The sequence below is a fragment of the Cucurbita pepo genome, chromosome 3 (assembly GCF_057944985.1).
Source record: "Cucurbita pepo subsp. pepo isolate OVF chromosome 3, ASM5794498v1, whole genome shotgun sequence".
Taxonomy (NCBI): domain Eukaryota; kingdom Viridiplantae; phylum Streptophyta; class Magnoliopsida; order Cucurbitales; family Cucurbitaceae; genus Cucurbita; species Cucurbita pepo.
The window spans coordinates 8,005,275-8,077,363 of record NC_141800.1 but is presented as its reverse complement, the minus strand read 5'-3'; the positions used below and the strand labels follow the sequence as shown (position 1 = coordinate 8,077,363).

The 72,089-nt window shown below is 33.6% G+C and overlaps 3 non-coding genes across 3 annotated transcripts; all 3 read left to right on the top strand.

The window, feature by feature from the left end:
• The first annotated feature begins 35,660 nt into the window (after positions 1-35,660).
• TRNAL-UAG (transfer RNA leucine (anticodon UAG)) lies at positions 35,661-35,732 on the top strand. Its single transcript has one exon. It is a non-coding gene; the product is annotated as a tRNA-Leu (tRNA).
• A 783-nt stretch (positions 35,733-36,515) lies between these two features.
• Positions 36,516-36,587, top strand: TRNAP-CGG (transfer RNA proline (anticodon CGG)). The gene has a single exon. It is a non-coding gene; the product is annotated as a tRNA-Pro (tRNA).
• Positions 36,588-49,813: 13,226 nt separating this feature from the next.
• Positions 49,814-49,885, top strand: TRNAP-UGG (transfer RNA proline (anticodon UGG)). Its single transcript has one exon. It is a non-coding gene; the product is annotated as a tRNA-Pro (tRNA).
• The last annotated feature ends 22,204 nt before the right edge of the window (positions 49,886-72,089 follow it).

The window sequence follows — 72,089 nt, the reverse complement described above, 5'->3', positions numbered from 1 at the left end:
TATAACATATACATAACATATAGGAAGCATATCGATCCACAGACAATTCACACATATCAATATATATGACACGTGCAGAACCAAAGGGCACGTGTCAACATCAAATATAACCATGTCAACATCAAATCGATTCCGTCCTTTGAAATCCAAGACAACCTATGTGAGCCCATGACATCAGTTTCAAGTTTGAATTCTATAAAATTATCTCTCTAATCTATGTTGTTAAAATTTTGATAGTTTGTGTTAGACAAAATTTGATGGAGTTACATGCTCTCTCATATTTCTGGTTTTATTTTTAAATTCTGTTCAACAAGACTTCCCTCACTCTTCCCTCCTCCCCTTTGTAATTATTTTCAATTCTGTGTAAACATTTTCAATTATTACTCTAACTCTATATTTATTTTCATAAACTGATATTATTGGCCAATTTTAATCCATTGTTGGGCTACTATTAATAGATTTATGGATCTCCGTATGGCAACTGTAGAGGGGTGAATAGGGTTTTAACCATAAAAATGTTTAAACCGAATTAATTTTTCTAATGATGAAACTCTTTACAAATAAGTAGAAGATGATCACACAGGAACAAAATAATTCAAGTCAAAACAACAATCAAGTAGAACATACAATAAATCACAATAATAATTTTGAAATTAAATAGGAAAGAGTTAGAAAAGATGACACCATAGTTTTATAGTGGTTCGGTCAAACTCGACCTATTCCACTCCCCAAACGCCTCTTGGGAATTTGAATAAACAACTTTCTCGACTCTTTCCGTGGATCAGAGCCAAACCGCTACACCGCTCTTTTTACGAGTTCAAGAGCAAACTCAATCCTTTCCACGACACAGGATCAAACCGGTACAAGTATGTGAATTTGATAGTAACACACCGCAACTCTTTCAAAGAGTAGATTTACAATTTGGAGCACTCACAACTATCTTCTCACGTTACAATAAAAAAATCTCTCTCAAGAATAAAATGAATAAAAATAAAATTGGAAGCTTGGAGAGAGCAACAAACAATGGAGACTTTGAACAAATGAGGATTGGAGAATGTATGGAAGTTGTGTATATGAAATGTGGGGAAGTTGATGAGTTTATATAGAGAAGAAAAGTGGCAAAATGTAGGAATTAATATCGACCACTGGATTGTGTTACGAAGAATGGAAGGTGGAGATTAAAAGTAAATAAATAAGAAAATTTTCTAAATTCATTTATTTAAAATTTTTAATGTAATAATAATAAAAAGTTATGTGAGTAACGTTCAAATGAAAATTCAAAATTTATTATAAATATAATAATATAATAATAATAAAACTATGTGAGTAACTACCAAAATTTTAAAATATAACAATATAATATAGTAATAATAAAAATCGATGTGAGTAATGATTAGATTCAAATTTATATTTTGTAAAAATAATTTTATTTAGAAATATAATAATAGGAAAAACTCTGCCCTTTGTTACTCTTCCAAAATTATAAATGTCATACTTTGATATATTTTGATTTGTTCATCATTTTGATTTTGTTGCCACATCATCACGTCGGGTATGTTGTCTCGACTGTAAGTTCTTCGTTTTAGCTCTGATTTGAGTAATTGAAAAGTCGTTGAAATGTTATTCCCAACCTTATACTGTGGACAGTTCAAAACACTGAAAATAGTTAATCATTAAGAGTAGGTTTGTTATCATCAAAATATCAATCAATTAATTGATTGAAATTAATTAAAGTGAGATCAAGGGCCTGCCAATATCTATAACTTCCAATGCTAACAAAAAAATATAATTAATTGAATATGAGATCTGATTATACTAGTAAAATATGAAAGAAATTTGATCCTAAATTAATTTCTTATAACCATAACTATAGAAAAAGAAAATCTGATATAGGATTTTACCTAATAACAGACCAAAATCTTCCTAGATAAATAAATGTGCATCATATTCTTCTGTTGAAACACCATTTTACTTTTTCTCAAATCTGACCTTTTTTTCTGTTTATTTTTTTTTGGATGAACTGTGATGTTTATTTTTGGATGAACTGTGATATGGGGTTGAGAAAGAGGATGCAGATGAGAGGTCAGTGGGTAAATTTTATTTTTAATTTTAAGTAATGGTTTTTAGTTATTTATTTATGAATTATTATTATTATTATTATTTTGACGTATATATTTTTTTATAATTATTTTTATTTGTTTATTTATTTTTATTATATATATCCAAGAGGGGATGACCCTTATCAAGTCCTTGAAATAATTAATAACAATGCATATAAAATGATCTTCCTATAGAATTTTCAGCACATTCTACTTTCAATGTTGTTGACTCGAGTCCTTTTGATGTAGGTGATGATTTTTCTTATTCGAGGATGAATTCTTTTGAAGAGGGGGAAGATGATAAGGATCACGGTGTTCCAAATGTTCCAACTGGACTAGTCAAGAAGATTGAACAAGCATTCACTCTTCATCTATAAAGTTGGATAGACTTGGTTCAACTCTCATTTCATGTGTTACAAGCTTATTTGATTGAGGAAGGACCATTTGGAGCTTTAGAAGTGAATATTTACACCATTCAAGTAGAGGATGAAGTTGCAAGCATCATTAGATGAGTTGTTAGAAAACTTTATTTATTTTTAATTCATAAAGTATGTAATGGTCAAATTGTCAAATTGACCTCATTTTTTGTTGAGATTCAAGGGGATTGAGATTAAATCCAGACCACTAACTTCTTGTGTGGACGACTATAAATATCCACAAATTATTATGTAAAAATCAGATTTAAGAGGAATGAAATTGATCTCTGAAGTTGAGAAGTTTCCCTTAAAAATTCTAGCATCATCTCTGCACTTTCTAAGTTTGAAGCAATTGTTGGGGTAGAATTGCATCTGAGCCATTCAGTCTTTCAAGTTCGATTGTGTGGTTGAGTGAAATTCTCAACTTCTACTTATTTCCGGTGTTTCTTCTCTTCCTATTCGTGATAATTTATCCTAATACAAACAAGTTTGTTTTTTAGGGAATGTATTAAGCACATGGGTTTAGTAATTACCAAAGACTTTTGTATAAAATGAAGTAAATACAAATGGAGTAAGTATATATAACAATAAAAGAGGAATTATGTTTACTAGCATTTTTTTTTTTTTTTTTTTTTTTAACATGAGATAGAAGTAAACATAGTAATCAAAACAAAAACTTAAAAGAAGTTAATCCTATTGTTAAATGGTAGCGAAGAAGTAGTTTTAACCTATCAATCTAGGTTTTGAAAACTAAAATTAAAAAATTAAAAAATTAAGAATAAATATAAAATAAAAGTTGTTTTCAAAAACTTAATTTGGGGTGAAATTTTACTTAAAATTAAAACCTATTGTTTCAATATTTATCCTAAAGGAATGCATATACTTGAGTGGCAATGCAGCTTCAACCAAACAAATTTGAGCTGGATCATTCATAATCTCAAACCTACAGGGTAGGAATTATAGGATATGAACTTTATTTATGTCAATATTTCTTAATAATATTAATTTGAAATACAAAGAACTTTATTTATGTCAATATTTTTTAATAATATTAATTGAAGTACGTCCAATTGATTTGAAGAACAAGTTCTACTATGTGATGGACAATGTGAAATTAACGTGACAATAATAGTAGGTTATAAAGCACAAAAAAAAAAATGTGGATAAATTTCAAATCATGAGGTACACAAAACACATGGACTAGCAACTAAAAATGATTGATCCACTACCCGGGCATTTGGTCTAGTGGCTAAATTTAAAATCTTGAGTTCGATTCACGAAATGCCCCCACAATTATATCAAATTAAATAGTTTGTTGTTTCCTACAAAAATTAAGGCGAACAACCTAGTGCTTTAATAAATACTCTTGCTTATGATTACATATTAATGGTGTTGTTAGGTTGAATGGGAGTAAATCAATAGATTATCTAATCTGGACGATGTACTACTAAGTTCAGATTACGCCTAATACTCCTTCACGAATGAAATAATAATCAACCTCAATCGATGAAAGATTGGATTGGCGGACAGATAGGTGGCACCAATGTTGTCACACCACAGGCTAGACACTCGTGCTTGCGACATCCCGAGCTCACGCAAGCTGACTATTTATAGTAAAAAATGTGATAGAGATAATATACTAAATATTTATATATAGTAGGCCTAGACAAACTAAGCATTACGCCTAATACTCCTTCACGAACGAAATAATAATCAACCTCAATCGATGAAAGATTGGATTGGCGGACAGATAGGTGGCACCAATGTTGTCACACCACAGGCTAGACACTCGTGCTTGCGACATCCCGAGCTCACGCAAGCTGACTATTTATAGTAAAGAATGTGATAGAGATAATATATTAAATATTTATATATAGTTGTGATAGAGATAATATACTAAATATTTATATATAGTAGGCCTAGACAAACTAAGTATGAAGGTTGACTATTTATAGTAAAAATCTAATCGGAGAAATATTTACATCGAGGTTGACTTAAATATTTATATATAAATAGTTAAATATTTATATATAATAGGCTGTGGAAAAACTAAGAGGCTATTAAATTACATACAGGTATTCAATATTTACATCGAGGTTGACTATTTATAGTAAAAATCTAATCTAGAAATATTTACATACCCGTATTCAATATTTATAAATAGTAGCCTGGATATGGAGATGGAGGTGGACTATTTATAGTAAAAATCTAATGGAGAAATATTTAAAGGTATTCAATATTTATATATAGTAGGCATTAAAAAATTAAGAGGCTATTAAATATTTATATATAATAGGCTGTGCAAAAACTAAGAGGATATTAAATATTTATATATAATAGTTAAATATTTATATATAATAGGCTATGGAAAAACTAAGAGGCTATTAAATTACAGGGATTCAATATTAAAATATAGTAGGCTGGATATGGAGGTTGACTATTTATAGTAAAAATCTAATCGAGAAATATTTACATACAGGTATTCAATATTTATATATAGTAGGCGTGGAAAAATTAAGAGGCTATTAAATATTTATATATAATAGGTTGTGGAAAAACTAAAAGGCTATTAAATATTTATATATAATAGTGAAATATTTATATATAATATGGGCTAGAAGCTGACTATTTATATAAAAATCGGTGGATATGGAGGCAGACTAGTTAGAGTAAAAATCTAATAGAGATATATATAATGTAACGACCCAAATCCACCGCCAGCCGATATTGTTCTCTTTGGGCTTTTCCTTTCGGGCTTCCCCTCAGGCTAGGGTTTTTGAGCTTTCCCTTTCGGACTTCCCCTCAAGGCTTTAAAACGCGTCTGCTAGTGAAGGTTTCCACACCCAAATGGTGATTTGTTCTCCTCCCAACCAATGTGGGACATCACATACTAAATATGGGCTAGAAGCTGACTATTTATAGTAAAAATCTTGGGACATCACATACTAAATATGGGCTAGAAGCTGACTATTTATAGTAAAAATTTGATACCTAACTATTTATAGTAAAAATATGATAGAGATATATATACTAAATATTTATATATATTTGGCGGTTATATCGGTTAAAGTTGTATATATATATATATAATAAACTGAAATCATATATATACCCATTAGTCAGTGCTATATTTCTAATACTTCACCTCCTCTCTTTGCATACCTTGAAGTCATTAATACAAAACTTTTAGTCAATATTTCTCCTTCCATTTTCTCTATCAAGCTCTTTGTGTTCATTTAGATCGAGTGTGTGCATTGTTGTGTGATCCTAGTAACTGGTATAGAGCGAAGTGAGATTCATCACGGTATGTGAAGATGGAAAGTTCAAAGACAAGAATTGAAAAGTTTGATGGATTCGATATTAATTTCTAGAAGATGCAGATTGAAGATTATATGACCAAAAAGATCTTCAGAAACCCCTTTTGGGGTGAAGTAGAATATCATGACCACGGAGGACTGGAAGCTCAAGGATCGTCACGCCTTAGGCTTAATCTGGTTGACGCTGTCCAGAAATATGACGTTCAACATCATTAAAGAGAAGACGACAAGGCCTATTGAAGGTGTTGTCAAATATGTACGAAAATCCATCGGCTATGGACAAGGTGTATTTGATGCAAAGGTTGTTCAATTTATAAATTTCTGAATGTAGGTTTGTTGCAGATCATATAAATTAGTTGAACGTGATTGTGAGCCAATTGAGCTTAGTGGAAATTATGTTCAAATATGAAATTAAAGCATTGATTTCGATGTCATCTTTACCCGAGTCGTGGTATACTGTTGTTGCTGCAATCAACATTTCACGAGAATCTAATAAACTAAAGTTTGATGAAATTCGAGATGTCAGTGAAAGTATTCCCAAACGAGAAGTAAATTAAAGAGACCAAACAAACATGAGCGATCAAAATCAAGAAATCGAGAAAAATCTCCAAATAAACCGAACGTAAAGTGTTGAAATTGTGGAGAAAAACGACACTTTCGGACAGATTGTACAAAATTGAAGAAAAGAAAAATCACAAATTTGAAAATGACATTGATTCTATATATTCAGCAGAAGATACGGAGGATGCTCTAATTCGTAGCATGAATAGCCCAACTGAATTCTAGATTTTAGATTCAGTTGCATCGTTTCATTTGTCTTCAAGTAAGGAATTGTTTCAACATTTCAAATAAGGAAATTTTGGGAAGGTGTATCTTGCCGACAACAAAACGTTGGAGATTGAAGGGAAGAGAGATGTCTGCATACAAACTCTAGCAGGAAATGGGTGGACGTTATAGGATGTCAGATATATTCCTGATCTCAAGAAGAATCTGATCTCTATTGGTCAATTGGACAGCACAGGTTATGCAGCCGAGTTTGGAAAGAGTTTGGGGAAGATTGTGAAGGGTGTCATGGTGGTAGCATGACACAAAATCTGGAACCGTATACACCCATTGTAGGGTGTATAAACATGGTTGCTATTGCTAAGAGTTCTTTCAATTAAAGTCTACTTGAATTGGAAGCACTCTGAGCAACAACAATCATGTTTATACACCTTACAGTAGTGTCAATAGACTTGCACATATGAGATTATAAAAAATGAGATGATGGCTGTGAATGGAGTTTTAGAAGGCCTAAATTCTATTGATATAAGTGTTTGTGCGAGCTGCGTTATGGAAAAATATAAACGAGTTAGCTTCACAAAAGCTGCCAGAGAACCATAGAAAGTGCGATTGGAAATGGTTCATACAGACGTTTAGGAACCATCTCCAGTTTCATCATTTCTAGTACCAAAATTTCATTGGTTAGATGTCTCGCACTCTGTAGTAACAACTCTCTATTGTCCTAAGGCTATTTAGATATCTTACTACCACTCTTTTCCTCCTCACCATATCTAAACACTATAACTTTGATCCAGTATTGTCTTATATGGTTAACATTCACTCTTTAATGTCCAAGAACATTTTATAACTACCACGAAACTCAAAACATACAATAAATTCATTCAAGTTTTAAAACATATCATATACTTCGAAATAGGGTTAGACTGTTTACTTGATCGTGGCGAGACGTGTCATCCAACTAAGTCATTAGAGATATACGACTCTTTATTCTAAGAAATATCTATATAATCTAAAATTCGACTGGTCTAATATTAATCTATCACAACCCAAATTTGGAGGGTTCATGTAATAGCCCAAAAATAAATAAAGAAATAAACAAATAAAAATAATTATAAAAATAGTTAAAATAATAATAATAATAAATTAATTAATTAAAATTAAAATTAAAAAAAAAAAAAAAAAAATTCTCCACTTCTCTCCACTAACCTCTCATCCCTTCCCACAATTATCTCTCCTCAACCCATCCTTACCCTAACTGGAAAAAAAAAAAAAAAATACAGAAAAACAACACTCGTCAGATTTTAGCAGAAGTAAAATGGGCTTTCAACACATTGCAGATTTAGAGATTTTTGTCTGTTATTACGGTAAAATCCTATCTCAGATTTCCTTTTCTTTTATAGTTATGGTTATAAGAAATTAATTTAGGATCAAATCTTCTTTCATATTTTAACAGGTCCTGTAATACCAATTCCTTGTGGTTGAGCTATCTTCTAGTTTGAAAACTAATGGCCTTTCCTCGTCGAAGTTTTTATGAAAAAAAGTTTGCACTCCTTCGATTATCAAACCCAAATATGGGATTTTAGGAAATTGACTGCTCATAATTATTTTTGCCTTACTTATTCATATTCATTTTGTGAGAAAATCAACTACCATGAGCGGTCTTTGTGCTTTCCTTTGAAAGAGCTTTGGGCATAGCTAAACTTTCTCAAATGCGGGATGGATCAGGATTTCCTCTTGATGCGGTAGAAGAGGTCTAGTCTAGGTCATTTGCTATAGAATATGTTGGCAATGATCCTTTCTTTTATGGGAATCCGATATCCCATTGATTAGGTTTTGTTAGACTTTTAAGTTATAAAAAATAAGGTTATAAGGTTAGATTCAATAAAATTTTAGTTGGCAGATCTATAAACTAGAAGATCGTAACCAAACAATCAACTTACAATTGGCCAGTAATATCTGTTTACACAATTGAAAAACCTATTTACAAATGAAAACAATTAGAGGGAGGGAGGGAGATTGAGGAAAGATTTGTTGCACACGATTTAACCATAAAACAGGTAATATCAGAAGGCAGTGAGCTCCTTTAAATTTTGTCTTAACACGAAATATCAGAATTTTACGATGACCAATGTAAATTAGTGAAATAATTTTGTAGAGTTCAAACTTGAAACTGATGTCATGAGCTCATATAGGTTGACTCGGATTTCAAATGACGGAATTAAACTTTCATTAAAGATATATTTGTGACAACGACTTAAGCTAGCCAAGTAAGTGACCTTACTATCGGCATTGTTATATTTGATGTTGACACGTGCCCTGTGGTTCTGCACGTATCATATATATTGATATGTGTGAATTGTCTGTGGATTGATATGCTTCCTATATGTTATGTTATGTTATAATATGTGGTTAAGAATTATGGTACGATGTGCTCAAGGATATGTTTGAGATAGGATACGAGAAGGATGCACAAAACGAAATGTAACGATAGGAGTAAGATACGTTCATGAAACGTTAAGGTTAGGTTACATACCGGAGTGCTATGAATAGGAGAGATTGATGAAAGAATACGGTTAGGTTATGGGTAGAAAGGGATAGGTTTGTGATAGATTGATAGAACGATAGCGTTAGGGTACGTTCTTATGACGATATGACTAAGGTAATGTTACGTAATGATATGTCTGTGATAGGTATAAGAACGTTAAGGCTATGGTAAGTTAGAGAACGATATGACTATGAAGTGTTTACGTTATGACTTGTTTATGATATGATACATTGTATGCTAGATTATTGTGCTTAAGTACGTAGTTATGTGAACTTAAATGTATGCTATATATGCTTTTAGTCTGATGTGATGTGTAATGCATGTAACGATATGAGGTCCTTGAATGATTATGGCATGTTTGTATGGAATATGTGAATGTGAACAGCATGAATTGTATGACATGAAACATGGTAAATTGTCTGGAACCATAACCCGGATAGAAATGTGTATGAAATGTGAAATGAAAATGAGAATGACATGAAGCCTAGAACGTAACAGGGGGGTTATGGTCATTAAAGATAAATGTATAAATAGGAGGACCTCATGCATTATGTGTGTTCATGCATCTAGGGGGCATCCCATCACGAGGGTACGGACGCGTACATCCAATTGCAGGACAACGATCATTATGCATTGCATAGCGCTGCCGTGACGGTTCTAGTTTTAACGGGTCCCGGCATAAGGGGCTCCCAGAGTATGCCCACCGGATAAGAACAGTGGCCCAGCGGTGTGCAAACTAGCTGGTGAGCCCATACTCGCACGTATGGGCTGTGTGTAGAGTATATGGTACACGTCCACGATTACCCGTTAGGATAGCACCGTAGGAAAAACGAAATGAAACGAAAGATAGGTCCCATCATTTCATTGCATGTGATTGTTGCATTTAACCCCAATAGTGGGGTCACTTACCGAGTATTTCTTTAAATACTCAAGCCATGTGCTACTACATTTTTTAGGTTAAGGCAAGACATTTCGGTACGGCTGACGACGGCATCGCAACTCGAGATCATGGCACATGCATAGGATAGTGGTATTTATTTTCTTAGACTTAGGATAGAATAAGATGTTTTAAACTTAAATGCTTATTTATTTTATTCCGGGTCTTTTGTTGTGTCGTTTTAAAGATGTTTTTGAAACACGTAAGTTCATGGCTGTGTTTTAAGTTAAAGGTTATGTTTTATGGAATTTAAATGAAGTCTTCCGCATTCAATATTTATGGTACGTATACAGTAACGACCTTAAATTAAGTAGAAACTTTTGAGTCGCTAGAGTTCAAAACTCAAATAGAAACTAAAATTGAAAGTGAAAACAAATAAAAATAAAAGTAAATTAATATAAAATAAGAAAATACTATAAAATTAAAATATTTAGAGTTTAATCTATCTCTACAAATATATTTTTCTCTTTATTTATAATTAGTCATAAAAAGAAATAATGGACAGTTCCTGATTCAAATCCAATTTCTTCAAAAAAACTGTACAAAATTTCTCTCTAACTCTCTTTCAAAACAATTCCCCTTTATTTTCTTCTTCTTCATTTTTTTTCCTTTCTTTCTTTTTTCTCCTTATTGAACTCTAATTAGGGATCTTACTGACCTCTAGTTAGGAAAGATGGGTCAAAATGAAAAAATTGAGAAATTAATCCTCATTTGAATTCGCATTACAGCATAACATAACATAATCCATGTCAAACACTCACAAAGTGACACGTGGAGGGGCTACGGAGCACGTGTTCTTAATACCTCATACAATTCATCCAACCAAGCTAATAGTAACACCATTCACCTGGTTGGCCGAAAGCGAAGTCACTAAATTTCCTGTATAGATGTTCATTAGATCACACTCATCGATGTCTAGTTCCAAAGCTAAATCCATACCGACTTCCTTCACTCTCTTTCCTTTTCTCCTTCTTTATTCATATCCACATTAGTTAGGGATAAAGAAAGGATGAGTTGGAGATTGAGAAATGGGAAGAGAAATAAAGAATGTGATGGAGGAAGAGGAGGAAATGGGAGGAAGTGGAGAACATGGATAAAATGAGCACGCACGCAACTCTTAAGCCAATTTGAACTCCTAGTAGCTTAAATAAAGTTGGTCCCCTCTAATCAAACAGGAATTTCTCTATGATCATTAAATTCTTATAGATTCCCAGCTTAATATCATTAATACAATTATGCTTTATCCTTAAGACGCCAAACATGAAACTCAAGTGCGTTCAGTTTAACTCCATTTTATTGCCAATATTGAATGATGTGTAGGGTATATTCTTGATTTACCTTAATGTTCTTGTGGCATGATAGTTCATATTAGTTAAGCTTTTTGCAAAATCCCAGTTAAAAGACAACAACGATGAACCTAGGTTTATTAGTCATTTCAAAGACAATTTCTTTGTCCATCTCATCGGTAATAATAGTTCAACTAAATCCATATTATGCAAAGAAACAAGTTTATGACCCATAATAACAACTACCTAAATTATGACCTAAAAATTTGAAAACATAAATTGTAATTGATAATTACACAAAAATTTCTCTAAATCCATGAACTCGTGTCCAATTAATCAATCATAAAGATTGTAACTAGCATAGAGTAATTGAAGCCCCACATGAAGTAATTTAAAGTTCCTGATACTTAACTAAAGTTTATCTCATTTTTAAAGAAGCATGAGTTGCACTTAAGTTCATGAAATGCTTATAGACTCCAACTCTTAGTACTATTAATGTCAGTATGTTTCATATGAGTTTGTCATTAATGCATTCAATACAACTTTATTTTCTTGGTATACGAGGCAAAATAGAAGAATTAAATCAAACAAATTGATGAACTAAACTGAATAAATCCAACCAAAATTGATTAGTTTGTTTCCTTTGTTGGGTTGTTGGTTTATTTGATAACCTTGGTATATTATAACAATTCAACTTTTCATTTTATAGCCGTCCAACCACTCAGAGAAAAATATATTTGATTAGAAGCTAAAAATATTTTGTTTGGTGGTATGATTCTCACTTAGGGTGCAAGAGGTTTTGAGTTCAATTCTTGTAATGCCCCTATGTCTAAATCCTTTCTTATCCAAGGACTTCATATTAATATAAACTTTTTGTTCCTATTATCAAACATACCTCTTAACTTCTGTACACCAATTGTTGGGCAACAAAGACTAAAAAGTCTTTGTTTACATCCCAAGACTTTATACTTACCATCTTAGGAAACAAAGAAAAAAAAAAAAAAAAAAGAAGTTCTTATTATGTTCTTGTTTTGTTCTCCACGACATATTCTCATCGAGGACTTCATGTGTTTCCTGCAATACAACAAAATACGACCTTAATATCTAGGCTCAAGGCTTCATACATACGTTTCAAATGGCATAACAAGGTCATTTGGTCTAGTGGTATGATTCTTGCATTGGGTGCGAGAGGTCTTGAGTTCAATCCTCAAAATGTGCCCCTTCAAGAAATTGTAGAATTGAAGATATTTATTAAGTAAATAAACACACATTAAAATGACAAATGTTAAATACATACATTCCCATGATATTGTGAATATGCCAAAGGTAACACATAATAAGAACTTTTAGCCCCTCAACTCCCAACAAATATAGATTTCAAACTTGAGAAAAAAAATCATATCGAGTGAGAGCTAAAAATGATAGATGTTCAAGAAGGGAAATTTGGTCTAGTGGTATTATTCTTACTTAGGGTGTGAGAGGTCCTGAGTTCACATCTTAGAATGCCCTTGTCCTTAATTCTCTTATTACTTCGGTTATCAATTTACTCGCACGTTTTTTCTAGCATGAGATAGCAATCCCGTTATAAATATTGTTAAATGGTATGGTAGCAAGGGACGAAGTACGGTGAAATAGTAGCAACGGTATGGTAGCAAGGGACGAAGTACGGTTAAATAGTAGCAACGGTATGGTAGCAAGGGACGAAGTACGGTTAAATAGTAGCAACGGTATGGTAGCAAGGGACGAAGTACGGTTAAATAGTAGCAACGGTATGGTAGCAAGGGACGAAGTACGGTTAAATAGTAGCAACGGTATGGTAGCAAGGGACGAAGTACGGTTAAATAGTAGCAACGAATGCTCAACGTATTATAAATATTGTTGCTCAACGTATTATAAATATTGTTGCTCAACGTATTATAAATATTGTTAAATGGTATGGTAGCAAGAGACTAGTAAAATTGTGAAAGGGACGAAGTAAATATTATAAATATTGTTAAATGGTATGGTAGCAAGGGACTAGTAAAATTGTGAAAGGGACAAAGTAAATCCGAAAGGAATGCACATATGCTAGTGGCAATGTAGCTTCAACCATAATAGTTTTGAGCTGGGTCATTCATAATCTTAAAGGCACAAGTAGGTTCTAAAGCACAAAAACATGTGGATAAATTTTAAATATAGAGGCGCATAAAATATATGGACTAGCAACTAAAAATTATAGATTCACTACAAGGGCATTTGGTCTAGTGGTATGATTCTTGCTTCGGGTGTGAAAGGCATTACACCCTCGACCCACACAAATTGTTCTATGATATTTTTTTCTAGGAACTCTTTGTTATGTTAAGGGGCACAGATTCTCTATTGCACTGATCTCCCAATAGTAGTTTTACTTAGGTCATCTGTCGTCACAATCCTTTTAAGGAAGATGCGCCCAAATAACCAGTGAACAATAACATTTAAAGAAGTTTCAGAGAGCGAGAAGAGGCGTAATAGAGAATAGGAATGAGAAGGGTACCAAAATTTTCAGTGAGTCGTATAAGGATCACGTAAATAGTCAAAAGATCCACTACAAGGGCATTTGGTCTAGTGGTATGATTCTTGCTTCGGGTGCGAGAGGGATCGAGTTTGATTCTTGGAAATGCCCCAACAATTATATCAAATTGAATAAAGAAATAATTTAAATGGATGTTTGGTAAAAAAAAAAAAAAAAAAAAAAAAAAAAAAAAAAAAAAATACAAAGGGAAGCATTCTTCAACCTACATGCATGCTCCAAGCCCAACTCACGTAAATAGTCAGAAGATCCAGCCCACAACCGAACATAAATAGTCAGAAGATCCAGCCCACAACCGAAGGGAACCATTCTTGAATAGCATTTGAAATGCCCCAGTCTCTCGTTGAGGAGTCTCTTCCAATCTACTAGATGCTATTGAAAATCACTTCTCGGTTTGACTCTTCATTTCTTCTCTGTTGGTGTCTTTCCTACTTTCTTCACATGAAATTTTTTCTTCTTTGCATGACGTCATACCACCTGCTTCTGCTTGATGTCTTCTTGGTCCGAATAATAACGTTTCAAGTTACTGACGTGGACAACAAGATTAGTCCGCATCCATAAGAGCAATTGGATCCTATATGATGTCTTGATAATCTTGTGGATAACTTCGACTAGTCCATAGTATTTTTGCACCCGTCTTTGGTTCTTGTTGCTTTGAACTCGAAGTTGATCTAACGTTAACTTATATGAACTCTCTATTTTTCTTGAAATTATTGTTGTCGACGCTTCTGACTGACCATTCTCTTCATCCGTCTGGTATTTCTATGTGAATATGTGTTGCTTCAGTGGCTTGTTTTTGTCTTCCTTCTCCAATATTGGTGTTGGCTTGGTGTCTTTGCCTAGCATTTGAGTGATCACTGACAAGAGCCTTTGGGGGTCTAATGAACTCGACAGTTAACAAGTCATTTAGCTTTTCATAGAATTTAGCTAGCTCAAGCTCAGCCACATGATATTTGTTTGTGGCAGGCGATCTCGATTGCAACATAAAACTAATCTTGTGATTTATCTCTCCTGTTTGGGATAAATCCATTATCTGACCTTCTTGTTTTGCATCGTGGTGTTCATGTAGTGGCAACAAGGTTTCTATTGAGGTTGACTCACTCGAGCTCCCCTTTTCAATTACAACAATAGTAGCAAGCGTAGATTCATCATGGCTAAGATTCTTTCTCAACTGTAGTATCGACATCATTTTCACCCCTCTTGGTTGATGGATGTTTTTCTGAATGATCGTCGGATTAGACTCCGTTACTACTAGGAATTTTGCTAGGGACATGTAAATGACTTTGTGTTCCAGTAGGACGTTCATCCCTAACACGACGTCAAAGTCATCCATTTCAACTATCACAAAATGATTTGCCTAGTCCAAGGCTCCAGCTTGATTAGAGTTCTCATTGTGACTCTTAAGACTGATAAAGCTTCCAATTTGACGGTGTTCATCTTTCCTGTATCTCGATGCCAAAGGATGCTAAAATATTTTGCATTGGTCTCGATCATTAGTTGTGGGTGGTTCTAGAGTTGACAATGGTGTTCCTTGCTACTTTGTGCTTTATCCAGACCTCAACATACATAATATAATATATATATATATATATATATATATATATATGCTTTTAACTATAACACATATAGTCCATGAAAGAATTGTAACTCTTATGCTCATTAATATTATAATGGTTACTACCTAAATTATAACCTAAAGGTAGAGAATTGATGTCCAATTAGCCAACCCTAAATTTGTAATCTTGGTAGAGTGATTGAAATTAATGGAAGTAGTTTAAACTCCTAGTACCTTAAATGAAGTTGATCTCTTCTAATAAAACATGAATCTCTTTAATATCATTAATACAATTATGCTTCATCTTTGAACCTTTCAAACAGGAAACTAAAAGTGCGTTTAATTGAACTTCATTTTATTGTCATCTTGAATGATGTGCAGGATATATTCTTGATTTACCTTGATATTTCATATTAGTTAAGCTTTTTGCAAAATCACAAGTAAACGACAACAACAACGATGAGCTTGGGTCTGTTTATTATTTTAAAGAAATTTTTTTCTCCATTTATCCGTAATAACTCTCCGACTTCCTTCACTCTCTTTCTTTTTCTCCTTCTTTATTCAAATCGGCATTGGTTAGGGATGAAGAAAGAATGAGTTGGAGATTGAGAAATGGGAAGAGAAATAAAGAATGTGATGGAGGAAGAGGAGGAAATGGGAGGAAGTGGAGAACATGGATAAAATGAGCACCCACGCAACTCTTAAGCCATGTCGAATTCCTAGTACCTTAAATAAATTTGGTCTCCTCTAATAAAACTGGAATTTCTCTTATGATCATTAAATTCTTATAGACCCCAAGCTCAATATCATAAATACAATTATGCTTTATCTTGAACACACCAAACACGAAACTAAAGTGGGTTCAATTTAACTCCATTTTATTGCCATCTTGAATGATGTGTAGGGTATATTCTTGATTTAACTTAAAGATCTTGTCGGATAATAGTTTATATTAGTTAAGCTTTTTGCAAAATCACAGTTAGAAGACAACAACGATGAACCTAGGTCTATTAGTCATTTCAAAGACAATTTCTTTGTCCATCTCATCGGAATGACAGTTCAACTACCATATTATGTAAAAAACAAGTTTACGACTCATAACACCAACTACCTAAATTATGACCTAAAAATTTGGAAACATAAGTTGTAGTTGATAATTGCACAAAAATTTCCCTAAATCCATGAACTTGTGTCCAATTAGTCAATCCTAAAGATTGTAACTAGCATAGAGTAATTGAAGCTCCACATGAAGTAATTTAAAGTTCCCATTACTTAACTAAAGTTCATCTCATCTTTAAAGAAGCATGGTTTGCACTTAAGTTCATGAAATGCTTATAGATTCCAACTCTTAGTACTACTAATGCCAGTATGTTTCGTATGAGTTTGTCATAAATGAAACTAAGGTCCATTCAATACAACTTTATTTTGTTGTCATAGAGGCAAAATAGAAGAATTAAATCAAACAAACTGATAAACTAAACTGAATCAATCCAACCCAAATTGATTAGTTTGTTTCCTTTGTTGGGCTGTTGGTTTATTTGATAATCCTCGTATATTATAACAATTCAATATAAAATGCCTTACTTACAAGTAAAATATTAGACCATCAACTTTTCATTTTATAGCCGTCCAACCACATAGAGAAAAATATATTTGAGTAGAAGCAAAAAAAAATATTGGGTATTTAAGAAAAGGCATTTGGTTTAGTGGTACGACCCTCACTTACGGTGCAACCTCAAATTCCCCTATATCTAAATCTTTTCTTATCAAAGAACTTCATATTTATTCATATTTATATAAACTTGTTGTTCCTATTATTTACTTTTCAAACATACCTCTTAACTTCTCTACATCAATTGTTGGGCAACAAAGTCGACATAAAGGAATTAGAAAAGAGATATCAAAACTTAAACATGTTCGCCTTAATTTTTTTTTTTTTTCTTTATTACATAAGATTGCAAGTATAAAGCATTGGGATGTAAAGAAAGACTTTAGGTTGCTACTCTTGAAGGGGCATTCCGAGAATCGAACTTGAGACCTCTCGCACCCAAAGCGAGAATCATACCACTAGACCAAATGCCCTTATTATGCCACTTAAAATGTATGTATGAATCCTTGGGCCTAGGTATTAAGGTCGTATTTTGTCATATTGCATGAAACACATGAAGTCCTCGATGCGCTTGAACTGAAGCCTTGGATGTAGAATGTGTCTTAATAACATAATAAGAACAAAGAGCTCTCTACAAGACCTGCTTCAGATTTGGATAGGCATACTCACCAAAATGAAGTAAATAAGTACAATAAAATGACACACGTTAAATACATACATTCCCATGAAATTGTGAATGTGAATGATAATCCAAATAATAATATCAATGCATTCTATGTCGAAGTGATTCATAAATTATACCTAATTTTCTACCATTTTGGACCTATTATTGATGACGAGACATTTAGGATTTTGTGACATGAGAATTGTTGGGATGTAGCTTTGATGGTAGAGTGTTTGCTTTGCATGTGAGAGGTATGTGGATCGATACCCTTCTTCTCCAAAATAATTTATTATTAAATATGTAATTTCTTTTCAATTTTTCCTTAGTCATGACATGTTGAGTAGCGATATTACTAGGGTTTTGTGGTGCAAGTATTGTGGGAATGTAGCTCAGATGGTAGAGCGCACACCCGCATCTCCAAAAGAAACTATTTGGTTTTTATTATTAATATTTTATTTCTGTTCAATCTTTCCTTATTTATGACATAATAAGCGGAGATATTTTTTTCATTTTCACAATTATTGATGACGGGTCATTTAGGGGTTTATAATGTAAGAATCGTGGGGATGTAGCTCAGATGGTAGAGCTTCCCATGTTGGAAGTACGGGATTGATACCTTCCTTCTCCAAATGAATCGATTATTAAATATATTATTTCTTTTCAAAATTTTCATATTTACTACATGATGAGCAGAGATAGTTTTTCATTTTCACTATTATTAAGGACGAGATGTTTAGGGTTTTGTAACATAAGAATTGTGGGTACGTAGCTCAGATGGTAAAGTGTTTGCTTTGTATGCGAGAGGTATAGGGATTGATACCTTACATCTCTAAAATAAAACTATCTATTATTAAATATATTTTTTACTTTCAATTTTCCCTCATTCATGTCATGACAAGTTGAGTAGCAATATTTCTTCATTTTCATTATTATTGAAATTAAATCCAGGCCACTAACTTCTTTGGTGGGGAGACTATAAATATCCTAATGTCCTCAAATTATTATTATGTAAAAATTAGATTCCAGAGGAATGAAATTGATCTCTCAAGTTTAGAAGTTCCCCTTAAAAATTCGAGCATTATCTCTACCATTTCTAAGTTTCACTATTATTGAGATTAAATCGAGGTCACTAACTTCTTTTGTGGGGAGACTATAAATATCCTCCTGTCCTCAAGTTATTATGTAAAAATTAGATTTAAGAGGAATGAAATTGATCTCTCAAGTTTAGAAGTTCCCCTCCCTACCATTACTAAGTTTCAAGCAATTATTATGTGAAAATTAGATTTTAGAGGAATAAAATTAATCTCTCGAGTTTAGAAGTTCCCCTTAAAAATTCGAGCATTATCTCTACCATTTCTAAGTTTCACTATTATTGAGATTAAATCGAGGTCACTAACTTCTTTTGTGGGGAGACTATAAATATCCTCCTGTCCTCAAGTTATTATGTAAAAATTAGATTTAAGAGGAATGAAATTGATCTCTCAAGTTTAGAAGTTCCCCTCCCTACCATTTCTAAGTTTCAAGCAATTATTATGTGAAAATTAGATTTTAGAGGAATAAAATTGATCTCTCGAGTTTAGAAGTTTCCCTTAAAAATTCGAGCATTATCTCTACCATTTCTAAGTTTCAACCAATTGTTGGGGGTAGAATTGCACATGAGTCTATCAAGTTAGATTGTGTGGTTGAGTGAAATTCTCAACCTTCTACTTATTTTTGGGATTTATTCTCTTCCTATTCATTGTAATTTATTCTAATACAAACAAGTTTGTCTTCTAGGGAATGTATTAAACACATGGGTTTATTAATTATTGTGAACTTTTATTTAAAATGAAGTAAATACAAATAGAGTAAGTATATATACCAATAAAAGAGGAAATATGTTTACTAGAACATTTTTTTTAATATGAGATAGAAGTAAACATACCCGTAAAAAGAAACTACATAAACTTAAAGAAGTTGATCCCATTTTACAATATAAATATTGTTAAAGGATAGCAAAGAAGTAGTTTTGACATATCAATGTAGGTTTTGAAAACTAAAATTAAAAAATTAAAAAATTAAAAAATTAAAAAAATTAAAAAATATATATAAAATAAAAGTCGTTTTCAAAAACTTAGTTTGTTGTGAAATTTTGCTTAAAATTCAAATGTATTGTTTCAATATCTATCCCAAAGGAATGCTTATGCTTTAGTGGCAATGCAGCTTCAACCAAAATAATTTGAGCTTGGTCATTCACAATCTTACAGGTACAAGGTAGGAATTATAGGATATGAACTTTATTTATGTCAATATTTTTTACATTCAATTTTCCATTATTCCTGACATGTAGAGTAGCGATATTTCTTCATTTTCACTATTATTGATGAAGGAAAATTTAGAGTTTTGTGATTTAAAAGTTGTGGGTATTTAGCCAGATGGTAGAGCGCCTGCGTAGCATGCGAAAGGTACGGGGATCTATACCCTGCATCTTCAAAAGAAACTATTTGTTATTCATATTTTATTTCTATTCAATCTTTCCTTATTTATGACATAATGAGACGAGATATTTTTTTATTTACACAATTATTGATGACCGGACGTTTATTATTTTCCAATGTAAGAGTTGTGCGGATGTAGATCAAATGGTAGAGCACTTGCTTCTCATGTGGGTAGTACGGGGATCAATACCTTGCATCTCCAAATGAACGAATTATTAAATATATTATTTCTTTTCAAAATTTTCATATTTACGACATAATGAGCAGTATAGTTTTTCATTTTTACTATTATTGATGACGAGACGTTTAGGGTTTTGTGATATAAGAATCGTGGGGATGTAGCTCAGATGGTAGAGCGCTTGCTTTGCATGCGAGAAGTATGGGGATTGATACCCTACATCTCTAAAACAAAACTATTTATTATTAAAAATGTTATTTCTTTTAAGTTTTCCTTATTCATGACATGTTAAGTAGCGATATTTCTTCATTTTCACTATTATTGATGATGGAAAATTTATTTGTGATGCAAGAATTCCGGGGATGTAGCACAGATGGTGGAGAGCTCGCTTAGCAGGCGAGAGGTACGGGGATGGATACCCCGCATCTCCAAAAGAAACTCTATTCAATCTTTCCTTATTTATGACATCATGAGCCGAGTTATTTTTTCATTTTCACTATTATTGATGATGGGACGTTTAGGATACCCCGCATCTCCAAAAGAAACTCTATTCAATCTTTCCTTATTTATGACATCATGAGCCGAGTTATTTTTTCATTTTCACTATTATTGATGATGGGACGTTTAGGATTTTCTAATGTAAGAATCAGAATCATCAGAATGTAGATTAGATTAAGAAACTCTATTCAATCTTTCCTTATTTATGACATCATGAGCGGAGATATTTTTTCATTTTCACTATTATTGATGACGGGACGTTTAGGGTTTTCTGATGTAAGAATCAGAATCATCAGAATGTAGATTAGATTTTAGATCGCTTTCTTAGCATGTGAGAAGTATGGGGATCCTGAGAATGTAGATTAGATTTTAGATCGCTTTCTTAGCATGTGAGAAGTATGGGGGATCCATACTCGCATCTCTAAAGGATTAATGAGTAGCGATATTTTTTCATTTTCACTATTATTGATGATAAGACGTTTAGGATTTTATGTCATAAGAATCTTGGGGATGTAGCTCAGGTGGTAGAGCGCTCGCTTTGCATGCAAGAAGTATAGGGATCGATACCCCGCATCTCCAAAATAAAACTATCTATTATTAAATATGTTATTTCTTTTCAATTTTTCCTTAGTCATAACATGTTGAGTAAAATTTAGGATTTTGTGGTGCATGGTGCAAGTAATGTGGGGATGTAGCTCAGATGGTACAGCATGTGAGAGGTATGGGGATTGATACCAAAATTTAGGATTTTGTGGTGCAAGTAATGTGGGGATGTAGCTCAGATGGTACAACGCGAGCATGTGAGAGGTATGGGGATTGATACCTCATTTGAATCATGGAGATGTAGCTTAGATGGTAGAGCACTTGCTTTGCAAGAGGTATGGGGACTGGGACTGGTAGATAACTATCAATTATTAAATATATTAATTATTTTCAATTTATTTTTATTTATGACATAATGTGCAGAGATAGTTTTTTATTTTCACTCTTATTGATGACAAGACATTTAGGATTTTATGATGTAAGAATCGTGTGAATGTAGCTCAGATGGTAGAGTGCTCGCTTAGCATGCGAGAGGTATGGCGATCAATACCTCTTATCTCCGAAAGAATCTATTCGTTAAATATTTCTTCATTTTCACTATTATTGATGAGAGAAAATTTAGAGTTTTGTGATATAAGAGTTGTGGGGATGTAGCTTAGATGGTAGAGCGTTCGCTTAGCATGCAAGAGGTATAGTTTTGTGATATAAGAGTTGTGGGGATGTAGCGATGGTAGAGCATTCGCTTAGCATGCAAGAGGTATAGTTTTGTGATATAAGAGTTGTGGGGATGTAGCTTAGATGGTAGAGCGTTCGCTTAGCATGCAAGAGGTATAGCTTGCATATTTGCATCTCTAGAAGAAAATATATTTCCTTATTTATGACATAATGAGCAGAGATATTTTTTTCGTGGGATGTAGCTCAAATGGTTTTATTTCTATTCAATCTTTTCTTATTTTGATATATTGAGCATAGATATTTTTTTATTTTCACTATTATTGGTGATGGTAGGTTTAGGATTTGATGACGTAAGAATTTTGGGGATGTAGGTCAGATGGTAGAGCGCTAGCTTCGCATGTGAGAAGTACGGTGCGATACCCTGCATCTCCAAAGGAATCCTACTACCAAATATTCTGTTTCTATTTCAATTTTTCTTATTTATGATATAATGAGAAGGGATAGTTTTCATTTTCAATATTTTATTCTATTCAATTTTTCCTTATTTTTTACTTAATGAGCAGAAATATTTTTTCATTTTCACTATTATTCATGACCTGCAGTTTTGGGTTTTGTTAGGTAAGAATTATGGGGATGTAGCTGGTAGAATGCATCTCCTAAAGAAACTATTAGTTATTAATATTTTATTTCTATTAAATTTTTCCTTATTTTTAACATAACGATCAGAAATATTTTTTCATTTTCACGACGCACAGTTTTGGGTTTTGTTATGCAAGAATTGTGGAAATGTAGCTAAGATGGTAGAGTGCTCTGTTTGCATGCGATGGTACGGGGATCGATACCTTGAACACCCCGCTCTGTATTCCTAAATGCTCTATAATATGGTGGTGCCTCAATGGGATAGATATTTTATATGGGCTGTATACACCTTTAAATGTGGTTTGCTACTCGCAAAAAAGATAGGGATAGTTAAATTTTTAAGTCACTTTTGAGAAGTATGGTGTGGGATAAATTGGATTATTGCCTATTATTTCTAAGAATATATTAAGTCTTGGGACTAATGTTTGTCATTTGTAGAGATGACATATAACCGAGGAATTCATAGTACCGTTCTCCTTTAAAGAAATTCATAGTACCACTCATTTGTTCTCCTTCTGAAAATGTTTATGGATTTAATCTGCCTATTATTTCTAAGGATATTAAGTCTTGGGACGAATGTTTGCCATTTGTGAGATGGCATATAATAGAGCAATTCATAGGATCGTTCTCCTTTAGAGCAATTCATAGTACAACTCATTGTTCTCCTTTTGAAGATGTTTATGGATTTAATCCACTTACTCCTCTTGATTTGCTTCCTATTCCTTCTAATATTTTTGTGAGTAAAGCAACCACAAGTAAGGCAGATCTGATCAAAACATTGCATAAACAGGTGAAAGGAGACAATTGAGAAACAAAAAGTTATTTTAAGAATTAAATATTTTTGTGAGTAAAGCAACCATAATTAAGGTCTGATCAAAATATTCCATAAAGAGGTGAACGAGACAATTGAGAAACAAAATTTCAAAGTTGCTTAAAGAATTAACAAAGGATGGAAGGAAATGATTTTTCAACCCGATAACTGGGTTTGGATACATTTTCGCAAGGAGCGATTTCCATCTTAAAGGAAGACAAAGTTACATCCAAGAGGGGATAACCCTTATCAAGTCAAGTAATTAATAACAATGCATATAAAATGATCTTCCTGGAGAATTTTCAACACATTCTACTTTCAATTTTTAATGTTGTTGACTTGAGTCCTTTTGATGTAGGTGATGATTCTTTTGATTCGAGGACGAATCCTTTTGAAGAGGGCGAAGATGATAAGGATCACAGTGATCCGAATGTTCCAAAGAGACCAGCTAAGAAGATTCAACAAGCATTTATTCTTCATCTATAAAATTGGATAGGCTTTGTTCAACTCTCATTTCATGTGTTACAAGCTTATTCGATTGAGAAAGAACCATTTGGAGCTTTAGAAGTGAATATTTACGAAGTGAAGATGAAGTTGCAAGCATCATTAGATGAGTTGTTATAAAACTTTATTTATTTTTAATTCATAAAGTATGTAATGGTCAAATTGACCTGGAGATTCAAGTGGATTGAGATTAAATCCAGGCCACTAACTTCTTTTGTGGGGAGACTATATATATCCTCAAATTATTATCTACAAATCAGATTTTAGAGGAATGAAATCAGATGTTCCCCTTAAAAATCAGCATTATCTCTCTCATTTCTTAGTTTCAAGCTGGGGGTAGAATTGAGTTGCCGGTAGAATTGCACATGAGTCTATCAAGTTTGATTGCGTGGTTGAGTGAAATTCTCAACCTTCTACTTATTTTCGGGATTTCTTCTCTTCCTATTCATTGATAATACAAACAAATTTATTTTTTCGGGGAATGTATTAAGCACAAAGGTTTATTAATTACTGTAAACTTTTATTTAAAATGAAGTAAATACAAATGGAGTAAGTATTTAAAATGTATTAAGCACCTGGGTTTATTAATTATGTTTACTAGCACATTTTTTTTAAACATGAAATAGAAGTAAACTTAGTAATAAAAAGAAACTAAATAAACTTAAAAGCATATAAATATTGTTAAAGGGTAGCAAAGAAGTAGTTTTGACATATCTAGGTTTTGACAACTAAAATTAAAAACTAAAAAAATTAATAAATTAAAAATTAAAAAATAAATATAAAATAAAAGTCGTTTTCAAAAACTTAGTTTGTGGTGAAATTTTACTTAAAATTCAAATGTGTTGTTTCAATATCTATCCCAAAGGAATGCATATGCTCTAGTGGCAATGCAACGGAATGCATATGCTCTAGTGGCAATGCAACTTCAACCAAAATAATTTGAGTTGGGTCATTCATAATCGCAAAGGTACACGGTAGGAATTATAGGATATGAACTTTCTTTATGTCAATATTTCTTAATAATATTAATTGAACTACATCCAATTGATTTGAAGAACAAATTCTATTATGTGATGGACAATGTGAAATTAACGTGGCAATAATAGTAGGTTCTAAAGCGCAAAAAAAAAAAAAAAAATACATGGATAAATTTCAAATCTTGAGGCACACAAAATACATGGACTAGCAACTAAAAATGATTGATCCACGTCAAAGGCATTTGGTTTAGTGGTATGATTCTTATTTCGGGTGCGAGAGGTCTTGAGTTCACAATTATATCAAATTAAATAGTTTGTTGGTTTCTTTGTTGGGTTGTTGGTTTATTTGATAACTCCTTGAATATTAGAATAATTCAATATTAACATGTCTTACTTACCATCTTAGGAAACAAAAATTAAGGCGAGCAACCTAGTGCTTTAATAAATACTCTTCCTTATGATTACATATTAATGGTTAGATTATCTAATCTGGACAATGAATTTCATTGGATTGGGGGACAGATAGGTGGCACAGAATATTAAAATAATTCAATATTAACATGTCTTACTTACCATCTTAGGAAACAAAAATTAAGGCGAGCAACCTAGTGCTTTAATAAATACTCTTCCTTATGATTACATATTAATGGTTAGATTATCTAATCTGGACAATGAATTTCATTGGATTGGGGGACAGATAGGTGGCACAGAATATTAAAATAATTCAATATTAACATGTCTTACTTACCATCTTAGGAAACAAAAATTAAGGCGAGCAACCTAGTGCTTTAATAAATACTCTTCCTTATGATTACATATTAATGGTTAGATTATCTAATCTGGACAATGAATTTCATTGGATTGGGGGACAGATAGGTGGCACTAATGTTGTCACGCCACAGGCTAGGCGATCGTGCTTGCGAAATCCCGAGCTCACGCAAGAGGACTTGGATCCAGGTTAATTTGGCAGTGGCATAAGCAACCGCCTTGCGAGAAACAATCGATTATTTCCTTGAACTCCTGGAGATAAGATTGCCACCAAAGAAGAGCGGGACAATAAATCTTGAATGTATTTATGTTGTGTTAGAACAAGTCCATTGGAAGTATGGTAGATCTCAATCCCAAGAAAATAACTCAAAATGCCAAGATCCTTGACGGCATAATCATCCTGAAGCTCTGTAAGAAGTTTCTTAGTAGCCGTAGAAGATAAGCTGATGATAATCTTTTTCAACTGTGTTCATTAACTTAGTAGCCGTAGCAGATAAGCTGATGATAATCTTTTTCAACTGTGTTTATTAACTTACCCTACAGCTAATTGTGTAAGACCCATTAAACGTAACATACCTTATAGCTAATTGTATAAGACCCATTAAACGTATGTATCAAATAAACATACCTTAACATACCTTAGTAGCCGTACCATATAAGCTGATGATAATCTTTTTCAACTGTGTTTATTAACTTACCCTACAGCTAATTGTGTAAGACCCATTAAACGTAACATACCTTATAGCAAATTGTATAAGACCCATTAAACGAATCAATCTCTAGATGAAGAATTTTGTACTCAAAGTTCTAAATTTGAAACTTAAAATGTTTACAGAAAGTAAACAGATGGGTTCCAATGTTCTGAGCCTCCATTTGCTTATTTTTCTTTAAACTCTCCTAGAAAAACTAACTATTTGGGCTCTTAATGAATCAATCTCTAGATGAAGAATTTTGGACGCAAAGTTCTAAATTTGAAACTTAAAACGTTTACATAAAGTAAACAGATGGGTTCCAACGTTCCGAGCCTCCATTTGCTTATTTTTCTTTAAACTCTCTTAGAAAACTAACTATTTGGCCTCTCGAATGTTGGATATGGAGGCTGACTATTTGCAGTAAAAATATGATAGAGTAGGCAATCCATTTGCCTAATATATATAAATATATATACTAAATATTTATATATAGTAGGCGGTTATATCTGTTAAATCTATATATATAATAAATTGAAATCATATATATACCCATTAGTCGATGCTTTCAAAATGTACATTTCTCATTCTTCATACCCTCTCTTTGCATACTTCATTAATACAAAACTTTTAGTCAATATATCTCCTTACATTTTCTCTATCATGTTTTTTGTGTTCATTTACATCGAGTGTGTGTGTTGTTGTGTGATCCTAATAATGGGCATTAGAGCGAAGCGAGATTCACCGCAATCTATGAGGATGGAAAGTTCAAAGACAATAATTGAAAAGTTTGATGGATTCGATATCAGTTTCTAGAAGATGTAGATTGAAGATTATATGTACCATAAAAATCTTTAGAAACCCATTTTGGGGGTGAAGCCGGATACCATAACCGCGGAGGAGTGGAAACTCAAGGATCGTCACACCTTACGGTTGATCTGGTTGATGCTGTCCAGGAACACGACGTTCAACATTATCAAAGAGAAGATGACATCGGGCCTATTGAAGGTGTTGTCGAATATGTACGAAAATTCGTCGGCTATGAAGAAGATGTTGTCAAATATATACAAATGTCTGAAGGTAGATTTGTTGCAGATCATATAAATTAGTTCAATGTGATTGTCAGTCAATTGAGCTCATTGGAAATTATGTTTAAAAAATGAAATTAAAGCTTTAATTTTGATGTCATCTTTACCCGAGACGTGGTATACTGTTGTTGCTGCAATCAACAGTTCACGAGAATCTAATAAACTTAAGTTTGATGAAATTTGAGATGTCGGTAAAAGTATTCCCAAATGGGAAATTAGAGATTCATCTGGCAATACTCTCAGTGTTGATCGAAGGGAAAGAAGTAAATCAAAGAGCCGAAGGGAAAGAAGTAAATCAAAGAGCCCAAACAAACATGGGCGATCAAAATAAAGGGATCGAGAAAATTCTCCAAACAAACCAAACATAAAGTGTTAAAAATGTGGAGAAAAATGACACTTTCGGACAAATTGTACAAAATTGAAGAAAAGAAAAATCAAAATATATTATTTCTTTTCAATTTTTTCTTATTTACGACATAATGAGCCCGGATAATTGTGTGGATGTACCCCAGATGGTAGAGCAATTATTTTGCATGCGAGAGGTGCAGGGATCGTTACCATGCATCTCCAAAGAATACTATCAATTGTTAAATATATTATTCTTTTCAATTTTTTCTTATTTATGACATAATGAGGAGAGATAGTTTTTCATTTTCACTATTATTGATGACGGGACCTATGAGTTTTGTGATGTAACAATTGTGAGGATGTAGCTAAGATGGTAGTGCTCTCTTTGCATGCGAGAGGTACGGGGATCGGTTGCCCACATCTTCATTAGTCTTCTTTTACCCGCATCTCCATTAGTCTTCTTTTATTAATGATCAATCAGTAGAATTGATTGTATTTGTTGGGTTTTATGTCCTAAAACTCATAGTTTGAATTTATTGAATAAAGTGAATGTTACGATGATTAATCTAAATCCAATAAACTAAGAACACTCGAGCTATAGTATGATTACTTGAACTATATGTAGATACACCAGAGTGGATGAAGTTCAAGTATATAGTCAAATCCAATAAACTAAGAACACTCTGGCTATTGTATGATTACTTGAACTATATGTAGATACATCAGAGTGGATCAAGTTCAAGTATATAGTCAAAATGATCTATAGTACAGGGATAAGGTTGAGTACCTTATTCTAGGGACACTATGGATGCGGCCCACTTTTGTATATGATATAAACAATGTGATCACTAAATTGTACATGTGGAGACATGTGAGTGGGGGCGTCCTATGCAATGAGTATTGCATAAGATCGGACCATGAAGAAAACCACTCACAACTTTATAATGTCGTTTATTGTTGAGACTAATTTTTTCATTCGATGACCTAGGTAACTCGATCTTAATCCTAAGCTAACTATGAACTCCTGTTTATTCGGAATTATCCTTAGATTTGCATGGGTGAGAGTGGCCCGAGTTCGCCGACTCAATAAGCCTCCCATTTCAGGGGTAAGACTGGTGAATAGTTGGGGACATAGAGTGTAAGATGAAATTCACTCCTACCCGCTTTTAGGGATAATAGAGAGGTTGTTCACTCAAGTACTGACTCCAAGTCTTGAATAAGGGGCCCCACCCTCTCACTGGCCCGAGAGGGGTTTGGTTTGGTAATTAGACCACAAACCAATTGTTCATTAGATGATCAGTGGGACTCAAGGAACAAGAAGTAACTTTAGGGGTAAAACAGTAAATTGACCCAACTCTAGTTACGAACAACCTGTGAAGGATCGACTTACTAATCATGGAAATATCAATTGGACAGAAATATATATAGTGAGGGGAGTGCAACTACTAGGCTATAGTGGAGTGTCCTAGTAGTTAACGAATGTTGGTTAACAAGGTTAATGAGTTTAGCCAGTTAATCTCGGATCGTTAGAGCCCATGATCTGTAGGTCCATTAGGTCCCCCTGCTAGCTCATATCGGACTGAACCTTAGAACAGTGTGACGAGTGAGTTCGAAGTGTTTGAATTCAAATTAGGGAATATACGCTAAATATATACGATATATTTAACCGCATTTTGTTTTATTTATGAATTAAACAAAAAGAGAGAATTAGAGATTTTTAAATAAGATTTAAATATTTTAATTATGAATAGGGATTCATAATCAATATAATGAATATGTGCTGGAATTGATTGGGATTGACATTTTATTTAATGTAAATTTTAATTAAATTGTTTAATTAATCATTTATTATTATTTTTATTTGAAATTAATTATTTAAATTAATTGTTGAATTAAAATAAAGAAAGTCAAAATGTTGACTTCGCCCAATGGTAAAATCCATGTTTGAGTTAGTGGAATATCTAGTGTCAATATATGGTTTAACTAAACTTGCATGTGCCACATAATCCCACAAATTTGAGTGGAATTTTTTGTGTCAAAATTTGGTTAAATCAAACTTGCATGCTTTCGGTAATCCCACAAATTTTGAGTGTCAAATTTAGTAATCTCAAATTTGCATGAACATGCAAATATGACTCTATAAATTGATTAAGGTACATGGAAAGTTTGCTTGAAAAACTTTGAGAAAATCGCTCAAAACTCTCTCTTTACATATACTAAATTCCTATCAAGTTTAGTCACTCACCGGATTGCACAATCTCGTTCTAAGGCCGAAGAATAGTAGGGAAGACATTAGTGGTGGTTCGAAACCGGTTCGTGAGGAAAAAGAAATTTGAACTACAAAAGGTTAGTATTCAAACTCATTGAGTTTTAATGCTTTTGAACATGCTAGCTAATTTACTATAATTGTTGTACTTAGAGTGCCTAAGATCCAAATTTCTTCCGCACGTGTTATAGCAACACCATCAATTGGTATCAGAGCAAGTTTTAGGCACTTCATTTACATTAATTTGAACATGGTGGGTACCATTTCATGAATGAAATTTTGTGGTTGCTAAAGTGGATGTTTATGGTTTTTTTTTTTTTTTTTTTTTTTTTTTTTTTTTTTTTTTTTTTTGCTTCCATTGTATTCAATTATAGTAATTGGCCTAATGTATATGGGTTAATGAGTGAAGAAAGGTCTGTAATTTTTATGGAGTCATTAGAATCCATTTTAGTTGATCGAAAATGGAAGAGATAGCAAGCTGAACTGAAGAAGATGGAAGAGGTGGTTCGGGTGTTTTTTTCTGCCAGTTAGGGTCCGGTTCAACGTTTGTAAGGGTTGGTTTGGCCTGTTCCTGATCCTTGGGAGCGGTTCAAGTTATTATTAATTATTAATGTAATAATTTAGTTAATTGCTTGCTTTAAAATGCCAAAACCAATCCACTTTAGTGTGTTTAATTAATTATGCATTATGAATGTATGTTTTAATTAATAGAAAATGTATGTGCATAAAGTATGTCATATAGATTTAATATCCCACCATAGGCTAAGCATGTTTCATGCATTCCAAGTATGTTGTAAGTGTTATAATGTATAGTATGCATGTTTAGGGTTCCATGAGATAGATATAAATTGTTATATTATTGCATGGAATGGATGATTATATAATTGTTATATAAAGCATGTTGGAAGAATGTTATAGGTTATTTTCAACGTCATAAAACGAGATAGACGTTAAAATCTATAACAAAGATAAATGCATACTAACTTAAGGTTAACAACCAAGCATGATGAATTTTAATAGTTAAAATAGGTCGATATCTTGTAAAACTGTGGGTACAAGAAAGCTCACCTGACATGATCTTGTCTAAGGCTGGAGGTACTTAAGTTGACGGTTTACGGAACACCTGCTACCTGGAGATCGGGTCAATACTTGAGCTTAGTTAGTCCAGTTTTAATAGCATGCGTGAGTGATGTAAGGATTTAAAAAAAAAAATGAAAAATTACCTAGACATCATAGGTAAAAATCGAGTATAAATGTTATATTTGGAAAAATCACCTAGACTTAAGTTATATTTAATTAGCCGGAATATACCTAAGTAATAAGTATACCCAACCGTCTAAAATACTTAGTGGGAGGAAAAAGGTATATGAGATATATCTTTTCTTTTTATGCTCTCTGGATAATTCACACCGTGAGATTCATGCTCGGCCTCGTGTCGCCCGAGGAGCGTCTCCATTCCGAAGGTATTTGCATGAGTCAATAACAAGGTGAATAGAGAAAGTATTTATAGTAAGTGGGAGAAGGAAGTATATCAACACATCCTATGGTCTCCACCACTAGGTTGCATCGTGAAATTCCCATGTTCCGCCTGCATGTTGCCCTAGAGCAACTACCCATTCAGAGGGTCGTAACATGGGAGTCGGAACAACGCAAACTCTAGAAATTGATAGGATTTCTTAGGTCCATTCCTAACTTTGGCTTTTTAATTTGATAGCATTGTTGGGGCCGATCTCTGAGGTCTGAAAATGGTGGGTCACACTTACGAAGAATTACTAAGAGTTAGTATATTCTTAACCAAAGTAGCGATAACTAAAATACTATAGGAATAAGAGTTATTCAGGGATTAGTGTTTAAGTCAAGAATGTCTTGGTTTAGTGAAGGAGTGATTGAGTGCCCCTCGATAGCAATTGCTCTAACTCACTAAAGTATCGTTGTAAATTAATAGTTTTTGGGTATATTATTACATTTGTTAAACCTGATTGGATTAAAAAGGATTAAGTCAATTCGCTAATAGAATTTGTTTTAAATCTCAGCATGTCAAGCTCAATAGTACAATTACTCGCTTCTGAGAAATTAAAAACAATTACGCAACAAGGAAATCAAACCTAAACACAATACTTGCAAATGATGATTTTGATGGTATTAATATAACACATGCGGAAGCAATTTGGATCTTAGGCACTTTTAGAACATCAATTATAGTAAATAACTAGCATGTTCATAAGTATTAAAACTTAATGAGTTTAGATACTAACCTTTTGTAGTTCAAACTCTTTTTTCCTCACGAACCGGTTTCGAACCACCACTAGTGTCTTCTCCATTATCCTCCGGCCTTAGAACGGGATTGTGGAATCCGGTGAGTGACTAAACTTGGGAGGGATTTTGTATATGTGAGAAGTTTTTCTCAAGGTTTTTCACCAGGAAGAAGAAGACCTTCCATGTACCATGATCACTCTATTTAAAGAGTCATGTTTGCATGTTCATGCAAATTTGAGATCACCAAATTTTGACACTTAAAATTCCACTCAAATGTTTGGAATTATGTGGCAAGCATGCATGTTTGAGTTAATCAAATTTTGACACTTAAAATTCCACTCAAACTTGTGGGATTTATTTGGCAAGCATGCAAGTTTGGTTAAACCAAATTTTGACACCTCAAAATTCCATGTTTCATTAAATGGAGTCAACATTTTGACTTTCTTCATTTTAATTCAACCATTAATTTGAATAATGAATTTCAAATTAAAGTAACATATTAATTGAACTATTTAATTAATATTTAATATTAATTCAAATGCCAATCCCAATCAATTTGAACACATAATTGATTAAGATATTTAAATCTTATTTACATATCTCAGCTTCTCTCTTTTTGTTTAATTCGTAAATAAAACAAAAATGCGGTTAAATATATCGTCTATGTAGCGCATATTTCCTAATTTGAATTTGAACACTTCGAACTCACTCGTCACACTGTTCTATGGTTTAGTCCGATATGAGCTAGCAGAGGGACCTAATGGACCTATAGATCTTGGGCTCCAACGATCCAAGATTAACCGGTTAAACTCATTAACCTTGTTAACCAACATTCGTTAACTACTAGGACACTCCACTATAACCTAGTAGTTGCACTCCCCTCACTATAGATATATTTCTATCCATTTGATATAACCATGATTAGTAAGTCGATCCTTCACAGGTTGTTCGTAACTAGAGCTGGGTCAATTTACCGTTTTACCCCTAAAGTTACTTCTTCTTTCTTATGTCTCACTGATCCTCTAATGAACAATTGGTTTGTGGTCCAACCAGTAAACCGAATCCCTCTCAGGCTAATGAGAGGGTGGGGCCCCTTGTTCAAGACTTGGAGTCAGTGCTTAAGGGAACTACCTCTCTTCTATCCCTAAAAGTGGGTAGGAGTGAATTCCATCTTGCACCCCACGTCTCAGCCATTCACCCTGTCTTACCCCTGAAATGGGAGGCCTATTGAGTCGGCGAACTAGAGCCACTCTCACCCATGCAAATCTAAGGATAATTCCGAATAAACAGGAGTTCATGGTTAGCTCAGGATTAAAACCGAGTTACCTAGGTTATCAAATGAAAAGAAAATCTGTCTCAACAGTAAACGACATTATAAAGTGAGAGTGGTTTTCTTCATGGTCCGATCTTATGCAATACTCATTGCATAAGATGCCCCCACTCACATGTCTCCACATATACAATTTAGTGATCACATTGTTTATATCATATACAAAAGTGGGCCGCATCCATAGTGTCCCTAGAATAAGGTACTCAGCCTTATCCTTATACTATAGATCATTTTGACTATATATACTTGAACTTGATCCACTCTTATGTCTCTATATATAGTTCAAGTAATCATACTATAGCTAGAGTGTTCCTAGTTTATTGGATTTAGATTAATCTTCGTAAAGTTCACTTTATTCAATAACAATCTTTACTGAATAAACAACAATAATAACTTTATTGAAAATAGAATATGTTTTTGTTTACAAACTATGAGTTTTAGGACATAAAACCCAACAGATTTGAGGTTTGTTTTAACTACGGAATGTCCCCTAGACCCCTGCTGAAATGCAAACCGAATAGTTTGGGTTGCATTTGACAAAAAGGGTAAGGGGAAAGATAAGATTCCTACTGACCACAAACTTAAGGTTCAAAATGCAGATAATGGAAAATGTTTCCATTGCAATAAAAACGGGCACAAGAAAAGTCACTGCCCAAATTACCTTGCAGAGAATAAAGCCGAAAAGGCACAACAAGGTAAATATGATTTACTAGTTGTAGAAATACGTTTAGTAGAGTATGATCACTTAACTTGGATACTGGATTCAGGGGCCACTAATCATATTTGTGCTGTTTTTTCAAGAAACTAGTTCCTAGAGAGTGTTTGCAGAAGGCGAGATAACACTCAGGGTTGGAATAGAAGAAGTTGTCTCAGCAAGATCAGTAGGAAATTTAAATTTTTTTTCGGAGATAGATTCATTATATTAGATAATATACTTTGAAAACTACCTAAATTATGTCCTAAAAATTTGAAAACATAAGTTGTAATTGATAATTACACAAAAATTTCCCTAAATCCATGAACTCGTGTCCAAGTAGTCAATCCTAAAGATTGTAACTAGCATAGAGTAATTGAAGCTCAACATGAAGTAATTTAAAGTTCCCGTTACTTAACTAAAGTATATTCAGCTTTAAAGAAGCATGAGTTGCACTTAAGTTCATGAAATGCTTATAGACTCTAACTCTTAGTACTATTATTGCCAGTACGTTTCATATGAGTCTTTCATAAATGAAACTAAGGTGCATTCAATACAACTTTATTTTCTTGTCATACGAGGCAACATGGAAGAATTAAATCAAACAAACTGATGTACTGAACCGAATCAATCCAACCCAAATTGATTAGTTTGTTTCCTTTGTTGGGTTGTTGATTTATTTGATAACCCTGGTATATTATAACAATTCAACTTTTCATTTTATAGCCGTCCAACCACTCGGAGAAAAATATATTTGAATAGAAGCTAATAATATTTGTTTTGGTAGTATGATTCTCACTTAGAGTGCAAGAGGTTTTGAGTTCAATTCTTGTAATGCCCTATGTCTAAATTTTTTACTTATCAAAGGACTTCATATTAATATAAACCTTTTGTTCCTATTATCAAACATACCTCTTTAACTTTTGTACACCAATAGTGAAAAGTCTTTATTTACATCCCAAGACTTTATACTTACCATTTTAGGAAACAAAGAAAAAAAAAAAGAAGAAGAAGAAAGCTCTCTGTTCTTATTATGTTCTTGTTTTGTTCTAAACGACATGTTCTCATCGAGGACTTCATGTGTTTCCTACAATACAACAAAATACGACCTTAATACCTAGGCTCAAGAATTCATACATACGTTTCAAAGTGCATAACAAGGGCATTTGGTCTAGTGGTATGATTCTCGCTTTAGGTGCGAGAGGTCTCGAGTTCAATTCTCAGAATGCCCCTTTAAGAGATTGTAGAATTAAAGATATTTACGAAGTAAATAAATACACATTAAAATAACATAAGTTAAATACAGAGGTACGGCCCCTTTAAGAGATTGTAGAATTAAAGATATTTACAAAGTAAATAAATACACATTAAAATAACATAAGTTAAATACAGAGGTACGGCCCCTTTAAGAGATTGTAGAATTAAAGATATTTACAAAGTAAATAAATACACATTAAAATAACATAAGTTAAATACAGAGGTACACATTAAAATAACATAAGTTAAATACAGAGGTACGGGGATCGTTACCATGCATCTCCACTTCAAAAATGTAGTCTTACTTCAAAAATGATTAATGATCTTTACCATGCATCTCCATTAGTCTTACTTCAAAATGATTAATGATCAACAAGTACAATTCATATCATTATGATTCTAATTTGAGATTACATTTACTCGCGTTTTTTCTAGCATGAGATAGCAATCCCATGATAAATATTGTTAAATGGTAGCATTTTTCTAACATGAGATAGCAATCTCATTATAACTATTGTTAAATGGTCGCAAAGAATGCTCAACGTAGTAAAATTGTGAAAGGGACGAAGTAAATCCCAAAGGAATGCACATATGTTTTAGTGGCAATGCAGCTTCAACCAAAATAATTTGAGCGGAGTCATTCATAATCTCAAACGTACAAGGTAGGTTCTAATGCACAAAAACATGTGGATAAATTTTAAATATAGAGGCGCATAAAACATATGGACTAGCAACTAAAAATGAAAGATTCATTACAAGGGCATTTGGTCTAGTGGTATGATTCTCGCTTCGGGTGTGAGAGGTCTCGAGTTCGATTCTCGAAATGCCCCTTCAATTATATCAAGTTGTACAAAGAAATAAAGATGTTTGAAAAAAAAAAGGAAGAAGAAGAAGCTATATTTAATCTTTTTAATTATAATTTATAAGTGTTTTTATAACATATTAATTGAAGAATATTATTTTCTATTCAAATTATTCCAGGAGGGTTTGAGAAAGTCTTGCAAAAGAAGATGATGGTAGTACTATTTATTTTCTATTGCAGAATTTTGATAGAGCATCGACCCTAACTTCAAAGGCATTACACCCTTGACCCTAACTACAAGGGCATTTGGTCTAGTGGTATGATTCTCACTTTGGGTGCGAGAGGTTTCGAGTTCGATTTTTGAAATGCTCCCAACAATTATATCAAATTGAATAAAGAAATAATTCACATGGATGTTTGAAAAAAAAATAAATAAATAAAGAAGAAGAATAGAAGACTTGAGATTCTCTTCCAATCATTTCATGAGGACTTGAGATTCTTTCAGCAGTGAGACAATGATTATGCGCCTCGACGAACAAGTCAACTGTGCATGGACAATCACGTTTGGAAGAAACTAGTCACATTCTCCTATAATACATTTTGGGAAATTTTAGTCCGGGAGGGTGTAGATTGAAATGAGCATGCCACCTTCGACAACAAATTATTTACAAAAATTGCTGAGACATGCAGCCATAGACAACACGCCATGGGCAATCATGACCGTGACATCTGTCCCCACACAATTTATTGATAACCAACTCATATACTCAGCATTGTAGGACGAGGCTGATTTTAGGTCTCTCGATGCGCTTCCAGCTGATCTCAGAATGAGGAGTCTTTTCCAATCTACTAGGAGCTATTGAAAATCACTTCTCGGTTCGTTGACTCTTCATGTCTTCTCTATTGGTGTCTTCCCTACTTTCTTCGCATGAAAATCTTTCTTCTTTGCATGACGTCATACCAACTGCTTCTACTTGATGTCTTCTTGGTCAGAATAATAACGTTTCAAGTTACTGACGTGGACAACAAGGTTAGTCCGCATCCATAAGAGCAATTGGATCCTATATGAGGTCTTCATAATCTTATGGATAACTTTGACTAGTCCATAGTATTTTTGCACTAGTCTTTGGTTCTTGTTGCTTTGAACTCAAATTTGATATGACGTTAACTTATATAAACTCTCTATTTTTCTTGAAATTGTTATTGTTGACGCTTCCGACTGACCCTTCTCTTCATCCATCTGGTATTTATGTGTGAACATGTGTTGCTTCAGTGACTTATTTTTTTTTTCTTCCTTCTCCAATAAAGGCGTTGGCTTGGTGTCTTTGCCCAGCATTTGAGTGATCATTGACAAGAGCCTCTGCGGGTCTAATAAACTTGACTGTTAACAAGTCATTTAGCTTTTCATAGAACTTAGCTAGCTCAGGCTCAACCGCATGACATTTGTTTGTGGCAGGCGATCTTGACTGCAACATAAAACTAATCTTGTGATTTATCTCTCCTGGTGGGGATAAATCCATTATCTGACCTTCTTGTTTTGCGTTGTGGTGTTCATGTAGTGGCAACAAGGTTGCTATTGAGGTTTGCTCACTCGAGCTCCCCTTTCAATTACAACAATAGCAGCAAACGTAGATTCATCGTGGCTAAGATTCTTTCTCAACTGTAGTATCGACATCGTTTTCACCCCTCTTGGTTGATGGATGTTTTTCTGAATTATCGTCGAATTAGACTCCATTACAACTAGGCATTTTGCTAGGAACATGTAAATGACTTTGTGTTCCAGTAGGACGTTCATCCCTAACACGACGTCGAAGTCATCCATTTCAACTATCACAAAATGATTTGCCTAGTCCAAGGTTCCAGCTTGATTAGAGTTCTCATTGTGACTCTTAAAACAGGTAAAGCTTCCAATTTGACGGCGTTCATCTTTCCTGTATCTCGATGCCGAAGGATGTTAAAATATTTTGCATTGGTCTCGATAATGAGTTGTGGGTGGTTCTAGAGTCGACAATGGTGTTCCTTGCTACTTTGTGCTTTATCCAGACCTTGACATACATAATATATATATATATATATATATATATATATATATATATATTCTTTTAACTATAGCACATATGGTCCATGAAAGAATTGTAACTCTTATGCTCATTAATATTATAATGGTTACCACCTAAATTATAACGTAAAGTTAGAGAATTGATGTCCAATTAGCCAACCCTAAATTTGTAATCTTGGTAGAGTGATTGAAATTACAATGGAAATGGAAGTAGTTTAAACTCCTAGTACCTTAAATGAAGTTGATCTCTTCTAATAAAACATGAATTTCTCTTTAATATCGTTAATACAATTATGCTTCATCTTGAACCTTTCAAACAGGAAACTAAAAGTAAGTTCAATTGAACTCCATTTTATTGTCATCTTGAATGATGTGTAGATATATTCTTGATTTACCTTGATATTTCATATTAGTTAAGCTTTTTGCAAAATCACAAGTAGACCACAACAACAACGAGCTTGGGTCTGTTTATTATTTTAAAGAAATTTTTATTCTCCATTCATCTGTAATAACTCTCCAACTAAATTCATATTATGCAACGAAACAAATTTTTTACTCCTAAGAAATAAAATATGCACTTTAACTAAAATTTCAACAATCTTATTGCGATACAACATAGATGACAACTATAGCCTTCAAATAAATACAACATAGATAGAAACTCTAGTGTTGATCCATAATATAACACCCACTACCTAAATTATGACCTAAAAATTTGAAAACATAAGTTGTAGTTGAAAATTACACAAAACAATCCCCTAAATCTAAGAATTCCTGTCCAATTAGTCAATCCTAAAGATTGTAACTAGCATAGAGCAATTAAAGCTCCACATGAAGTAATTTAAAGTTCCAGTTACTTAACTAAAGTTTATCAACTCTTTAATGAAGCATGAGTTGTACTTAAGTTCATGAAATTCTTATAGACTCCAACTCTTAGTGCTATTGATGCAATTATATTTTATATGAGTTTATCATAAATGAAACTCAGGTGCCTTCAATACAACTTTATTTTCTTGCCATACGAGGCAAAATAGAAGAACTAAATCAAACAAACTAATGAACTGAACCGAAAATCTAACCAAACTGATTAGTTTGTTTCCTTTGTTGGTTGGTTGGTTTATTTGATACCCCTTATAAATTAGAATAATTCAATATTACATGCCTCCTTACAAACGAGTAAAATACTAGACCATCAACTTTTTGTTTTATAGTCAACAACCCCCAAGAAAATAGATTTCAAACTTGAGAGAAAAAAACATATTGAGTAGGAGCTAAAAATGTTGTGTTTTCTAGTAAGGGCATTTGGTCTAGTGATATGATTCTCGCTTAGGGTATGAGAGGTCCCAAGTTCAATTCTCAAAATGCCCTTATTTCTTTATCTTTTTTAGTATGAGAATTTATACTTACCATTTTACCATCTTAATAAACCATGAAAAAAAGAGGAAAAACAAAAGTTAAGGCAATTAAAACTATTATGATAATGCTCTTAATATCGCAATCCTGTAAATAATTTCGTAATTAATCAAACCCTAGATCTAGAAGATATCGTAACAAAAGAAAATAAATGAAACCCTAGATCTAAAAGATATCATAACAAAAGAAAATAAATGAAACCCTAGATCTAAAAGATATAATAAGATATCATAACAAAAGAAAATAAATGAAACCCTAGATCAAAAAGATATCATAACAAAAGAAAATAAATGAAACCCTAGATCTAAAAGATATCATAACAAAAGAAAATAAATGAAACCGAGTAAATAATTTCTAATAACAAAAGAAAATAAATTAAATAACGATGATACATTCAATAAACAACTTAATATAAAGTCCATAATAAGGGCATTTGATTTAGTGGTATGATTCTTGCTTTTGGTGCAAGAGGTCTCGAGTTTGATAACCAAGAGTGACCCAATTCACTCCTCTCGGAAGAGAATGTTTGCTCTTAACATCATTTTGTGTTTCTCACTTTCAATTGACATACCTATCTAGATTTAAAACTAATCTTGTGATTTATCTCTCCGGGTGAGAATAAACCCATTATCTAACCTTCTTGTTTTGCATCATGGTATTCATGGAGTGGGTTGGTTCACTCGAGCTCCCCTTTTCAAATACAACAATGGCAGCAAGCATAGATTCATCATGGCTAAGATTCTTTCTCAATTGTACTATCGTCATCATTTTCACCCCTCTTGGTTGGTGGATGTTTGTCTGAATGATCGTCATGTTAGACTCCGTTATTACTAGGCATGTAACTTACCAAGAAAATTAATTCTAAGAAAATTTACCAAGTCGGGTTAGACTCCATTACTACTAGGCATGTAACTTACCAAGTCTCTAGCTTGATAATGAACTTACCAAGAAAATTAATTCCAAGATGCTTGTAGTTTGAACGATTGAGAGCTCATCTCCTCTTGATTTCTTCTTCAATTGTGTTCCTTAACTTACCCTACAGCTAATTGTATAAGGCTCATTAAATGAATCAATCTCTAGACGAAGAATTTTGGACTCAAATTTCTAAATTTCAAACTTAAAACGTTTACCGAAAGTAAACTGATGGGTTCCAACGCTCCAATATCTTTTAGGCTTTGATTTCTTAACGAAAGTGTTTCCTCTCATAGCCATAAAGTTGTACAAATTGGTTTAAAAGGATGATATTCATTATCGATGAGTAATTTCGCGATTTTTAAGAATTCTTGGCTAAAAGTTGCATAAAGAAATTGAAAGCCTCCATTGGCTTATTTTTCTTCCCACCCTCCTTACAAACTTACTATTTGTGCAAGTTAGATATGGAGCTGATTATTTATAGTAAAAATATATACTAAATATTTATATATAGTAAGTGGTTATATGTATTAAAGCTATATATATAATAAACTAAAATAATATATTTACCCATCAGTCAATTCTTTCAAAATGTATATTTCTCATTCTTCATATCCTTTATTTGCATACCTGAAGTCATTAATACAAAACTTTTAGTCAATATTTCTCCTTACATTTTCTCTATCATGTTTTTCTTGTTCATTTCGATCGAGTGTGTGATCCTAATAACTGGTGTCAGAGCGAGGCAAGATTCACCATGATCTGTGAATATGGAAAGTTCAAAGACTGGAATTGAAAAGTTTGATGGATTCGATATAAGTTTCTAGAAGATGCAAATTGAAGATTCACCATGATCTGTACCAGAAAGATCTTCAGAAACTTCTTTTGGGGGTGAAGCCGGATACCATGATCACAGAGGGTTGATTTGGTTGACGTTGTCCAGAAACATGACGTTCAACATCATCAAAGAGAAGACAACATTAGGCCTATTGAAGGTGTTGTAAAATATGTACGAAAATCTGTCGGCTATGAACAAGATGTATGTAAGGACCGTGCTGACACGATGACTCAAAAAGGCGGGTAAAATTTTCCTTCTTGATAAAACCATTAAAATTTAAAACATAATTTTCATTATACCAAAGTAGTGTGCGCACATTACTAATTTAAAATACGACGTAATGATTAAAACACAAAATAAGAAACAGACACAAAACATTTTAAAACAAAGGGTTGAAGACGACGAGTGAGGTTTGTCTATGGCACCTCCTCCAGACTCCGCTTCCGTTCTTGACCAGCTCCTTATCACCTGGAAAAAAAATGGAGAATAAGGAATGAGTACAAGACTCAGTAACTAGCCTACTTGTAGGCTCTTAATCGTGTCCTTGATATGCTAGGGTACCACATTCTTTGTTCTTGCTTGTTCTTGATCTTTTTCTTGTTGTAAGTACTTAGGCCCTCTAATTTTTGTTCTTGACTTGGGGTTCTTATCTTGATCTTTCTTGAGGACCTTGGTCCTTGAATCCTAAAACCATGGTTTTCCTTTAAGGGCCTTAGTACTATGGTTTTTGGTTCTTGGTCCTTTGTTCCTGATTCTTGTCCTTAGAACTAGGATCTTGATCCTTGTTCTATTCCTTGATCTTTCTCTTGTTCTTGGTACTTCTTGGTTCTTGTTTTGTTCTTGATTCATTCTCCAAGACACTCCCCCTAGGATTTATGGCATTAGACATGCACCTGAAAATCCTGTGTCCAAGGCTTCATGCGTTTCAAGTGACACAGCCTTAACCTACGTCCAAGACTTCATGCATTCCAGGTGACGTAGTCTTACCGAATCTTAGGGCTTGCCCTTCGATACGATCTGCTTAATCCTATGCCCAAGGCTTCAAGTGTTCCAAGCGGCATAGTCTGAAAACCTACATCCAAGGCTTCTTACGTTCCAAGCGATGTAGTCTTAATACTGCATCAAGGGCTTGCCCTATAATATAGTCTGTTTAACCTACGCTCAAGGCTTCATGCGTTCCAAGCAACATAGTCTAAGTCATGAGCATGATGTACCGTGGGAGGTCTTAGGAGGTTCTTGATGCGTGGCTAAGGTAACGTACTCTCTTCTTGTTCCTCTGTGACTTTAGAGTACTCCCCTTAATAGACCGTAAAGGTCACTTGCTCGGTGCATACTTAAACATGGTATCCTACAAGTCTGCAGGGCATCTCTTCTAGGTGAGGGAAACTTGAGGCATGACATCCTGCAAAGGAAACATGGTGCAGGGCATCCCACCTAGAAGAAGAATTCTTGGGCATTGCTTGGTGGGAGGTCATGGGTCACTTTGGACATGATTAGAGTATTACCTAGCATTTTTAAGTTTCTGTTTCTGAGTTTGGGGACCTTAGTCCCTCGTCCTTGAGTGGTACCTAACATTCTTCTTACTTGGGCATTGCTTGGTGGGAGGTCATGGGTCACTTTGGACATGATTAGAGTATTTCCTAGCATTCTTAAGTTTCTGTTTCTGAGTTTGGGGACCTTAGTCCCTCGTCCTTGAGTGGTACCTAGCATTCTTCTTACTTGGGTAGTTGTAAAGCTTGTATGTTGTTGTTCTTGGTTCTTAATCTTTTAACTTTCTAAGGTCCTTAATTTCTTGAGGCATAAGTTGTAACTTGTATTTGTAACCATATGAACCCATCTTAGTGTAAGTTTTTCTAGAAGGCCATAGATTCCTAGGGAGTTCTTTAGAGGGTTCTAGAAGAGTCTAAAGTCTTGTGGTGTTTCCTTTAGGTGTTTCTTGGATCCTAACTTGGTTTAGGTTCCAAACTTACTCCAATCAACTTGAAACCTTAAAATTATCTTCATGTCCTTCATAATCGACCTTATAAGAAGTAGCAAATCATTTGAAGCACGTATAGACCTTGAAATCTCTTAAGTAGTCCTAGGGGCATTTTGGTCATTTTACACCCAATTCTTGGTTTTGCTACTTAACGTGTTCCAATGGCTTTTCAAACTTCACCAAGTCATCAAACATCATAAAATAAGATCTACTTCAGGGTTTCATAGCATTTGGATGTCATCTAGGTCATGAACCGTAGGTAGATGTCCTTAGGGGCATTATGGTCATTTTGCACCATTTCTTGGTTTACCTACTTATCCTTATCCAATGACTACCAAACTTCGTATATAACCTCAACATGCTATAGTATCCTCAGCCTTAAAATTTTATAGGTAGCAGAGTTCATCTAGTGGGTTATTTTAACATTACGTAAATCCCGAGCAATTTGTTCGGTTCAAGGTCTTAACTTACGGTTCCTAGGGTTTTTCTTTCATAGATCCTAATTTCATACTTGGTTTAGGGTTTCATATTAAAATTCAAGCGATCCCTACAAGTATTTCTTAACAAAAAGTCCAAGGTGGCTACTTCCCTCATTGTCGACATTCGGGACCTTCGTTCTTGAGCTTCCGGTACCCAAATTACCTCAAATTTTCTTTCATAGACTCCTTATTGTGTCTACTTTCTGGAACCATAAGGTTTTTCATGAGAGCCAGTCTGGAAGGGGGATAAAATTGAGAAAATCCGAGGGAAGGTCGAGTTTTGGGTTGACATGGTCGGTTCAACTGAACCGGCCACGTCATCGTCTTCTTCCTCCAAACGGGAAGAAGACGCGCGCGACCGTTCACGCCGCCGTCTGAAACTCGCCCTCCCCAGCTCCTATCATGTCGTTTCTCCCCTCGATTCCTTCATAAAACTTAATGACGGTATTACAAGGAAGATCTAGAGATTGATTTCATACCTTTTCATGGATCGTAGCCTAAGATATTTGCTTCCAAAGTTCATCAAAAATATGATTTCTCGTCCGAGTAAAAAACAGAGAATTTCTTATTGGGTAGCTGATTCTAGGGGTTTTCGAGGCTTGATTTCTTCACGAAACCTCTTCCTTATTATTCCCTCAAGATAAAGGAATTGGTTTGGAGGAACGACTTTGAGTGTGGGATATTAATTTTGAGAAACCACTCTCGGTCTGCAAGTTACCCGACACCTCCGATTTTCAATCTCTTGGGTATCTTGTTCTACGACGTTTCAGCTCTCCATTCCTTCAGAAAAGTTACTCGAATTCTTCCTATGAAGCTAGAGGAATCCTTACCCCCAATTTGAAGGAAAAGAGGTTGTAGATAGGAATTCGACACTTACCCCCAATTTGAACCTGGAACGGATTTTCTTCAATTGGGAACGTTCCTGAGGTTATTTCTCTTCGTGGTCTTCTACTGAAACATTCTCTGGAGGTGCAGAAACCTATTGGGGTTGTCCTTTCTTGAAGAATACTTGTACATCCTTGGATTGGAATTTTGGGTTTTCCTTGAAGCTCTTTAATGGCAGATTGGATTGGGGGAATTGTTTCTAGGCACTTTCAGGACTCTATTCCTTCATAAAACTTGTGGGTAATCTTGTTTAGAAGCTATAGGAACAAGTTTGAAGAAACTCGAGAGTAGGAGACCGAAAATCTAAACACTTATTGCCAATGACTGGGAGCTCGAACTTGCTCGATTCTTGTTCCAAACGATTGCCCCAACTTCATAATTTATAGGGAAAACATAAACAGACATTGGGAGCTCCAGAATCGTCGTGAATTATCAGTTGGATTTTCTGGAAAATTCGTCGAAAATTTCTACTTCGATCAGAGACTCACCGACTTTCGTTTTGAATCCTAGCCGTTGGATGTGATGATCCGTGAGTGTTCTAGAATGTATCAAGGTTTGGAGGAGATCCAATGGCTGAGAGTCAAGATTCGAAGAATTTTGTGCAGAAGATACTGTGAAGGTTCTAATTTTTTAGCAGAATGACAAATCCATAATTATCCTTAACTTCAAGGGTATTTTGTAATTTGCCACTTTCAGAATATTTTATTATTATTTTCTCGAATAATCCATAATTTTTCCTAAAAATTCTTCATCCCTCGTTCGTCATTTTTCCCTTCTTGACCATCTTGAAATTCCTTCTAGATAAGGAATTAAAAATCTACAAAGATCCTTGATAATTGGAAAAATGACCTTTCCGTCTTTTTCGCTTACGATTTCATTCTCAATCCTTCTCCAAAGGTCTTAAGTCCTTAAGATTACTTCCTAAGGTCTAGAAATGACTTACTAAGACCCCTTTCCTTGCTTAATCAAAAACAATTTCTTTCTTTGGATCCTTTGGGTCTTGCATAGGTGCCTTTCCTTCATTTTTGGGGTGTTACAGAGTATTTGATGCAGAGGTTGTTTAATCTACAAATGTCGTAAGGTAGCTTTGTTGCAAATCATATCAATTACTTCAACGTGATTGAAAGTCAATTGAGTCGGTGGAAATTATGTTCAAAAATGAAATTAAAGCATTGATTTTGATGTCATCTTTACCCGAGTAGTGGTATACTGTTGTTGCTACAATCAACAGTTCACGAGGATTTGATAAACTGAAGTTTGATGAAATTCGAGAGTTAGCGAAAGTATTCCCAAATGGAAAATGGAGATTCATCAGGCAATGTTCCCAATGTTGATCGAAGCGAAAGAAGTAAATCAAAGAGCCCAAACAAACATGGGCGATCAAAATCAAGGAACCGAAAAAAATCGCCAAACAAACCAAATATGGAGAAAAATGACACTTTCGGACATATGGTACAAAATTGAAGAAAAACAAAATCACAAATTTGAAGATGACAATGATTCTATCTATTCAGCAAAAGATACTAAGGATGCTCTAATTCTTAGCGTGAACAGCCCAATTGAATTCTGGATTTTAGATTCAGTTGCTTCGTTTCATTTATCTTCATGTAAGGAATTGTTTCAAAATTTCAAATAAGGAAATTTTGGGAAGGTGTATCTTGCCGACAACAAAACGTTGGAGATTGAAGGGAAGAGAGATGTCTGCATACAAACTCTAGCAGGAAATGAGTGGACATTATAGGATATCAAATATATTCCTGATCTCAAGAAGAATTTGATCTCTATTGGTCAGTTGGATAGCACAGGTTTTGGAGCCAAGTTTCGAAAGAGTTTGGGGAAGATTGTGAAAGGTGTCATGGTGGTAGCATGACACAAAATCTGGAACCCAATACACCACTGTAGGGTGAACCCTATACACAACTCGTAGTAACAGCAACCATGTTTATACATCCTACAGTAATGTCAATAGACTTGCACATATGAGCGTCAAAGAAATGAAGATGATGGCTGCTAATGGAGTTTTAGAAGGCTTAAAATATATTGATATGGGTGTTTCTGAGAGCTGCCTTATGGAAAAATATAGACGAGTTAGCTTCACAAAGGCTACTAGAGAACTAAAGAAAGTGCGATTGGGAATGGTCCATATAGACGTTTGGGGACCATCTCGAGTTTCATCATTTCTAGTACCAAAATTCCATTGGTTAAATGTATCGCACTCTGCAGCGACAACTCTCTGTTGTCCTAAGGCTAGTGAGATATCTCACGACCACTCTTTTCCTCCTCAGCATATCTTTACACTATAACTGTGATCCATTATTCTCTTATATGGTTAACATTCACTCTTTAATGTCCGAGGACATTTTATAACTATCACAAAACTCAAAACATACAATAAATTCATATAAGTTTTACAACATATCATATACTTTAAAATAGGGTTAGACTGCTTACTTGATCACGGCGAGACGTGTCATTGAGCTGAGTCATAGAGATATACGACTCTTTATCTTAAGAAAAAATATGTATAATCTAAAATTCGGCTGCTTTGATATCAAACAACTCTTTATTGAACTCTAGTTATATTCTTCTTTTTCGCCCTTTTTTTTTTCTTTCTTTATTTTTCCTCTTTATTGAACTCTAATTAGCGATCTTACTATCCCCTACCTAGGAAAGATGGATCAAAATGAAAAATTTACTCTAGCATTAATTTCGACGAATTTTTCTATTTTTTATTATTTTCTTTTATACTTTTAATGAGTTTTTTTTTAATATTTGTAACTATTTTTTTCTTCCATATCATATTTAAATTTGGTCTAATCTCTCAATAAATTCCTAAAAATTTGAACTTAAAAAAAAAAGTTGAGAAATTAATCTTCATTTGAACTCGTGTTACAGCATAACAGAACATAATATATGTCAAACACTCACAAAGTACGACACGTGGAGGGGCTACGGAGCACGCGTTGTTAATACCTCATACAATTCATCCAACCAAGCCAATAGTAACACCACTTACCTAGTTGGTCCAAAGAAAAGTCACTAAATTTTTTGTATTGATGTTCGTTAGATCATACTCATCGATTTCTAGTTCCAAAGCTAAATCCATACCGACTTCCTTCACTCTCTTTCTTTTTCTCCTTCTTTATTCAAATCGGCATTGGTTAGGGATGAAGAAAGAATGAGTTGGAGATTGAGAAATGGGAAGAGAAATAAAGAATGTGATGGAGGAAGAGGAGGAAATCGGAGGAAGTGGAGAACATGGATAAAATGAGCACCCACGCAACTCTTAAGCCATGTTGAACTCCTTAGTACCTTAAATAAATTTGGTCTCCTCTAATAAGACAGGAATTTCTCTTATGATCATTAAATTCTTATAGACCCCAAGCTCAATATCATAAATACAATTATGCTTTATCTTGAACACACCAAACATGAAACTAAAGTGGGTTCAATTTAACTCCATTTTATTGCCATCTTGAATGATGTGTAGGGTATATTCTTGATTTACCTTAAAGATCTTGTCGGATGATAGTTTATATTAGTTAAGCTTTTTGCAAAATCACAGTTAGAAGACAACAACGATGAACCTAGGTCTATTAGTCATTTCAAAGACAATTTCTTTGTCCATCTCATCGGAATAACAGTTCAACTAAATCCATATTATGTAAAAAACAAGTTTACGACTCATAACACCAACTACCTAAATTATGACCTAAAAATTTGAAAACATAAGTTGTAGTTGATAATTGCACAAAAATTTTCCTAAATCCATGAACTTGTGTCCAATTAGTCAATTCTAAAGATTGTAACTAGCATAGAGTAATTGAAGCTCCACGTGATTACTTAACTAAAGTTCTTCTCATCTTTAAAGAAGCATGGTTTGCACTTAAGTTCATGAAATGCTTATAGATTCCAACTCTTAGTACTACTAATGCCAGTATGTTTCATATGAGTTTGTCATAAATGAAACTAAGGTGCATTCAATACAACTTTATTCTGTTGTCATACGAGGCAAAATAGAAGAATTAAATCAAATAAACTGATGAACTGAACCGAATCAATCAAACCCAAATTGATTAGTTTGTTTCCTTTGTTGGGTTGTTGGTTTATTTTATAACCCTTCTATATTATAACAATTCAATATAACATGCCTTACTTACAAGTAAAATATTAGACCATTAACTTTTCATTTTATAGCCGTCCAACCACTCAGAAAAATATATCTGAGTAGAAGCTAAATATTGGGTATTTAATAAAAGGCATTTGGTTTAGTGGTACGACCCTCACTTATGGTGCAACCTCAAATGCCCCTATGTCTAAATCTTTTCTTATTGAAAGACTTCATATTTATATAAACTTGTTGTTCGTATTATACTTACCATCTTAGGAAATAAAGAAAAAAAAAAGAAGAAAAACAAAAATTAAGGCGATTAAAATTATAATGATAATGCTCTTAATATCATTTCATGTTTTCCACTTTTAGTAAGTATGCCTATCCAAATCTTAAGCAGATCTAGTAGAAAGCTCTTTGTTCTTATTATGTTCTTGTTTTGTTCTCCAAGACACATTCTACATCCAAGGCTTCAGTTCAAGTACATCGAGAACTTCATGTGTTTCCTGCAATACGACAAAATATGACCTTAATACCTAGGCCCAAGGATTTATACATACGTTTTAAGTGGCATAACAAGGGCATTTGGTCTAGTGGTATGATTCTCGCTTTGGGTGCGAGAGGTCTCGAGTTCGATTCTCAAAATGCCCCTTCAAGAGAGATTGTAGAATTAAACGAAGTAAATAAATACAATAAAATGACATAAGTTATAAATTGTGAATGATAAGCTTAAAATAATCTAAATAATAACAATGCATTCTATGTCGAAATGATTCATAAATTATACCTAATTTTTCTAATTTTGGACATGTTATTGATGACGAGACGTTTAGGGTTTTGTGACATGAGAATTGTGGGGATGTAGCTCAGATGGTAGAGCGCTTGCTTTGCATGTGAGAGGTACGGAGATCGACACCCCGCATCTCCAAAATAATACTATCCATTATTAAGTATGTTATTTCTTTTCAATTTTTCCTTAGTCATGACATGTTGAGTAGCCATATTTCTTCTTTTTTCACTATTATTAAGTATGTTATTTCTTTTCAATTTTTCCTTAGTCATGACATGTTGAGTAGCCATATTTCTTCTTTTTTCACTATTATTGATGACGGAAAATTTAGGGTTTTGTAACATAAGAATTGTGGGGATGTAGCTTAGATGGTAAAGCGCTTGCTTTGTATGCAAAAGTTATAGGGATCGATACCTTACATCTCCAAAATAAACTATCCATTATTAGATATATTTTTTACTTTCAATTTTCCCTTATTCATGACATGTTGAGTAGCGATATTTCTTCATTTTCACTATTATTGATGACGGAAAATTTAGGGAATTTAGCCCAGATGGTAGAGGCGAAAAACTATTTGTTATTAATATTTTATTTCTATTCAATCTTTCCTTATTTATGACATAATGAGCCGAGATATTTTTTCATTTACACAATTATTTATGACGGGACATTTAGAGTTTTCTGATATAAGAATTGTGTGTATGTGGATCAAATGGTAGAGCGCTCGCTTCTCGTGTGGGTAGTACGGGGATCGATACCTTTCATCTCCAAATGAATGGATTATTAAATATATTATTTCTTTTCAAAATTTTCATATTTACGACATATAATGCGTAGGGATAGTTTTTCATTTTCACTATTATTGATAACGAGACATTTAGGGTGTTATGATGTAAGAATCATGGGGATGTAGCTCAGATGGTAGAGTTCTCTCGTTGCATGCAAGTGATACGTGGATCGATACCCTGCATCTCCAAAATAAACCTTGTTTGTTATTAAATATGTTATTTCTTATCAATTTTTCTTTATTCATGACATGTTAAGTGTGATATTTCTTCATTTTCCCTATTATTGATGATGGAAAATTTAGGGGTTTTGTGATGCAAGAATTGTGGGGATGTAACTCAGATGCTAGAGCGCGCTTAGCATGCGAGAGGTATGGGGATCGGTACCTTGCATCTCCAAAATAAACTCTATTCAATCTTTCCTTATTTGTGACATCATGAGCGGAAGTATTCATGACATGTTAAGTGTGATATTTCTTCATTTTCCCTATTATTGATGATGGAAAATTTAGGGGTTTTGTGATGCAAGAATTGTGGGGATGTAACTCAGATGCTAGAGCGCGCTTAGCATGCGAGAGGTATGGGGATCGGTACCTTGCATCTCCAAAAGAAACTCAGGTATGGGGATCCATACTCGCATCTTTAAAGGAAACTATTTGTTATTACTACTTTATTTCTATTCAATTTTTCCTTATTTATGGCATAATGAGCGGCGATATTTTTTCATTTTCACTATTATTGATGACAAGACATTTAGGATTTTGTGACATAAGAATCATGGGGATGTAGCTCAGATGGTAGAGCACTCACTTTGCATGCGAGAGGTACGGGGATCGATACTTTACATTTGCATCTCTAGAAGAAACTATATGTTATTAATATTTTGTTTTTATTCAATATTTCCTTTATTATGACATAATGAGCAGAGATATTTTTTCGTTTTCACTATTATTGATGAATTTAAAGTTTTGTGGATTCAGATGGTATAGCGATCACGACATAATGAGCAGAGATATTTTTTCGTTTTCACTATTATTGATGAATTTAAAGTTTTGTGGATTCAGATGGTATAGCGATCACTTTGCATGCGGGAATGTAGCTGATCACTTTGCATGCGGGAATGTAGCTGATCACTTTGCATGCGGGAATGTAGCTCAGATTGTTTTATTTCTATTAAATCTTTTCTTATTTTGACATATTGAGCAGAGATATTTTTTTATTTTCACTATTATTGGTGATGGTAGGTTTAGGATTTTATGACATAAGAATTGTGGGGACGTAGCTCAGATGGTAGTGCACTCGCTTCGCATGTGAGAAGTTCGAGAATCGATACCATGCATCTCCAAAGGAATCCTACTACCAAATATTCTATTTCTATTTCAAATTTTTCTTATTTATGACATAATGAGCCGGGATAGTTTTCATTTTTACTATTGTTGATGATGGGACGTTTAGGGTTTTGTCATGTAAGAATTGTTGGGATGTAGCTAAGATGGTAAAGTGCACTCTTTGCATGCAAGATCCACGAGGATCAATACCCCGCATCTCCAAAAGTAACTATTTGTTATTAATATTTTATTTTTATTCAATCTTTCCTTATTTACAACATAATGAGTAGATATATTTTTTCATTCTCACTATTATTGATGATGGGAAGTTTAAAGGTTTTGTGATGTAAGAATTGTATGGATGTAGCTTAAATGGTAGAGTGCTTGCTTTGGATGCGAGAGGTACAAGGATCGCTATCATGCATCTCCAAATGAAAACAATCAATTATTAATCTTATTTATGACATAACGAGCAAAGGTAGTTTTTCATTTTAACTATTATTGATGACGAGAGGATTAGGGTTTTGTGGTGTAAGAATTGTGGGGATGTAGGTAAGATTATTTAGTGCACTAAAAGGTATATGGGTCGATACCCCACATCTCCAAAAAAAAATTTATTTCTATTAAATCTTTCCTTATTTATAACCTAATGAGCAGAGATAGTTTTTCATTTTCACTTTTATTGATGACGTGACGTTTAGGGTTTTGTGATGTAATAATTTTCGGGATGTAGTTTAGATGGTAGAATGCTTTCTTTGCATGCAAGAGGTACGGGAATCCATACCCCACATCTAAAAAAGAAACTAATTGTTATTAATATTATATTTCTACTCAATCTTTCCTTATTTAGGACATAATGAGTGGAGATATTTTTTCATTTTCACAATTATTGATGACGGGGCGTTTTGGATTTTCTGATGTAAGAATCGTGGGGATGTAGCTCAGATGGTAGAGTTTCCCATGTGAGAAGTACGGGATCGATACCTTCTGTAAATGAATTGATTACTAAATATATTATTTCTTTTTAATTTTTTCTTATTTCGACATAATGAGCAAGGATAATTGTGCGGATATAGCTCATATAGTAGAGCGCTCGCTTAACATGTGAGAGGTGCGGGGATTAATACCCCGCACTCTAAAGGAAGACTATTGATTATTAAACGTATTATTTCTTTTCAATATTTTCATATTTATGACATAATGATATGGTAGAGAGCTCGCTTAGCATGTGAGAGGTGCGGGGATTGATACCCCGCATCTCTAAAGGAAGACTATCGATTATTAAATGTATTATTTCTTTTAAATATTTTCTTATTTATGACATAATGAGCAAAAATAGCTTTTCATTTTCACTATTATTGATGACGAGACGTTTAGAATTTTGTGATGTAAGAATCATTGGGATACAGCTCATATGGTAGAGCGTTCGCTTAGCATATGAGAGGTATGGGGAATGATACCCTGCATCTCCTAAAGAAACTATAGGTTATTAATATTTTATTTCTATTCAAGTTTCCTAATTTTTGACATAATGAGCCGAAATTTCATTTTCACTATTATTGATGACGGGTAGTTTTGGGTTTTGTTACCCAAGAATTATGGGGATGTAGCTAAGATGGTAGAGTGCATCTCCTAAAGAAACTATTCATTATTAATATTTTATTTCTATTCAATTTTACCTTATTTGTGACGTAATGAGCAGAAATATTTTTTCCTTTTCACTATTATTGATGACGAGCAGTTTTGGGTTTTGTTATGTAAGAATTGTGGGGACGTAGCTAATATGGTAGAGTGCTCTCTTTGCATGCGATTGGTACAGGGATCGATACCCCGAATACCCGGCTCTATATTCTTAAATGCTCTATAATATGGTGGTGCCTTAATGAGATATTTTAAATGGATTGTATACGCGTTTAAATGTTGTTTGCTACACACAAAAAGATAGGGATACTTAAATTTTTAAGTCACTCTTGAAAAGTATGGTGTGGGATAAATTAGATTATTGCCTATTATTTCTAAGAATATATTAAGTCTTGGGACTAATGTTTGTCATTTGTAGAGATGGCATATAATAGAGCAATTCATTAAAACGTTCTCATTTAGAGCAATTCATATAGTACCACTCATTGTTCTCAATATGTTTATGTAATTAATCTTCCTATTATTTGTAAGAATAATTCATATAGTACCACTCATTGTTCTCAATATGTTTATGTATTTAATTTTCCTATTATTTGTAAGAATATTAAGTCATGGGACGAATGTTTGCCATTTGTAGCCGTTCTCGTTTAGAGCAATTCATAGTACTACTCATTGTTCTCCTTCTGAATATGTTTATATATTTAATCTGCCTATTATTTGTATGAATATTAAGTTCTGGGACGAATGTTTGCCATTTGTAGAGATGGCATATAATAGAACAATTCATAGTACTCTTCTCCTTTATAGCAATTCATAGTACCACTCATTGTTCTCGTTTTGAAGATGTTTATGGATTTAATCGACCTATGTCTCTTGATTTGCTTCCTATTCATTCTAATATTTTTTTGAGTAAAACAACCACAATTAAGGCAGATATGATCAAAACATTGCACAAACAGGTGAAAGGAGACAATTGGGAAACAAAAAGTTACTTTAAGAATTAAATATTTTTGTGAGTAAAGCCACCACAAGTAAGGTCTGATCAAAACATTGCATAAAGAGGTGAAAGAGACAATTGAGAAACAAAATTTCAAAGTTGCTTAAAGAATTAACAAAGGAAAGAAATCATTTTTCAACCCAATAACTGGGTTTGGATACATTTTCGCAAGGAGCGATTTCCATCTCAAAGGAAGACAAAGTTACATCCAAGAGTGGATAACCCTTATCAAGTCCTTAACAATGCATATAAAATGATGTTCCTTGAGAATTTTCAGCACATTCTACTTTCAATTTTCAATGTTGCAGACTTAGTTCTTTTGATGTAGGTGATGATTTTTCTGATTCGAGGACGAATCCTTTTGACGAGGGGGAAGATGATAAGGATCACGGTGATCCCAATGTTCCAACTGGACCAGCCAAGAAGATTCAACAAGCATTCATTCTTTATCTATAAAATTGGATAGGCTTTGTTCAACTCTCATTTCATGTGTTACAAGCTTATTCGATTGAGGAAGAACCATTTGGAGCTTCGGAAGTGAATATTTACACAGTTAAAGTAGAGGATGAAGTTGCAAGCATCATTAGATGAGTTGTTAGAAAACTTTATTTATCTTTAATTCATAAAGTATGTAATGGTGAAATTGACCTTGTCTACGGTGGAGATTCAAGGGGATTGAGATTAAATCCCGGCCACTAACTTCTTTTGTGCGGAGACTATAAATATCGTCAAATTATTATGTAAAAATAAGATTTTAGAGGAATGAAATTGATCTCTCAAGTTGAGAAGTTCTCTTAAAAAGAAACTACATAAACTTAAAAGATGTTAATTCCATTTTACAATATTTAAAGGGTAGCAAAGAAGTAGTTTTGACATATCAATGTAGGTTTTGAAAACTAAAATTTAAAAATTTAAAAATTTAAAAAAATTTAAAAATAAATATAAAATAAAAGTCGTTTTCAAAAAACTTAGTTTGTGGTGAAATTTTGCTTAAAATTCAAATGTATTGTTTCAATATCTATCCCAAAGGAATGCATATGCTTTAGTGGCAATGCAGCTTCAACCAAAATAATTTGAGCGGGATCATTCATAATCTTAAAGGTAGGAAATATAGGATATGAACTTCATTTATGTCCATATTTTTTAATAATATTAATTGAAATACATCCAATTGATTTGAAGAATAAATTCTATTATGTTATGGACAATGTGAAATTAACGTGACAATAATAGTAGGTTCTAAAGCACAAAAAAACACGTGGATAAATTTCAAATGTTGTGGCACACAAAACACATGGACTAGCAACTAAAAATGATTGTTTCACTACAAGGGCATTTGGTCTAGTGGTATGATTTTCGCTTCGGGTGTGGAGGTCTTGAGTTTGATTCATGAAATGCCCCCACAATTATATCAATTTAAATAGTTTGTTGTTTCTTTGTTGGGTTGTTGGTTTATTTGATAACCCTTGAATATTAGAATTGGCATAAGCAACCGCCCGATTTGCGCCCGATTATTTCTTTGCTTACTGCCGGATTATTTCCTTGAACTCCTAGAGATAAGATTGCCATCAAAGCAATTTGCTTATTTTTCTTTAATTAAACTCTCCTAGAAAAACCAATTTGCCTATTTTTCTTTAATTAAACTCTTCTAGAAAAACTAACTATTTGTATAAGATTGCCACCAAAGAATATGGGTTCCAACTCAAGGAATAAGATTGCCATCAAAGCAATTTGCTTATTTTTCTTTAATTAAACTCTAGCCTGATTATGAGTGTCAAAATTTGGTTTAACCAAATATGCATGTTTGCCAAATAAAACCCACAAATTTGAGTGGAATTTTGAGTGTCAAAATTTGGTTCACTCAAACTTGCATGCTTGCCGCATAATCCCACAAATTTGAGTGGAATTTTGAGTGTCAAAAATTTGGTAATCTCAAATTTGCATAAACATGTAAATATGACTCTATAAATAGAGTGATTAAGGAAAATGGAAAGTTTGCTCGAAAAACTTTGAGAAAGTCTCTCAAAGCTCTCTCTTTACATATACTAAATTCCTTTCACGTTTAGTCATTCACCGGATTCCACAATCCCGTTCTAAGGCTGGAGAATAGTTGGGAAGACACTAGTGGTGGTTCGAAACCAGTTCGTTAAGAAAAAGAAATTTGAACTACAAAAGGTTAGTATTCAAACTCATTGAGTTTTAATGCTTTTGAACATGCTAGCTAATTTACTATAATTGATGTACTTAGAGTGCCTAAGATCCAAATTGCTTCTGCACGTGTTATTGTAACACCATCAGTATTAACAAATTTATATCAACATCAAATAAAGTAAATGAAATAACGATGATATGTTCAATGCATAATTGAATACGAAGTCCACAACAAGGATATTTATGAACATCAAATAAAGTAAATGAAATAACGATGATATGTTCAATGCATAATTGAATACGAAGTCCACAACAAGGATATTTGGTTTAGTGGTATGATTCTTGGTTTAGTGGTATGATTCTTGCTTTTGGTGTGAGAGGTTTTGAGATCAACTCTTGGATTTTCCCTTTAATATAAAAGACCTAAATAATGAAATCCAATGCACTTAATTTGTTTGTGTTTTTGTAGGTAAAACAATTTATTAATTAAGAATGTCATGTATGGATTGAAAAGTTAAAATGGTTGATGATTTTCTTTTCTTTAAATCCTTAAACTTCCTATTATACAAAAAGGCCTACCTCACCTTGTTGAACTTCCTTTTAGCCCCTCAACTCCAAACAAATATAGATTTCAAACTTGAGAGAAAAAATCATATCGAGTGAGAGCTAAAAATGATAGATGTTCAAGAAGAAAAATTTGGTCTAGTGGTATTATTCTTTTTTAGGGTGTGAGAGGTCCTAAGTTCACATCTTAGAATAGAGGGATTCATAGTACCGTTCTCCTTTAGAGCATAGTACCACTCATTGTTCTCCTTCTGAACATGTTTAAAAAGTTACTTTAAGAATTAAATATTTTTGTCAGTAAAGCAACCACAAGTAAGGTCTGATCAAAACATTGCATAAAGAGGTGAAGGAGACAATTGAGAAACACAATTTCAAAATTGCTCCAAGACTTAACAAATGACGAAAGGAAATCATTTTTCAACTCGATAACTGAGTTTGGATATATTTTCACAAGGAGCGATACCCATATCAAAGTCAGAGGAAGACAAAGTTACATCCAAGAGGGGATGCCCCTTATCAAATCATTGAAATAATTAATAACAATGCATATAAAATGATCTTCGTGGAGAATTTTCAGCACATGAGAATGGTGGGGATTAATATAATATCAATGCATTCTATGTCGAAATGATTCATAAATTATACCTAATTTTCCCAATTTTGAAATTCCTATTTTGGACCTATTATTAATGACGAGACGTTTAGGTCTTTGTGACATGAGAATCGTGGGGATGTAGCTCAGATGGTATTGCGCTCGCTTTGTATGCGAGAGGTACGGGGATTGATACCCTACATATCTCCAAAATAAAACTATCAATTATTAAATATGTTATTTCTTTGGAATTTTTCCTTAGTCATGACATGTTGAGTAGCGATATTTCTTCATTTCTCACTATTATTGATGACGGAAAATTTAGGGTTTTGTGGTGCAAGTATTGTGGGGATGTAGCTCAGATGGTAGAGGCACTCACTTAGCATGCGAGAGGTATGGGGATTGAGATACCCTGCATCTCCAAAAGAAACTATTTGTTATTAATATTTTATTTCTGTTCAATCTTTCCTTATTTATGACATAATGAGCGGAGATATTTTTTTCATTTTCACAATTATTGATGACGGGACATTTAGGATTTTCTGATGTAAGAATCGTTCGGATGTAGCTCAGATGGTAGAGCTTCCCATGTGGGAAGTATGGGATCAATACCTTGCTTCTCCAAATGAATCGATTACTAAATATATTATTTCTTTTCAAATTTTTCATATTTACTACCTAATGAGTAGAGATAGTTTTTCATTTACACTATTATTGATGACAATATGTTTAGGGTTTTGTAACATAAAAATTGTGGGGATGTAGCTCAAATGGTAAAGTGCTCGCTTTGTATGCAAGAGCTATGGGCTTCGATACCTTTCATCTTTGAAATAAAACTATCTATTATAAAATATATTTTTTACTTTCAATTTTCCCTTATTCATGACATGTTGAGTAGCGATATTTCTTCATTTTTACTATTATTGATGACGAAAAATTTAGGGTTTTGTGATTCAAGAATTGTGGGTATTTAGCCCAGATGGTAGAGCGCTCGCGTAGCATACGAAAGGTATGGGGATGTATACCCTGCATCTCCGAAAGAAACTATTTGTTATTAATACTTTAGTTCTATTCAATCTTTCCTTATTTATGACATAATGAGTCGAGATATTTTTTCATTTACACAATTATTGATGACGGGACGTTTAGGATTTTCTAATGTAAGAGTTGTACGGATGTAGATCAAATGGTAGAGCGCTCACTTCTCGTGTGGGTAGTACGGGGGTCAATACCTTGCATCTCCAAATGAATGGATTATTAAATATATTATTTCTTTTCAAAATTTTCATATTTATGACATAATGAGCACGGATAGTTTTTCATTTTCACTATTATTGATGACGAGACGTTTAGGGTTTTGTGATGTGAGAATCGTGGGGATGTAGCTCAGATGGTAGAGTGCTTGCTTTGCATGCAAGAGGTATGTGGATTGATACCTCGCATCTCCAAAATAAAACTATTTATTATTAAAAGAGGTATGGGGACTGGTACCCCGCATCTCTAAAGGATAACTATCAATTATTAAATATATTAATTATTTTCAATTTATTTTTATTTATGACATAATGTGCAGAGATAGTTTTTCATTTTCACTATTATTGATGACGAGACATTTAGGGTTTTGTGATATGAGAATTTTGGGGATGTAGCTCAGATGGTAGAGTGCACGCTTAGCATGCGAGAGGCACGGGGATTAATACCTCTTATCTCCGAAAGAATCTATTCATAGCGACTCTTATCTCCGAAAGAATCTATTCATAGCGATATTTCTTATGACAGAAAATTTAGAGTTTTGTGACATAAGAGTTGTGGGGATGTGGATTAGATGGTAGAGCGTTCGCTTAGCATGCAAGAGGTACGGGGATGGATACTTTTCATTTGCATCTCTCGAAGAAACTTTTTGTTATTAATATTTTATTTTTATTCAATATTTCATTATTTATGACATAATGTGCAGAGATATTTTTTTTCGTTTTCACTATTTTTTATGAATTTAAAGTTTTGTGATGTAAGAATCGTGGGAATGTAGCTCAGATGGAAGAGCGATCACTTTGCAGCGAGGATGTAGCTCAGATGGTTTTATTTCTATTCAATCTTTTCTTATTTTGACATATTGAGCAGAGATATTTTTTTTATTTTCACTATTGTTGGTGATTGTAGGTTTAGGATTTGATGACGTAGGAATTGTGGGGACGTAGCTCAGATGGTAGTGCACTCACTTCGCATGTGAGAAGTTCGGTGCGACACCCTGCATCTACAAAGGAATCCTACTATCAAATATTCTATTTCTATTTCAAATTTTTCTTATTTATGACATAATGAGGAGGGATAGTTTTCATTTTCACTATTGTTGATGATGGGATGTTTATGATTTTGTCTTGTAAGAATTGTTGGGATGTAGCTAAGACGGTAGAGTGCACTCTTTGCATGCAAGAGCCACGAGGATCGATACCCAGCATCTCTAAAAGTAACTAATTGTTATTAATATTTTATTTTTATTTCATGTTTCTTTATTTATGATATAAGGAGTAGAGATATTTTTTTCATTTTCACTATTATTGATGATGGGAAGTTTAAAGGTTTTGTGATGTAAGAATTGTAGGGATGTAGCTTAAATGGTAGAGCACTTGCTTTGCATGCGAGAGGTACGGGGATCGCTATCATGCATCCAAAGGAAAACTATCAATTATTAATCTTATTTATGACATAATGATCAAAGCGAGTTTTTCGTTTTCACTATTATTGATGACGGGACGTTTAGGGTTTTGTGATGTAAGAATTGTGGGGATGTAGGTAAGATGGTTGAGTGCACTCTTTGCATGCGAGAGGTACGAGGATTTTGGGTTTTGTTATGTAAGAGCTGTGGGGATGTAGCTAAGATGGTAGAGTGCATCTCTTGAAAAAACTCATTAATATTTTATTTCTATTCAATTTTTCCTTATTTTTGACATAATTAGGAGAAATATTTTTTCATTTTCAATATTATTGATGACGTGCAGTTTTGGGTTTTGTCATGTAAGAATTATGGGGATGTAGCTAAAATGGTACAGTGCATCTCCTAAATAAACTATTGGTTATTAATATTTTATTTCTATTCAATTTTTCCTTATTTTTGACAAGCAGAAATATTTTTTCATTTTCACTATTATTGATGGCGCTCAGTTTTGTGTTTTGTTATGCAAGAATTGTGGGAATGTAGATAAGATGGTAGAGTGCTCTGTTTGCATGCGATTGGTATGGGGATCGATACCCCGAACACCCCGCTTTGTATTCCTAAATGCTCTATAATATGGTGGTGCCTTAATGGGATAGATATTTTATATGGATTGTATATGCCTTTAAATGTGGTTTGCTACACGAAAAAAAAAAAGATAGGGATAGTTAAATTTTTAAGTCACTTTTGAAAAGTATGGTGTGAGATAAATATTGCCTATTATTTCTAAGAATATATTAAGTCTTGGGACTAATGTTTGCAATTTGTAGAGATGACATATAATAGAGGAATTCATAGTATCGTTCTCCTTTAGAGCAATTCATAGTACCATTCATTGTTCTCCCTCTAAAAATCTATATGGATTTAATCTGCCTATTATTTCTAAGAATATTAAGTCTTGGGACGAATGTTTGCTATCTGTAGAGATGACATATAATAGAGCAATACTTCATAGTACTGTTCTCCTTTAGAGCAATTCATAGTACCACTCATTGTTCTTCTTTTGAAGATGTTTATGGATTTAATCCACTTACACCTCTTGATTTGCTTCCTATTCATTCTATTATTTTTGTGAGTAAAGCAACCACAAGTAAGGCAAATCTGATCAAAACTGTAACTACCCAAAATTTTCTACCGGTCGCTACTGTATACGTAGCATAAACATTGAATGCAGAAGACTTCATTTAAATTCCATAAAACATAACTTTTATCTTAAAACACAGCTATGGACTTACGTGTTTCGAAAACATTTTTAAAAAAACAAAAGAAAAGAAAAATAAAATAAATAAGCGTTTTAAGTTAAAAACATCCTATTCTAGCCTAAGTCTAAGAAAATAAATACCACTATCCTGCATGTGCCATGGTCTCGAGTGGTGATGTCGTCGTCAGTCGTACAGGAATGTCTTGCCTTTACCTGAAAAATGTAGTAGCACATGGCTTGAGTATTTAAAGAAATACTCGGTAAGTGACCCCACTATTGGGGTTAAATGCAACAATCACATGCAATGAGATGATGGGACCTATCTTTCATTCCGTTTTCCCTACGGTGCTGTCCTAACGGGTAATTTTGGACATGTACATATACTCTACACACAGCCCATACGTGCGAGTAAGGGCTCACCAGCTAGTTCGCACACCGCTGGGCCTCTTTTCTTAGCTGGTGGGCATACTCTGGGAGCCCCTTAGGCCAAACACCCGCTAGAACTAGTAACCGTCACGACAGTGCTATGCAAAGCATAACGATCGTTGTCCTGCCATTGGATGTACGAGTCCGTACCCTCGTGATGGGATAGGGGTACCCCCCAAATGCACGAGCACACATAATGCATGAAGTCCCAAAACTTTTCCATTTTCATTATCCTTTGATACAACCCTGCTAGCATTGTGTACATATCATATCATTTTTCATATCGTTTCAGATATCGTTCATCATTCATGCCATATCGTTTCTCATTCTTCAGTTCTCAAATCATACATAATTCTAACGGGGTTATATTTCATGCCATTTATCGTAATTTCATGTCATTCATATCATGCTGTATACACACAATTTAAGAGACCTAACATAACATTCTATGCTTTTAACATATCATTTCATCATATACACATCATACCATGACATATTGCATCACAATGTATCATATCATAAACAAGTCATAACGTAAACACTTCGTAATCATATCGTTCTCTAACTTATCATAGCCTTAACGTTCTTAGACCTATCACAGACATATCATTACGTGAACGTACCTTAGTCATCTCATTACAAGAACTTAACCTAACGCTATCATTCTATCAATCAATCACAAACCTATCCCTTTCTACCCAGAACCTAACCGTATTCTTCCATCAATCTCTCTTATCCATATCACTCCGGTATGCAACCTAACCTTAACGTTTCATGAACGTAATTTACTCCTATCGTTACATTTCGTTTTGTGCATCATTTTTGTATCCTATCTCAAACATATCCTTGAACACATCGACGTAATTATTATCATACAATTCACATATTATGACATATACATAACATATAGGAAGCATATCGATCCACAGAAAATTCACACATATCAATATATATGACATGTGCAGAACCACAGGGAACGTGTCAACATCAAATATAACCATGCTGATAGTAAGGTCACTTACCTGGTTAGCTTAAGTCGTTGTCACGTATATATCTTTAATGAAAGTTCGATTCTGTCCTTTGAAATCCAAGTCAACCTATGTGAGCCCATGACATCAGTTTCAAGTTTGAATTCTATAAAATTATTTCTATAATTTACATTGTTAAAATTCTGATATTTTGTGTTAGACAAAATTGAATGGAGTTCCATGCCCTCTGATATTTTCGGTTTTATTTTTAAATTCTGTTCAACAAGTCTTCCCTCAATCTTCCCTCCTCCATTTTGTAATTATTTTCATTCTGTAAATAGATTGTGAATTCTGTAAATAAGATATTACTCTAACTCTATATTTATTTTCAGTAAACAGATATTATTGGCCAATTTTAATCCGTAGATTTATGTATCTGCCAACTAAATTTATTTTAATTCCAACCTTATTTTCTATTGTTGGATCGGTATGGTATGGCAACCCTAGAGGGGTGAATAGGGTTTTAACCACACAAATGTTTAAACGTGATTAATTTTTATAATGATGAAACTTTTTACAAATAAGTAGAAGATGATAATTACCATAACAAAATAATTCAAGTCAAAACAACAATCAAGTAGAACATACAATAAATCACAATAATAATTTTGAAATTAAATAGGAAAGAGTTAGAAAGATGACACCGTAGTTTTATAGTGGTTCGGTCAAACTCGACCTACTCCACTCCCCAAACGCCTCTTGGGAATTTGAATAAACAACTTTCTCGACTCTTTCCGCTGATCAGAGCCAAACCGCTACACTGCTCTTTTTACGAATTCAAGAGCAAACTCAATCCTTTCCACAGCACAAGATCAAACCGGTACAAGTATTTGAATTTGATAGTAACACACCACAACTCTTTCCAAGAGTAGATTTACAATTTGGAGCACTCACAACTATCTTCTCACATTACAATAAAAAAATCTCTCTCAAGAATAAAATGAATAAAAATAAAATTGGAAGCTTGGAGAGAGCAACAAACAATGGAGACTTTGAACAAATAAGGATTGGAGAATGTATGGAAGTTGTGTGTATGAAATGTGGGGAAGTTGATGAGTTTATATAGAGAATAAAAGTGGCAAAATGTAGGAATTAATATCGACCACTGGATTGTGTTAGGAAGAATGGAAGGTGGAGATTAAAAGTAAATAAATAAGAAAATTTTCTAAATTCATTTATTTAAAATTTTTAATATAATAATAATAAAAAGTTATGTGAGTAACCGTCAAATGAAAATTTAAAATTTATTATAAATATAATAATATAATAATAATAAAAACTATGTGAGTAACTACCAAAATTTTAAAATATAATAATATAATAATATAATATAGTAATAATAAAAATCGATGTGAGTAACGGTTAGATTCAAATTTATATTTTGTAAAAATAATTTTATTTAGAAATATAATAATAGGAAAAACTCCGTCCTTTGTTACTCTTGTAAAATTATAAATGTCATACTTTGATATATTTTTATTTTTCCATCATTTTGATTTTGCTGCCACATCATCACGTCGGGTATGTTGTCTCGACTCTAATTTCTTAGTTTTAGCTCTTATTTGAGTAATTGAAAAGTCGTCGAAATCGTTATTCCTGACCTTATATTGTGGACAGTTCAAAACACTGAAAATAGTTAATAATTAAGAGTAGGTTTGTTATCATCAAAACATCAATCAATTAATTGATTGAAATTAATTAAAGTGAGATCAATGACGAAAAGGTCAACATCTATAACTTCCAATGCTAACAAAAAATCTAATTAATTGAATATGGGATCCCATTACTCTAGGATTGGTAAAATATCAAATATGAAAGAAATTTGATCCTAAATTAATTTCTTATAACCATAACTATAGAAGAAGGAAATCTGAGATAGGATTTTACCTAATAACAGACCAAAATCTCCCCAGATAAATGTGCATCATATTCTCCTGTTGAAACACCATTTTACTTTTTCTCAAATGTGACCTTTTTTTTCTGTTTATTTTTTGGATGAACTGTGATATTGTGGGGTTGAGCAAAGAGGATGCCGATGAGAGGTTAGTGGAAAGAGGCCGGTAAATTTTATTTTTATTTTTATTTTTATTTTTAATTTTAAGTAATCGTTTTTAGTTATTTATTTATGAATTATTATTATTATTATTATTATTTTGACGTATATATTTTTTTATAATTATTTTTATTTGTTTATTTATTTTTATTATATATATATATATATTTTGCTATTACAAAAACATTTGTTGAGGGGAGACAATTGAGAAACAAAAAGTTACTTTAAGAATTAAATATTTTTGTGAGTAAAGCAACCACAAGTAAGGTCTGATCAAAACATTGCACAAAGAGGTGAAGGAGACAATTGAGAAACAAAATTTTAAAGTTACTTCAAGAATTAACAAAGGACGGAAGGAAATCATTTTTCAACTCGATAACTGGGTTTGGATACATTTTCACAAGGAGCGATACCCATCTCAAAGGAAGACAAAGTTACATCCAAGAGGGGATTACCCTTATCAAGTCCTTGAAATAATTAATAACAATGCATATAAAATGATCTTCCTAGAGAATTTTCAGCACATTCTACTTTCAATGTTGCTGACTCGAGTCCTTTTGATACTAAATATTTATATATAGTAAGAGTAGAAAAACGAAGCAGGCGTAGAAGAAAAACTAAGCAAGCTACTAAATATTGGGAACTATAACGTTGGATACAGAGGATGGAGGCGTAGAAAAACTAACTATATATATAGTAAGAGTAGAAAAACTAAGCAAGCGTCGAAGAAAAACTAAGCAAGCTACTAAATATTTATATACAGTAGGCGTAGAAAAACTAACTATTTGGGCTCTAGAACGTTGGATACGGAGGATGGAGGCTAACTATTTATAGTAAAAATGTGATAGAGATATATATACGAAATATTTATATAGAGTAAAAGTAGAAAAACTAAGCAGACTACTAAATATTTATATATAGTAGGCGTAGAAGAAAAACTAAGCAAGCGACTAATATTTATATACTGTAGGCGTAGAAAAACTAACTATTTGGGCTCGAACGTTGGATACGGAGGCTGACTATTTATAGTAAAGATCTGATACAGATATATATACTAAATATTTATATATAGTAGGCCTAGACAAACTAAGCAGACTACTAAATATTTACATACAGTAGGCTAAAAACTAACTATTTGACTCTAGAATGTTGGATATGGAGGCTGACTATTTATAGTAAAAATTTGATCGAGATATATATATTAAATATTTACATACAGTAGGTAGGCGTGGAAAAATTAAGAGGCTATTCAATATTTATATATAGTAGGCGTGGAAAAACTAAGACGCTATTAAATATTTATATATAGGCATGGAAAAACTAAGAGGCTATTAAATATTTATATATAGTAGGCGTGAAAAAACTAACCGGATATAGAGGCTGACTATTTAGAGTAAAAATCTAATAGAGATATATATACTAAATATGGGCGGGAAGCGGATACCTAACTATTTATAAAAAACTGATAGAGATATATATACTAAATATTTATATATATTTGACGGTTATATTGTTAAAGTTATATATATATAATAAACTGAAAATATAAACTGAAATCATATATATACCCATTAGTCAGTGCTATATTTCTCATACTTCACCAATCATATATACCCATTAGTCAATGCTATATTTTTCATACTTCACCTCCTCTCTTTGCATACCTTGAAGTCATTAATACAAAACTTTTACTCAATATTTCTCCTTACATTTTCTCTATCAAGTTCTTTGTGTTCATTTAGATCGAGTGTCTGCGTTGTTGTGTGATCCTAATAACTGGTATAGAGTGAAGTGAGATTATCACGGTATGTGAAGATGGAAAGTTCAAAGACAAGAATTGAAAAGTTTGATGGATTCGATATCAGTTTCTAGAAGATGCAGATTGAAGATTATATGACCAAAAAGATCTTCAGAAACCCCTTTTGGGGGTGAAGTAGAATATCATGACCACGGAGGACTGGAAGCTCAAGGATCGTCACGCCTTAGGGTTGATTTGGTTGACGCTGTCTAGAAACATGACATTCAACATCATTAAAGAGAAGACGACATCGGGCCTATGGAAGGTGTTGTCAAATATGTACGAAAATCCGTCGGCTATGGACAAGGTGTATTGGATGCAAAGGTTGTTTAATCTACAAATGTCTGAAGGTAGCTTTGTTGCAGATCATATAAATTAGTTGAACGTGATTGTGAGCATTTGAGCTTAGTGGAAATTATGTTCAAAAATGAAATTAAAGCATTGATTTTGATGTCATCTTTACCTGAGTCGTGGTATACTGTTGTTGCTGCAATCAACAGTTCATGAGGATCTGATAAACTGAAGTTTGATGAAATTCGAGATGTCAGCAAAAGTATTCCCAAACGAGAAGTAAATTAATGAGACCAAACAAACATGAGCGATCAAAATCAAGAAATCGAGAAAAATCTCTAAATAAACCGAACGTAAAATGTTGAAATTGTGGAGAAAAATGACACTTTTGGACAGATTGTACAAAATTGAACAAAAGAAAAATCACAAATTTGAAAATGACATTGATTCTATATATTCAACCGAAGATACAGAGGATGCTCTAATTTGTAGCATGAATAGCCCAACTGAATTCTGGATTTTAGATTCAGTTGCATCGTTTCATTTGTCTTCAAGTAAGGAATTGTTTCAAAATTTCAAAAAAGGAAATTTTGGGAAGGTGTATCTTGCCGACAATAAAACGTTGGAGATTGAAGGGAAGAGAGATGTCTGCATACAAATTCTAGCAGGAAATTGGTGGACGTTATAGGATGTTAGATATATTCCTGATCTCAAGAAGAATCTGATCTCTATTGGTCAATTGGATAGCACAGGTTATGCAGCCGAGTTTGGAAAGAGTTTGGGGAAGATTGTGAAGGGTGTCATGGTGGTAGCATGACACAAAATCTGGAACCGTATACCCCACTGTAGGGTGTATAAACATGGTTGCTATTGCTAAGAGTGCTTTCAATTAAAGTCTACTTGAATTGGAAGCACTCTGAGTAACAACAATCATGTTTATACACCTTAAAGTAATGTCAATAGACTTGCACATATGAGATTCAAAAAAATGAGATGATGGCTGTGAATGAAGTTTTATAAGGCCTAAAATCTATTGATATGGGTGTTTGTGCGAGCTGCGTTATGGAAAAATATAAACGAGTTAGCTTCACAAAAGTTGCCGAAAGTGCGATTGGAAATGGTTCATACAGACGTTTGGGGACCATCTCCAGTTTCATCATTTCTAGTACCAAAATTTCATTGGTTAGATGTCTCGCATTCTGCAGCAACAACTCTCTGTTGTCCTAAGGCTATTCAGATATCTCACTGCCACTCTATTAAGAGGATATTTTGGAGATATATTTTAATAATTAGTTAGAATATATCTGAGATATTTAGGGAGTTGTTAGTATAGATTTGATTAACCGTATATTTTATTTATTTACAAGATTTAGTTAGTTATATTTTTTTTTTCTATTTTTAGGTATTAGTTGATAGTTTGTATCCTATTTAAACGTGGTAAACCTGAATGAAGATCATACTTTCGATCCCAATTCTATTTCTATTTCTCATTCTTAACATGGTATCAGAGCACCGATCTTGGTGTTCTTAAATATCAAAATTTCCTTTATGGCGGAATCAGCCAAATCCAGCTTCAAAATTTCGGATGTTGATTTAACACATCCTTACTATATTCATCACTCTGATCAGCCAGGATATTCACTTGTTCCAATCAAATTAAATGGAGCAAATTACCAATCCTGGAGTAAATCAGTTATGCATGCTCTTATTGCCAAGAAGAAAATTGGCTTCATTGATGGCACAATTGAGGAACCGTCCCAAGATGCAAATTCAACTGAATTCGAACTCTGGAATCAATGCAACAGTATGATAATATCTTGGTTAACTCATCCCGTTGAAGCAGATATCGCTAAAGGCACTATTCACGCCAAGATAGCTCATCAAGTGTGGGTTGATCTTCACGATCAATTCTCACAAAAGAATGCTCCAGCAATTTTTCAAATACAAAACTCGATAGCAACGATGTCACAAGGAACCATGGCACTGTCAACATATTTCACCAAGCTCAAAGCACTCTGGGATGAGCTGGAAGCGTACCGCACACCATTTACCTGTGATCAACGTCAAATACATATTGATCAACGCGAAGAAGACAAGTTGATGCAATTTCTCATGGGGCTCAATGAGTCTTATAAAATGGTGAGATCTAACATATTGATGATGTCTCCATTACCTAATGTGAGGCAAGCCTATTCATTACTTGTACAAGAAGAGATGCAGCGTCAGGTAACTTCTGAACCTACTGAGAATTTCTCGATTGCATCAGCAGTGTAGAAGAAAACAATATATTCAAAATTCACCAAGGAAAAATCGTGTGAACACTGCAATAAAAGTGGTCATACAAGCAATGAGTGTCGAATTCTTAAGTTTCACTGTAAGTTTTGTGATAGAAGGGGCCATACAGAAGATTGGTGTTGACAGAAAAATAATTCTGGAAGGACAAGACAAGTCAATCAACACAATAATCATGGATATCGATCATCTGCAAATATGGCCGATGTTTCACAGTTGAATACAGAAGAATAGTCACCTAATTCCATTCCAAATTTTTTTCTGAGCAATTACGACAGATAGCACAAGCCTTATCTACAATCAATCATCACCCTTCTGGTAATTCTGACAATCACATCAATGTTGCAGATTTGTTTCCCATATCTACATTATCTATTAACTCTGCTTGTTCTAATTCATGGATTCTCGATAGTGGAGCTACAAATCATATAGTATCAAAATCTTATGTTATGACTGAACCAAAGGCTGCCATCATGTCTACAATAAATTTGCCTAATGGAGAGACAGCACGTGTGTCACATACTGGCAATATTTCCCTTAGCCCTAACCTTAAATTAAACAACGTTTTATGTGTGCCTTCATTCAATTTAAACCTAATTCGATCAGCAAACTTACCAATAACTTGAAATGTTATGTCACCTTCTATCCTAATTCTTGTGTTATGCAGGACTTGGCGACGGAGAAGATGATTGGCTCGGGTAAACAATTTGGAGGTCTCTATCATATTTCTTCATCTCCAATCAAATCTTCAGGTCATCAAGTATCTCAGTCATCTGATTTGTGGCATTTACGCCTAGGTCATCCTTCTTTTTCTCGTTTTAAATTTCTAGCTGATCAATTGCATCTTAATAATGCTCTCATAATTGTAGTATCTGCTCGTTAGCAAAACAAACTAGGTTGTCTTTCCCAAGAAGTTCAATAACAACTCATTCTGCCTTTGATCTGATACATTGTGATGTTTGGGGACCACATAAAATTCCTACCCATTCTTGTTTGTGTTTTTTTCTCACTATTGTTGATGATTTTACTCGATGTACTTGGGTTTTTCTAATGCAACATAAGTCAGAAGTACCTTATTTGTTAATGAACTTTGTTAAATTCGTTCAAACTTAATTTCATACTACTATCAAGATAGTTCGATCAGACAATGGGACTGAGTTCCTATCTTTGCAACCATTCTTTACTTCTTGTGGTATTGAATTTCAGCGCACTTGTGTCTATACTCCACAACAAAATGGAGTCGTAGAACGTAAGCATTGCCATATCCTAAATGTAGCTAGGTTTCTTCTTTTTCAGTCACAGGTTCCACTTAATTTTTGGGGAGAGTGCATTTGAACGGCTGTTTATCTTATAAATAGAACGCCATCACCATTGTTATCTAACAAGACACCCTTCGAAGCACTCTACAAACGACCACCTACATTTCATCATCTTAAAGTTTTTGGTTGTAAATGTTATGCAACTATAGTACATCCTAAGCAAAAATTTGAACCTCGGGCAATTCCTTGTGTTTTCGTAGGATATCCTTGTGGTCATAAAGGTTACAAGTTGTATGACATGCAATCTCACAAATTCATTATCAGTCGTGATGTTAAATTTTGTGAAGATGATTTTTCTTTTTCATTAGCTTCACAAACTTCGACATTAGCTCCTTCAACTCCTGTTGTACCACTTCATGATCCATCCTACTCAAACATCCATCCTCCACCTTCTATTTCTTCACCTCTTATTCCTCCTTCACCTCCTATCCCTTCACCTACTACTTCGTCGTCTCCTCCATCTTCTCCAGATTCGCCCACTAATTCCAATCCTATCCCACCTGATACATCAGCTCCACTCCGACATTCTACTCGTACTAAACAGCCTCCAGCTTGGCATAAGAATTATGAGATGTCTTCTGGAGCCAATCATTTAACCTCTAGCTCGAGTCCCGGCACTGGCACCAGGTATCCCCTTCATCATTACCTTTCATTCTCTCATTTTTCTCCTACTCAACGTGCTTTTCTAGCTCTTATTACATCCCAGACAGAACCTAAAACCTATGACGAGGCAGTTGGCGACCCGTTATGGCAGCAGGCTATGAATGATGAAATTGCAGCTTTGGAACGTAATCATACATGGTCTCTCGTTCCTCTACCACCTGGTTATAAAGCTATTGGTTGTCGTTGGGTGTACAAAATTAAATACAACTCTGATGGTTCTGTT